The 72089-nt window shown below is 44.4% G+C and overlaps 2 protein-coding genes and 1 long non-coding RNA gene across 3 annotated transcripts in view; 1 reads left to right on the forward strand and 2 right to left on the reverse strand.

Moving 5' to 3' along the window:
- Window positions 1-14942: 14942 nt before the first annotated feature.
- On the reverse strand, window positions 14943-16029 carry LOC147963325 (mitochondrial metalloendopeptidase OMA1-like). Its single transcript, XM_087531283.1, has 3 exons — window positions 15484-16029; window positions 15320-15396; window positions 14943-15090 (listed from the first exon to the last, which is right to left on the reverse strand). Exons 1-3 carry the CDS (start codon window positions 16027-16029, stop codon window positions 14943-14945), a joined length of 771 nt encoding a protein of 256 aa, XP_087387409.1.
- A 28419-nt stretch (window positions 16030-44448) lies between these two features.
- Window positions 44449-45232, reverse strand: LOC125513794 (uncharacterized). Its single transcript, XR_007286159.2, has 2 exons — window positions 44901-45232; window positions 44449-44719 (listed from the first exon to the last, which is right to left on the reverse strand). It is a non-coding gene; the product is annotated as an uncharacterized LOC125513794 (long non-coding RNA).
- A 24175-nt stretch (window positions 45233-69407) lies between these two features.
- Window positions 69408-72089, forward strand: part of EMB1507 (U5 small nuclear ribonucleoprotein helicase) — an 8100-nt gene continuing 5418 nt past the window's right edge. Inside the window, exons 1-3 of the mRNA XM_048679004.2 lie at window positions 69408-69582; window positions 69671-70400; window positions 70517-72089. The exon at window positions 70517-72089 is cut by the window's right edge and continues 677 nt beyond it. Coding sequence (XP_048534961.2) covers window positions 69678-70400; window positions 70517-72089 — 2296 coding nt within the window. The 5' untranslated portion in view covers window positions 69408-69582; window positions 69671-69677. The remainder of the gene's footprint in view (window positions 69583-69670; window positions 70401-70516) is intronic.

The raw sequence follows: 72089 nt of genomic DNA on the forward strand, positions 1-72089 counted from the left end.
TAATATCAGAAATGCTACAGAGCTCCCACTCACTTTCTTGTAAATACAGGCTTCTCCAAAAGTCTGTATAAAACCAAATGCTTTGATCACACTATCAAAACGTTTATTCCAACTCCGAGAGGCTTGCACCAGTCCATAAATGGATCGCTGGAGCTTGCACACTTTGTTAGCTCCCTTTGGATCGACAAAACCTTCTGGTTGCATCATATACAACTCTTCTTCCAGAAATCCATTCAGGAATGCAGTTTTGACATCCGTCTGCCAAATTTCATAATCATAAAATGCGGCAATTGCTAACATGATTCGGACAGACTTAAGCATCGCTACGGGTGAGAAGGTCTCATCGTAGTCAATCCCTTGAACTTGCCAAAAACCTTTTGTGACGAGTCGAGCTTTGTAGACAGTAATATTACCGTCAGCGTCAGTCTTCTTCTTGAAGATCCATTTTATTCTCAATTGCTTGCCGATCATCGGGCAAGTCAACCAAACTCCATACTTTGTTCTCATACATGGATCCCATCTCAGATTTCATGTCTTCAAGCCATTTTGCGGAATCTGGGCTCACCATCGCTTCTTCATAGTTCGTAGGCTCATCATGATCTAGTAGCATGACTTCCAGAACAGGATTTCCGTACCACTCTAGCGCGGATCTCACTCTGGTTGATCTACGAGGTTCAGTAGTATCTTGTTCTGAAGTTTCATGATCATTATCACTAGCTTCCTCACTAACTGGTGTAGGTGTCACTGAAACAGTTTTCTGTGATGCACTACTTTCCAATAAGGGAGCAGGTACAGTTACCTCGTCAAGTTCTACTTTCCTTCCACTCACTTCTTTCGAGAGAAACTCCTTCTCCAGAAAGTTTCCGAATTTAGCAACAAAAGTCTTGCCTTCGGATCTGTGATAGAAGGTGTATCCAATAGTTTCCTTTGGATATCCTATGAAGACACATTTCTCCGATTTGGGTTCGAGCTTATCAGGTTGAAGCTTTTTCACATAAACATCGCAGCCCCAAACTTTCAGAAACGACAACTTTGGTTTCTTGCCAAACCACAGTTCATAAGGCGTCGTCTCAACGGATTTTGATGGTGCCCTATTTAACGTGAATGCGGCCGTCTCTAGAGCGTATCCCCAAAACGATAGCGGTAAATCAGTAAGAGACATCATAGATCGCACCATATCTAGTAAAGTATGATTACGACGTTCGGACACACCATTACGCTCCATTACGCTGTGGTGTTCCGGGTGGCGTGAGTTGCGAAACTATTTCACAATTTTTCAAATGTACACCAAACTCGTAACTCAAATATTCTCCTCCACGATCAGATCGTAGGAATTTTATTTTCTTGTTACGATGATTTTCTACTTCACTCTGAAATTCTTTGAGCTTTTCAAATGTTTCAGACTTGTGTTTCATTAAGTAGATATACCCATATCTGCTTAAGTCATCTGTGAAGGTGAGAAAATAATGATATCCGCCACGAGCCTCAATATTTATCGGACCACATACATCTGTATGTATGATTTCCAACAAATCTGTTGCTCTCTCCATAGTACCGGAGAACGGTGTTTTAGTCATCTTGCCCATGAGGCACGGTTCGCAAGTACCAAGTGATTCATAATCAAGTGGTTCCAAAAGTCCATCAGTATGGAGTTTCTTCATGCGCTTTACACCGATATGACCTAAACGGCAGTGTCACAAATAAGTTGCACTATCATTATCAACTCTGCATCTTTTGGCTTCAACACTATGAATATGTGTGTCACTACTATCGAGATTCAACAAAAATAGACCACTCTTTAAGGGTGCATGACCATAAAAGATATTACTCATATAAATAGAACAACCATTATTCTCAGATTTAAATGAATAACCGTCTCGCATCAAACAAGATCCAGATATAATGTTCATGCTTAATGCTGGCACCAAATAACAATTATTTAGGTCTAATATTAATCCCGAAGGTAGATGTAGAGGTAGCGTGCCGACTGCGATCACATCGACTTTGGAACCGTTTCCCACGCGCATCGTTACCTCATCCTTAGCCAATCTTCGCTTAATCCGTAGTCCCTGTTTCGAGTTGCAAATATTAGCAACAGAACCAGTATCAAATACCCAGGTGCTACTGCGAGCATTAGTAAGGTACACATCAATAACATGTATATCACATATACCTTTGTTCACCTTGTCATCCTTCTTATCCGCCAAATACTTGGGGCAGTTACGCTTCCAGTGACCAGTCTGCTTGCAGTAGAAGCACTCAGTTTTAGGCTTAGGTCCAGGTTTGGGTTTCTTCTCTTGAGTAGCAACTTGCTTGCCGTTCTTTTTGAAGTTCCCCTTCTTCTTCCCTTTGCCCTTTTTCTTGAAACTAGTGGTCTTGTTGACCATCAACACTTGATGCTCCTTCTTGATTTCTACCTCCGCAGCTTTCAGCATTGCGAAGAGCTCGGGAATAGTCTTATTCATCCCTTGCATATTATAGTTCATCACGAAGCTCTTGTAGCTTGGTGGCAGTGATTGGAGAATTCTGTCAATGACGCAATCATCTGGAAGATTAACTCCCAATTGAATCAAGAGATTATTATACCCAGACATTTTGAGTATATGCTCACTGACAGAACTGTTCTCTTCCATCTTGCAGCTATAAAACTTATTGGAGACTTCATATCTCTCAATCGGGCATTTGCTTGAAATATTAACTTCAACTCCTGGAACATCTCATATGCTCCATGACGTTCAAAACGTCGTTGAAGTCCCGATTCTAAGCCGTGAAGCATGGCACACTGAACTATCGAGTAGTCATCAGCTTTGCTCTGCCAGACGTTCATAACATCTAGTGTTGCTCCAACAGCAGGCCTGGCACCCAGCGGTGCTTCCATGACGTAATTCTTCTGTGCAGCAATGAGGATAATCCTCAAGTTACGGACTCAGTCCGTGTAATTGCTACCATCATCTTTCAACTTTGCTTTCTCAAGGAACGCATTAAAATTCAACGGAACAACAGCACGAGCCATCTATCTACAATCAAGCATAAACAAGCAAGATACTATCAGGTACTAAGTTTCATGATAAATTTAGGTTCAATTAATTTACTTAAAGAACTCCCACTTAGATAGACATCCCTCTAATCCTCTAAGTGATTACGTGATCCAAATCAACTAAACCATGTCCGATCATCACGTGAGATGGAGTAGTTTCATTGGTGAACATCACTATGTTGATCACATCTACCATATGATTCACGCTCGACCTTTCGGTATCCGTGTTCCGAGGCCATATCTGTATATACTTGGCTCGTCAAGTATAACCCGAGTATTCCGCGTGTGCAACTGTTTTGCACCCGTTGTATTTGAACGTAGAGCCTATCACACCCGATCATCACGTGGTGTCTCAGCACGAAGAACTTTCGCAACGGTGCATACTCAGGGAGAACACTTCTTGATAATTAGTGAGAGATCATCTTATAATGCTACCGTCAATCAAAGCAAGATAAGATGCATAAAAGATAAACATCACATGCAATCAATATAAGTGATATGATATGGCCATCATCATCTTGTGCTTGTGATCTCCATCTTCGAAGCACCGTCGTGATCACCATCGTCACCGGCGCGACACCTTGATCTCCATCGTAGCATCATTGTCGTCTCTCCAATCTTATGCTTCCACGACTATCGCTACCGCTTAGTGATAAAGTAAAGCATTACAGCGCGATTGCATTGCATATAATAAAGCGACAACCATATGGCTCCTGTCAGTTGCCGATAACTCGGTTACAAAACATGATCATCTCATACAATAAAATTTAGCTTCATGTCTTGACCATATCACATCACAACATGCCCTGCAAAAACAAGTTAGACGTCCTCTACTTTGTTGTTGCAAGTTTTACGTGGCTGCTACGGGCTTAAGCAAGAACCAATCTTACCTACGCATCAAAACCACAACGATAGTTTGTCAAATTGGTGTTGTTTGAACCTTCGCAAGGACCAGGCGTAGCCACACTCGGTTCAACTAAAGTTGGAGAAACTGTCACCCGCAAGCCACCTATGTGCAAAGCACGTCGGGAGAACCGGTCTTGCGTAAGCGTACGCGTAATGTCGGTCCGGGCCGCTTCGTCCAACAATACCGCCGAACCAAAGTATGGCATGCTGGTAAGCAGTATGACTTATATCGCCCACAACTCACTTGTGTTCTACTCGTGCAAATAACATCAACATATAAAACCTAGGCTCGGATGCCACTGTTGGGGAACGTAGTAATTTCAAAAAAATTCCTACGCACACGCAAGATCATGGTGATGCATAGCAACGAAAGGGGGAGAGTGTGATCTACGTACCCTTGTGGATCGACAACGGAAGCGTTAACTTGGTTGATGTAGTCGTACGTCTCCACGGCCCGACTGATCAAGCACCGAAACTACGGCACCTCCGAGTTCTAGCACACGTTCAGCTCGATGACGATCCCCGGACTCCGATCCAGCAAAGTGTCGGGGAAGAGTTCCATCAGCACGACGGCGTGGTGACGATCTTGATGTACTACCGTCGCAGGGCTTCGCCTAAGCACCGCTACAATATTATCGAGGACTATGGTGGAAGGGGGCACCGCACACGGCTAAGAATATGATCACGTGGATCAACTTGTGTGTCAAGGGGTGCCCCCTGCCCCCGTATATAAAGGATCAAGGGGAGGAGGCCGGCCGGCCCTCTATGGCGCGCCAAGGAGGAGTCCTCCTCCTAGTAGGAGTAGGACCCCTACTAGGAGGGGGAAAGAAGTGGGGAGGGAGAGGGAAAGGGGGGCGCCGCCCCCCCTCTCCTAGTCCAATTCGGACCAAGGGGGGAGGAGGCGCGCGGCCCACCTTTGGCTGCCCCTCTCTCTCTCCACTAAGGCCCATATGGCCCATTACTTCTCCCGGGGGGGTTCGGTAACCCTCCGGCTCTCCGGTTTTCTCTGAAATCACCCGGAACACTTCCGGTGTCCGAATATAGCCGTCCAATATATCAATCTTTATGTCTCGACCATTTCGAGACTCCTCGTCATGTCCATGATCACATCCGGGACTCCGAACTAACTTCGGTACATCAAAACTCATAAACTCATAATATAACTGTCATCGAAACCTTAAGCGTGCGGACCCTACGGGTTCGAGAACAATGCAGACATGACCGAGACACGTCTCCGGTCAATAACCAATAGCGGAACCTGGATGCTCATATTGGCTCCTACATATTCTACGAAGATCTTTATCGGTCAGACCGCATAACAACATACGTTGTTCCCTTTGTCATCGGTATGTTACTTGCCCGAGATTCGATCGTCGGTATCTCAATACCTATTTCAATCTCGTTACCGGCAAGTCTCTTTACTCATTCTGTAATACATCATCTCGCAACTAACTCATTAGTTGCAATGCTTGCAAGGCTTATGTGATGTGCATTACCGAGAGGGCCCAGAGATACCTCTCCGACAATCGGAGTGACAAATCCTAATCTCGAAATACGCCAACCCAACATGTACCTTTGGAGACACCTGTAGAGCACCTTTATAATCACCCATTTACGTTGTGACGTTTGGTAGCACACAAAGTGTTCCTCCGGCAAACGGGAGTTGCATAATCTCATAGTCATAGGAACATGTATAAGTCATGAAGAAAGCAATAGCAACATACTAAACGATCGGTGCTAAGATAATGGAATGGGTCATGTCAATCAGATCATTCACTTAATGATGTGATCCCGTTAATCAAATAACAACTCCTTGTTCATGGTTAGGAAACATAACCATCTTTGATTAACGAGCTAGTCAAGTAGAGGCATACTAGTGACACTCTGTTTGTCTATGTATTCACACATGTATTATGTTTCCATATAATACAATTCGAGCATGAATAATAAACATTTATCATGATATAAGTAAATAAATAATAACTTTATTATTGCCTCTAGGTCATATTTCCTTCAGTCTCCCACTTGCACTAGAGTCAATAATCTAGATTACACAGTAATGATTCTAACACCCATGGAGCCTTGGTGCTGATCATGTTTTGCTCGTGGAAGATGCTTAGTCAACGGGTCTGCAACATTCAGATCCGTATGTATCTTGCAAATCTCTATGTCTCCCACCTGGACTACATCCCGGATGGAATTGAAGCGTCTCTTGATGTGCTTGGTTCTCTTGTGAAATCTGGATTCCTTTGCCAAGGCAATTGCACCAGTATTGTCATAAAAGATTTTTATTGGACCCGATGCACTAGGTATGACACCTAGATCGGATATGAACTCCTTCATCCAGACTCCTTCATTTGCTGCTTTCGAAGCAGCTATGTACTCCGCTTCACATGTAGATCCCGCTACAACGCTTTGTTTAGAACTGCACCAACTGACAGCTCCACCGTTTAATGTAAACACGTATCCGGTTTGCGATTTAGAATCGTCCGGATCAGTGTCAAAGCTTGCATCAACGTAACCTTTTACGATGAGCTCTTTGTCACCTCCATATATGAGAAACATATCCTTAGTCCTTTTCAGGTATTTTAGGATGTTCTTGACCGCTGTCCAGTGATCCACTCATGGATCACTTTGGTACCTCCCTGCTAGACTTATAGCAAGGCACACATCAGGTCTGGTACACAGCATTGCATACATGATAGAGCCTATGGCTGAAGCATAGGGAACATCTTTCATTTTCTCTCTATCTTCTGCAGTGGTCGGGCATTGAGTCTTACTCAACTTCACACCTTGTAACACGGGCAAGAACCCTTTCTTTGCTTGATCCATTTTGAATTTCCTCAAAACTTTGTCAAGGTATGTGCTCTATGAAAGTCCAATTAAGTGTGTTGATCTATCTCTATAGATCTTAATGCCTAATATGTAATCAGCTTCACCGAGGTCTTTCATTGAAAAACTCTTATTCAAGTATCCCTTTATGCTATCCAGAAATTCTATATCATTTCCAATTAGTAATATGTCATCCACATATAATATCAGAAATGCTACAGAGCTCCCACTCACTTTCTTGTAAATACAGGCTTCTCCAAAAGTCTGTATAAAACCAAATGCTTTGATCACACTATCAAAACGTTTATTCCAACTCCGAGAGGCTTGCACCAGTCCATAAATGGATCGCTGGAGCTTGCACACTTTGTTAGCTCCCTTTGGATCGACAAAACCTTCTGGTTGCATCATATACAACTCTTCTTCCAGAAATCCATTCAGGAATGCAGTTTTGACATCCGTCTGCCAAATTTCATAATCATAAAATGCGGCAATTGCTAACATGATTCGGACAGACTTAAGCATCGCTACGGGTGAGAAGGTCTCATCGTAGTCAATCCCTTGAACTTGCCGAAAACCTTTTGTGACGAGTCGAGCTTTGTAGACAGTAATATTACCGTCAGCGTCAGTCTTCTTCTTGAAGATCCATTTATTCTCAATTGCTTGTCGATCATCGGGCAAGTCAACCAAAGTCCATACTTTGTTCTCATACATGGATCCCATCTCAGATTTCATGGCTTCAAGCCATTTTGCGGAATCTGGGCTCACCATCGCTTCTTCATAGTTCGTAGGCTCATCATGATCTAGTAGCATGACTTCCAGAACAGGATTTCCGTACCACTCTGGCGCGGATCTCACTCTGGTTGATCTACGAGGTTCAGTAGTATCTTGTTCTGAAGTTTCATGATCATTATCACTAGCTTCCTCACTAACTAGTGTAGGTGTCACTGAAACAGTTTTCTGTGATGCACTACTTTCCAATGAGGGAGCAGGTACAGTTACCTCGTCAAGTTCTACTTTCCTCCCACTCACTTCTTTCGAGAGAAACTCCTTCTCCAAAAAGTTTCCGAATTTAGCAACAAAAGTCTTGCCTTCGGATCTGTGATAGAAGGTGTATCCAATAGTTTCCTTTGGATATCCTATGAAGACACATTTCTCCGATTCGGGTTCGAGCTTATCAGGTTGAAGCTTTTTAACATAAGCATCGCAGCCCCAAACTTTCAGAAACGACAACTTTGGTTTCTTGCCAAACCACAGTTCATAAGGCGTCGTCTCAACGGATTTTGATGGTGCCCTATTTAACGTGAATGCGGCCGTCTCTAGAGCGTATCCCCAAAACGATAGCGGTAAATCAGTAAGAGACATCATAGATCGCACCATATCTAGTAAAGTATGATTACGACGTTCGGACACACCATTACGCTGTGGTGTTCCGGATGGCGTGAGTTGCGAAACTATTCCACAATTTTTCAAATGTACACCAAACTCGTAACTCAAATATTCTCCTCCACGATCAGATCGTAGGAATTTTATTTTCTTGTTACGATGATTTTCTACTTCACTCTGAAATTCTTTGAGCTTTTCAAATGTTTCAGACTTGTGTTTCATTAAGTAGATATACCCATATCTGCTTAAGTCATCTGTGAAGGTGAGAATATAACGATATCCGCCACGAGCCTCAATATTTATCGGACCACATACATCTGTATGTATGATTTCCAACAAATCTGTTGCTCTCTCCATAGTACCGGAGAACGGTGTTTTAGTCATCTTGCCCATGAGGCACGGTTCGCAAGTACCAAGTGATTCATAATCAAGTGGTTCCAAAAGTCCATCAGTATGGAGTTTCTTCATGCGCTTTACACCGATATGACCTAAACGGCAGTGTCACAAATAAGTTGCACTATCATTATCAACTCTGCATCTTTTGGCTTCAACACTATGAATATGTGTGTCACTACTATCGAGATTCAACAAAAATAGACCACTCTTTAAGGGTGCATGACCATAAAAGATATTACTCATATAAATAGAACAACCATTATTCTCAGATTTAAATGAATAACCGTCTCGCATCAAACAAGATCCAGATATAATGTTCATGCTTAATGCTGGCACCAAATAACAATTATTTAGGTCTAATATTAATCCCGAAGGTAGATGTAGAGGTAGCGTGCCGACTGCGATCACATCGACTTTGGAACCGTTTCCCACGCGCATCGTTACCTCATCCTTAGCCAATCTTCGCTTAATCCGTAGTCCCTGTTTCGAGTTGCAAATATTAGCAACAGAACCAGTATCAAATACCCAGGTGCTACTGCGAGCATTAGTAAGGTACACATCAATAACATGTATATCACGTATACCTTTGTTCACCATGTCATCCTTCTTATCCGCCAAATACTTGGGGCAGTTACGCTTCAAGTGACCAGTTTGCTTGCAGTAGAAGCACTCAGTTTTAGGCTTAGGTCCAGGTTTGGGTTTCGTATCTGAGTAGCAACTTGCTTGCCGTTCTTTTTGAAGTTCCCCTTCTTCTTCCCTTTGCCCTTTTTCTTGAAACTAGTGGTTTTGTTGACCATCAACACTTGATGCTCCTTCTTGATTTCTACCTCCGCAGTTTTCAGCATTGCGAAGAGCTCGGAAATAGTCTTATTCATCCCTTGCATATTATAGTTCATCACGAAGCTCTTGTAGCTTGGTGGCAGTGATTGGAGAATTCCGTCAATGACGCAATCATCTGGAAGATTAACTCCCAATTGAATCAAGAGATTATTATACCCAGATATTTTGAGTATATGCTCACTGACAGAACTGTTCTCTTCCATCTTGCAGCTATAGAACTTATTGGAGACTTCATATCTCTCAATCGGGCATTTGCTTGAAATATTAACTTCAACTCCTGGAACATCTCATTTGCGCACGATCTACCACCAGCAGAAGAATCACGCTAACCACTCTACCTACCCGATTAGCATATCCATTATACTCCCTCCGTTCCTAAACGTAAGTCTTTTTAGACCTTTCAAATGAACTATAACATACGGATGTATGTAGATGTATTTTTAAATGTAGATTCACTTATTTTGCTTCGTATATAGTCACTTGTTGGAATCTCTAAAAAGACTTATATTTGGGAACGGAGGGGTAGATAACAAAACTATATGTATTCGAGCCGGCCGCATGTGGAGCTTAAATGAAGTACAGATAGTGTGTCCCATTTTAAATTTGTAGAAAGTATGTAAATTATAATCTCACAAATAAAAATAATGTTTGAATATTCATGTGTATAAAAATTTTACATACAAAGAAAATAATTTATTTTAAAAAATTGTTCACATATTATTTAAAATATTCATATATCTAAAATAGTATTTATGAAGTATAAACAATGGTCATATAATTTAGAATAATAAAAATATTTATAAGATTACAATTCAAAAAATACTTTAATTATACAGACATTAAATTTTAAAATAGTCATAATTTAAAATTTGAACTATTTATATAAGGATATTTTGTATATAATTTAAATATAATCCTTGAGTGTATAATATTTTTGTATTCACTAAACATTCATATTTAATAAAAAAAATGTACATATTAACTCAGCAAGTGTTTTCCCTATCTCTCGCCAGCGCCGCCGCTGATCCGCTTTATCTGTCCTACGGTCCTACGACCATTAAGGCGTGGTGGACCCCGGGCCTTGCCGGTGGGAGGGCTATATTTTTGGGTGTTTTTCTGATTTTTGTTAGGGTTTGTGTGATGCTCAGAAGCGAAGGCGGCGTTGGCTTTATGGAGATGGAATTAGGTCCTCCCTACCGAGGTTGTGTTCCGACGGTGGTTCTAACATTGTCAGAGTGTGTGTGGAGTGTGCCTCCAGCGGACCTCATGGGTTCCAGTTGTGTTTGTCTTTGGGGGTCCACTTGGATCTGGTATTCGTTCGTCCACGTCTGTATGTCCGCAAGTTACATCATCCCCCTCTATGCTTCTCTTCGTCGGCGGCAGTTGTTGTTTCTGGTGCGCTGGTTCTATGGGGTGTTAGCGCAACGACTTTCCGACTGCCTACTACAACAATGTTTGTTCGGCTATGATGAGGGAGGGCATTGATGGCGGCGCGCTTTTGGCTCGCTCCAGTACTTGTAGTCGTTGCTAGATGGTCTACGGACTTGGATGTAATTTTGACTTCTGATATTGTTTGAACTACCTTTACATAGGAAAAACGCTTTGAAACAGTCTGATGATTTCTTGGTTCGTCAACCGCGTTGAGTGCTGTCTGATCGCACGCCGTCCTGTGTGGTGCCGAGTGCGCGCGGAATGCCTCTTTGTCCATCACGCGAGTTAGCCTGCCCACGACCTGACCGCATTCAAAATTCCGACGGCCCACAGCCCACCTATCGATCGTAACTGCATAGCGGCTAACTTGCTCGCCTCAAGGTACGTGGTCCTGTGGCTTAATTGTTCTTTTTATATATATACATCACATGTACTGCTTTGCCACATACCTACATATGTGATGCTGCAAATAACCTCAGGATGATATGTTTAATAAATAAAAATCTCAAGATGAAGCACATATCAAGCACCAAACGAGGATTTCAACACATCATGTTGATGTTGACCGTGGATGTTTGTTGGATTTGGTACTATCAAGCTTACGGAGTCATCGTCGGTTTGGATATAGCAATGATTAGAGTAGCATCCGTGACGCTGTGACCGTTGAAGCATCACGTGACGTTGTGACCGTTGAAGCATCACTAGATCAGCCGGGTTGCCATTGTAGCATTGTCGAAGTAGCCGTGCCACCGTCATTGCAACACCACCACGGCTGGGAAGCACACTATCGCAGTATCGTCGAAGCACTCGAGTCTCCACCATAGAGCATCGCCGTGGTCATCGAAACGCGCCCTCGCAGCATCTTCATGACCGTTTTGAAGCATGCCATCATTGCGGTTGGTCGTAACATCGTCGCGGCTGTCAAAGCACGCGTCGCGGCCATCGAAGCACGATGTCGCAACATCATCAAAGCAGCCAGGTTGGCATCGTAGCATCGTCGCGGCTATTGAAGCACCTGTCGCGGCCGTCGAAACACGATGTCGTAACATCATCGAAGCAGCCAGGTTGCCTTCGTAGCATCGCCGCCGCTATTGAAGCACCTGTCGCGGCCGTCGAAACAAGACGTCGCAACATCATCGAAGCAGCCAGATTGCCATTGTAGGCTCGTAGCACCCGTCGTGGTCGTGAAGCACCCGCCACGGCTGTCGAAGCACACCATCATAACATCATTGAAGTAGCGAGGTTGCTGTCATAGCATCGCCGCAACCGTTAAAGCACATAGCGGCCGTCAACCATGTTGTCGCAACATCATCGAAGCGGTCAACCTTTCGTCTCAGCATCACCAAGGCCAACGAAGCACACCGCCGTTGTGCCATCATTGCGGCCATAGAAGCATGTCGTCGCAAGTTCGTTGAGGCGGTCGGGCCTCCATTGCAGCACGCCTTAAAGCAATCAAGCCGCCACTACTTTTGATGCGACCATAGCTCATACCTATGGATGTTGGCATCAGGGTATGATCGTATATAATTTTCCTTGCATGACCCAAAATCAGTCATCTAAAAAATCATTGTATGGCCAAAAATCAGTCATCTGAAAAGAAATAAAAAGTTTAAACCAGTCCCGATGGCCACAACCCACGTGATGTGTGGAAAGCAATGCCTCCACGGCTCAGCACGCACGTAGCGAAAAAGGCTGAGCTAAGTTAGTGAATCATATGGTGGAAGATGTGTGCTGGTGGATTGATCATACGGCTAGCGAACCGGCTGTTTTGGCGCGCGTATCATCCGGATGACGCCTAGTGTCCGCCCTTTACATTTGATGAATAGACCTTGCATCTACTGTTACCATCGTATCTAGCCACTAGCTCGGGACCCCCCCCCCCCCCCCCCCCCCGCCCCCGCACCTGTGATTGGTAGGCATCGACTCCGTCACCATGTTGTCCAACCCGAGTTTCAGGGCTACTCCATTATTGATTCGATGTAGGGAATTTAATGTGTTTCAGGAGCTACTGCACACCGCGCTTTTCCTAAAATATGCTATCAAGCGAGAATTCGATCATATCAAGCGAGAATTTGGTCCTATCAAGAAAGAATTCGGCAAATTGACCTGGATCTCAAGGGCCACTATGATCAGCGGTTTTATTTTATCCTTCAGGTGCATATCTCGACAGAGAATAAATTGCACCGATCGGTATATTCCATGAAAAACTGGCTCGCGGAAGCCGGCTTGGCAGAAAAAAATTCCACGGAAGCTAGCCATCTGCATCGATAACTAAAGACCGAGGTGGTGCGCACCACTTCGGAAATAGTTCGTCATGAATGCCTGCTGCGAGCGGGTGGCTATGTGGGAAACCTTTCCGGCGTGCAGCTCGGCTAAACTCCTTCAACCTTTTCAAGATGGTGGTCCATGACACCTTGGATGCAGTCCAGTATCGAAGCTTCGCTACCAGAAAACACTAACCAGGGAAAGTTCTCGTTGAGCCAGTTTCAAGATCGGCGTCCAAAGATGGCGAACAACTCAGAGAAGTCAAGGTGTGGCCAGATTTGAAGACTTATTCAGGGGCTATTGACGGTGTCCCGGCTAGGGGGGCCTCTTACCATGTTGACTCCCAGCCAGGCCGGCCAGCTTGAGGTCCCCTCGTCGGTTCCGTCCTAGGCCCCTTTGGAAAGCCCATAGCGATCTACAAGAAACATAAAGAAAGCCTTGTCGTTCAAGACAAGGACTTCTTATCCGTGGATAACTCCTCTCCACTGACATAGCCGACTAGAAACTTATAATCATATGCCTTTGGTATTCTTATATAAGCCGAGACTGGGCTAGTTTGTAAGACACAACTTAGATCATCAGATCTAGACACAGCGATCTCGTGGTAGATCACTTGCACTTTGTACTCCATCCCAAAACAACACAAACACAAGCAGGACGTAGTGTTCTGTCTCTAAGAAAAACACGAACCTGGGCGAAAACCCATTCCCCTATTACCATCGTGTAGGACTATTAGCTCGGTAACCCCTACCGGAGATCTGCCAATTTGATCCCATCACTAATGTCATGTACTTTATCTAAATAGGACCTCGAATGCAACTACATGGCAGCAAACGAAACCTTTAGCCCTGACCTATTTCTTTATTATTGTCTTTGTCACATTTGCAATTTTGTCCGGAAAATTGGAACTATTAACAAGTTTTTGCACCAATCTCCTTAATAAGCATTACTTCCCATGGTTCGATAGACTAGGGTCTCTAGAAAATAACATTATATCTACATCTGAAACTGGATCGAAGGTAAACATGTCCCAAAATAAAACTCTTAATACTGGATAGAGTTAGTCCCTTGCGGTGGTATTCCTCTAAAACGTCCTTTTAATTTTTTTTCCTGTGACCTTTGCCCGTGAACTCTTAATATTGCGTAGATTTTGTCCATCACATTTCCTCTCTCATGAGCTACGCCAACATCGAATCATGCCCGTCACTAGTCTAGTCACTGCAGTCTGCACACTGATACACCATCCCCCCCCCCCCCCCCCCCCGGTTTTGGCTTTTCTCTGATATTGTACAATGCAACACAAAGAAAATGATGTTGGATTTCTCTCCCTGACATTTCGATAGCCAGTGTTGAGTTTATACACAGAAAATTACACGTAATCTTCAGGGCTCCAGCTCCAACCAAACCATACATGGGGAGGGACTAAGAGCACTGTAGGCAGACGGTGTCAACCTTCAACCAACGTTTATGACCTCCACCGCCGTGGTTCGCATCGAGGTGCCTCAAAGCCCTTGAACCGGCGAGTCCAGATATATGTTTCAAAGAGGTGCCCTCTATTCAATCTCCTGCTCAAGCATGAGAATTCGATCCCAAAACACGACCAAGTAGTAATAGCACTTGTAGGGGTCGCTCCACCAAGTAGTAATTTGAGTATGTGATAAATAATTTTATTTCACTGTCGTCATATCAAGACGGTGTATTAAATCTTAAAAACTTTTTACAAAGTTACTCTAAAATATAATTAATATTGGAGAACTCCGCAAGGAAAACGCCAGCCGGAGTTTCTTCCGGCACAAATTTGCTTGTACAGTTCCAGCACCACCTCCATGACACTGCCTCATGGTAAAAACTGTTATTCTTTCTTACACCAAGGATGAAACCGAGACCAGCTGCCTCTTCGGATCTCCCTGGACTTCTCATAGACCCCATGGGCTTGGTCTGTATCAAAACCAGCGGCTGCCAGTAGCTTCAGTCCGATGAGATCCGCCTCCATCTCATTCCTACATTATATACATCACGTAAAACACACATGAGACCTGGTATAGCCTCTAACATGCAATATACTTGCTTATATGGGGCAACTAGGACTTGGCAAACCAGCAAGTTTCAATAAGGTTCCTTTTTGCAGTAAAGGGAGTGAGAAAATGTAATTGCGTCTTTTAAAGAAGAAAATAATGTATTAACTAATAAAATCGACGTACGTAAATTGTGAAAGGTTAAGTAGAATACCTTTGGGAGGCCAGTTTGTCATGGAAGGGAATCATCCTTGAGAACTCCGTGTTATGGTTTGCAACAACGTGTCCGGCCTAATATAATAAGAAAAGAAGGCATAACTGAATTCCGTCCCATTGAAGGATGACAAAAAAAAAAAACAATAACGAAAATTAACCTACCTCGTGCGCAATAAGGGTGGCAATTTCAGCGTCGGTGTTTAGGCAGTTGAGCAATCCAGTGTAGACTACAATCTTACCATTGGGCAAGCTGTACGCCTTGGCCTTTTCATTATCGAAAATGATCAGCTCCCACTTGAGGTCATAGAGCGCCGCCGCCGTCTTCTCCTGCTTATCGTCGCGGTCACCGTCGCGAGAGAAGAGGTCTTGGGCTGCGCGGAAGATAGCAGAGGCGATGAGCCGGACACGGACGGTGTCCTGGTCACACGGGCCAAGGAAGGCGTGCCCGCGTTTCTCCTTGATCCTCTCGAAGATGGTGTCCCCGATCAAGGAGCGACAGAGCGGCGAGGGGACCCAGTGGACGCGGTCGGTGCACGGTACCTTCTCGCGGTCGCAGGTGACGAGAAAGAGCAGAACGGCCGTGGGGATGGCGACCCATGGAGAGTCGGCGGCGGTGCAACAGGGCGGCCGTAGTGGCGAGAGGTTGGGGTAACGGCGGAGGCTCTGAAGCCGACAGAAGCCGCAGCACGAGTTCCTCATGCAGTTCATGCTGGCGGCGGCGGCGTTTAATCGATAGATGGATACGCCGCCGGGGGATGGCGGTGCGGCGCTTGATTACAGCCGAGCCGATGATGCACGTACGTATTGTATGTACTCGAATTTACCCTATCATTTTGCGTGCGTATGGGGCTATGGGCCAAGTAATATTGGGCTGCCATTTGTGCGTGCGTAACTTCTGGGGTGGAGAATGAAAATTTGGACAATGGAGCTGTAACGAGATCAGTAAGCAATCAAAAAAATTCAAAAAAAAAAATTATAGGTTCAGGTTCGGCCCCGAACCTCACCTAAGAGGGCGAAGGGTAAACCGTTCGGCCCTCTTCTTTGTTTGTTGCTGACGGTGTGCTCCACTTGTACGCATTTTTCCGTTGACCGGTGGCTTGATTGGTTCCAACATTGTACAAGACCTGGAGACCGGATGGGAGAAGAGGAGGATGGTGAAGGGTTCAACAAGAGGGCAACTTGCCTACATGCTCTACTCTGGTGGCTTGATGGCTACTTTGCATCTTAAATTTTCCTGCAACGTCTGTGGTAGTGGTATTCCTCGCCGGGCTCCAGCGATTGGGAAAATTTGGAGACTCGGGTTGCAGAGACATGTGGAGGGGCTGGCAGGGGAGGCTTGTCCTTGTGCTGCACTCCGGCGACAATGATAGCATCGGTATTCTTACCGACACGGTTCAAATCTGGGGTCAAAGGGTTTGTCACTGCTAGACCCTAATTAATGGCAAATCCTAAAAAGCGCCCGCTTCTTCGATTTGCAAAATCGATGAACTTTTTTTCATATTCGGCGAACTTTTTGCAAAATCGATGAACTTTTTTTCATATTCGGCGAACTTTTTGCAAAATCGATGAACTTTTTTTCATATTCGTTGAACTTTTGGCAAATCGATGAACTTTTTTTCATATTCGGTGAACTTTTTTCAAAATATATAAACTTTTTCCAAAATCGATGAACATTTTTTCAAATTCAATGATTTTTTTGAAGATCAATGAACTTTTCAAATTCGGTGAACTATTTTTTAATTGGATAAACTTATTTTAAATTCGATGAACTTTTTTTAAAATTCGACAAACTGTTTTACAAATTCGTGAACTTTTTTTAAAGTTTGTGAATATTTTTTTCAATGTCCGAGGTCAATTTTGAATTCATGTTTTTTTATTTTTTTTATTTTCATATTTAAAAAAAATCAATGGTACTGGTCAACCAAACAGTGCTCGAGCTGCGAGGGGGTGGGAATGGGTGAATCGATCGAACTTGCCTTACTTGGGCCGGCCCATGAGGAGGGGCACGTGGGCGCCCGTTCATCCAAGTGGCGCTTAAGGCGCCACTTAGGAGCTCCCCTAATTAATGGTTCTCCATGCTAGACAGGTACCCTATTGGTAACAAACGGAGGCCCGGTCCGTCAGGGCTAACGGGCTCAACCAGACCACATGAATCGTGACCGGGTCTACAGTAGACACTTTATGAGTGTGTGCAATAGCAGGTAAGGGTGCAACAGATTGTCAACTCGGATAATCAGGAAATCATGGGGATAATGAATAATGATGGCCTATATGCTGGAGATGTCGCGGCCATTGTTCATGATTCTTATCATTTGGCTTGTGAGTTTAGCTCTGTTGTCTTCGAATTTTGTCCCAAAGAATCGAATGTGGTTGCACACGAATTAGCTAGGATTACTAGAAGTTTGCTTTGTAATGAGTGGTTAGATAATGCTCCTTATGAGCTTCTTCTCGTGCTACTTAAAGAGTAAGCCTGATCACAAATGAATAAAGGGGAAGTAGAGTGGTAAAAAAATAGCTCTCACGTTAATCCCAGTTTCTTTGAAAAGAAAATATGTTCTCTAAGAATATTTTTGACTCAAAAATGTTGTTGAATTTTGTGTGTGTAAAGTATACCTGGGCATGGGCAGCATGGCCCGACAATCTGGCAGGGCTAGACTCGGGCCTCAGTCTATAGCCCAAAAATAAATTTAGGTTGGGATCGAGCTTTAGTTTTTAGCCCCAAAATAGCATGTCCTGGCCCAAGGGACAGGAATAGCAAGCCAAAGCGCGCATGGCCAAGACGAGAGCCAACTACCATTTAGCCCCACCCGCGAACAAAACCAGCCCTACCCTTTCTAACCTAGTCACCACATCTCCAGTTTTAATGTTGGGTATTTTAATCCATCACCCTTCCTCTCTCTTGAGCTTCTGCCGCCGGTTCAATTGGTCCCGGTGAGCACACCATCATGCTCCTCTCTCTCCTCTGTGCTCGTTTCAATCTATTGTGTCACTTATCTTCGGCATACATGTTTTTTTACTTTGATGAACCCTAAGGGCCTATTTGGTTAGAGAGTGATCACGTCGGGATCACAGCTCAATCCACGTTGAACACCCAGGCGGGGAATAATTCCTGGATTTGAGTGATCTATTTGTCTGGTTAAGGTCGCAGCAGGGAAAATCCCTACCTAATCCACCCCATTCTACGTTGTTCCAGGTGAGCAGAAAATAATTTACTTTGAGCAGTGGACCGAATATCCCTCTCCAAAGTCGAAGGGATTGGCTTTCAAGTAGGGGATCAACCCAATCCCTGGGTGGATTTATTCCATTGTGGGATTAGATCCCCTACAACCAAACATGACCTAAGGTTTATCATTGGACCTCATCAACACAAGCCCCTTCTTTGGTGAAAGCCAACACCATTTTCACCCAGAACCTCTAGGAAATTGCGAGAGGCGATACACGATCTCATGCAACGAAGGAAATGAGTAGGCCACACTTCGTGGCGTTCAAGGTAGAGGCAGGATGCTTCAGTCGCCCTAACCGTCCTCCTAGAGCAACACCACTGGCTACGTAAAATGAGAGAGAGAGAGGGATTCTCTCAATGACATGCTGTCCTATGCCAACATCGAGTTGTGATGCAGGCAAAACCATGACATATCAGGTTTGCTAGAGAAATACCACTTTCAATACTAAACCTACTCAGTATTAAAAATTGAGGGACGGAGATTACTCAAAAAAGTTCAAGGACAAAAACCACATTTCATGATAATTTGAGAGACTAAAAATTATCTTTAGCTCAATAAAAACATGTTTCTCGTATGTATGACGGGCACCAACATGCATAGTCTCAAATCCTATTTTTTTCAAAACAGTACAAACGCAAGTGCTCATATACACGTGCATACACTCACCCCTATGAACACACACGCACACCCTACCCCTATGAACACCTCGTCGTCGACAGGAATGTCTCCTCCCACTGAATGCACATCGCTAGAAATCCTGAAATAAAAATAAATGCGAGCACCAGGACTTGAATCCTCATGGGCTGGGATACCACAGTCCTCTAACCATCCAATCATAAGTTGGTTCGTGTCCCAAATCCTAATTAATGAATGAGTTACATATTAGTTTTGGGGAAAAGAAAATGAAGACTTTCCATTGGGCAAGCACCGGAGCAGCACAAGCCCCACCCACGAGCATAACAAGCCCTACCCTTTCTAACCTAGTCACCACATCTCCAGTTTTAATGTTGGGTATTTTAATCCATCACCCTTCCTCTCTCTTGAGCTTCTAAAAGCTGGTTCAATTGGTGTCGGTGAGCACACCATCATGCACCTCTCTCTCCTATGTGCTCGTTGCAATCTATTGTGTCACCTATCTTCGGCCTAAATGTTTTTACTTTCGTGAACCCAGGGGGAATAATTCCTGGATTTGAGTGACCAATTTGTCTGATTAAGGTCGCAATAGGGAAAATCCGTGCCTAATCCACCCAATTCCACGTTGTTCCAGGGGGGAGAAAAGAATCTACTCTGAGCAGTGGAGTGAATAACCCTCTCCAAAGTCGAGGGGATTGGCTGTCAAGTAGGGAATCAACCCAATCCCTGGGTGGATTTATTCCACTATGGGATTAAGATCCCCTACAACCAAACATGACCTAAGATTTATCATTGGACCTCATCAACACCAGCCCCTTCTTTGTTGAAAGCCAACACCATTTTGGCACTAAACCTCAAGGCATCTACGAGAGGTGATGCACGATCTCAACGATGCAACAAAGGAAATGAGTAGGCCACACTTGGTGGAGTTCAAGGTAGATGCAGGATGTTTCGGTCGCCCTCACCGTCCTCCTAGAGCAACACCACCGGCTACATAAAATGGGAGAGAGAGAGAGAGAGACACACACACACACACACACACAGAGAGAGAGAGAGAGACACACACACAGAGAGAGAGAGAGAGATGCCAACATTGAGTTATGATGTGGCCAAAGCCATGACTTGTCTGGTCAAAACCATGTTTGACAGAGAAATGCCACTTTCAAAACTAAATCTACTCAGGATTAAAAATGGAGGGACGAAGGTTACTCAAAAAAGTTCAGGGACAAAAGCCACATTTCATGATAAGTTGAGAGACTAAAAATTATCTTTAGGTTACCAAAAACATGTTTCCCTTATACATGACAGGCAGCAACATGCATAGTCCGTAATCCTAATTAACGAATGAGTTACATATTAGTTTTGGGACAAAGAAAATGAAGACTATGACCATGGACCAGCATGCGATACCACCACCATCGTCATCTCCGCCGGTAATTGCGCCACTGCCTGGTCTTTGATACTGTACACCACGAATCTGGAATAATCTTCCGAATCTCCAAACTCACATCCATGAACAACAGGGAGTGACTAATAGCGGTCTAGGCTGAAAAAAGGGCACTCCCCATTAATGTATCAACCTTCCTCTGGCATCCATGGCCTCCGTCTCCGATTAAGTCCAGGTCCATTGCCTCAAAGACCTTGAGCCAACGAACTCGGATGGGTTGAAAAGTGTTGTTCTACAATTCAATCTCCCGTTCAACCGGACACGAGCAGTTGGTCACTAGGCACGAGCAACAGCGCTTGTAGACTTCAGTCGACCAAGTTGAAATTTTAGCATTACATACAATGACTTTTTTATATTTAATTGTTGTTGTAGCAAGGCGATGTAGCCAACCAACAACAAGTATAGACCCTTCCCATCAAAAAATAAAACCCAAGTATAAATCCTTCAAAATTAAGCTTACAAAATTACTTTACGTATTAACTGGACTCTAGAGACGCTAAAGAAAGAAAGAAATAATATATGTATTTACAGTATTGAATATATAACACATGAAATATAATATATTTCATGGTGAATATAATGGTATTGAGTTGAATACACTATATCACAATCATTTTTCTTATTTTGTGAGTGATTATATCACATTCATTGATAGTGAATTATTAATCAAAGGCCAACATAATCGATAACATGATGTTAGCCCTTTTTGGTAACTTCTAGTATTATTTTAGTATAAAATAGATAATTATATTCCACTATTATATGCAACAAAAAGATGCGGCCAACAACCGATCACAGGTACCTTGAGCAAATACGTGTAAATTGCTCACACCACCACATTTGTGGCTAAGATAACAGGTTGCCACCGCTTTGCGAAAAATCACAAATCACCACCACTTATGCAGCAAGTGAGTAACAAAATGTCACTGATTCACATATTAGCCGCGTCTAACAGCCAAAACGACAGGTTTGGTGAAGGAAATATGCCCTAGAGGCAATAATAAAGTTATTATTTATTTCCTTATACCATGATAAATGTTTATTATTCATGCTAGAATTGTATTAACCGGAAACATAATACATGTGTGAATACATAGACAAACAGAGTGTCACTAGTATGCCTCTACTAGACTAGCTCGTTAATCAAAGATGGTTATGTTTCCTAACCATGGACAAAGAGTTGTTATTTGATTAATGGGATCACATCATTAGGTGAATGATCTGATTGACATGACCCATTCCATTAGCTTAGCACCCGATCGTTTAGTATGTTGCTATTGCTTTCTTCATGACTTATACATGTTCCTATGACTATGAGATTATGCAACTCCCGTTTGTCGGAGGAACACTTTGTGTGCTACCAAACATCACAACGTAACTGGGTGATTATAAAGGAGCTCTACAGGTGTCTCCAAAGGTAGATGTTGGGTTGGCGTATTTCGAGATTAGGATTTGTCACTCCGATTGTCGGAGAGGTATCTCTGGGCCCTCTCGGTAATGCACATCACATAAGCCTTGCAAGCATTGCAACTAATCAGTTAGTTGTGAGATGATGTATTACTGAACGAGTAAAGAGACTTGCCGGTAACGAGATTGAACTAGGTATTGGATACCGACGATCGAATCTCGGGCAAGTAACATACCGATGACAAAGGGAACAACGTATGTTGTTATGCGGTCTGGCCGATAAAAGATCTTCGTAGAATATGTAGGAGCCAATATGAGCATCCAGGTTCCGCTATTGGTTATTGACCGGAGACGTGTCTCGGTCATGTCTACATTGTTCTCGAACCTGTAGGGTCCGCACGCTTAAGGTTTTGATGACAGTTATATTATGAGTTTATGCATTTTGATGTACCGAAGTTTGTTCGGAGTCCCGAATGTGATCACGGACATGACGAGGAGTCTCGGAATGGTCGAGACATAAAGATTGATATATTGGAAGCCTATATTTGGATATCGGAAGCGTTCCGGGTGAAATCGGGATTTTACCGGATTACCGGGAGGTTACCAGAACCCCCCGGGAGGTATATGGGCCTTAGTGGGCCTTAGTGGAAGAAAGGAGAGGTGGCCAGGGCTGGGCCGCGCGCCCCTCCCCCCCCCCTAGTCCGAATAGGACAAGGAGAGGGGGTCGACGCCCCCCTTCCTTCTCTCTCTCCTCTTTCCCCCCTCCTGAATCCAATTCCAACTAGGAAAGGGGGAATCCTACTCCCGAAAGGAGTAGGACTCCTCCTGGCGCGCCATATCCTGGCCGGCCGCACCCCCCCCCCCCTTTGATCCTTTATATACGGAGGCAGAGGGCACCCCTAGAGACACAAGTTGATCCACGTGATCATATTCTTAGCCGTGTGCGGTGCCCCCTTCCACCATAGTCCTCGATAATATTCTAGCGGTGCTTAGGCGAAGCCCTGCGACATTAGTACATCAAGATCGTCACCACGCCGTCGTGCTGACGGAACTCTTCCCCGACACTTTGCTGGATCGGAGTCCGGGGATCGTCATCGAGCTGAACGTGTGCTAGAACTCGGAGGTGTCGTAGTTTCGGTGCTTGATTGGTCGGGCCGTGAAGACGTACGACTACATCAACCTAACGCTTCCGTTGTCGATCTATAAGGGTACGTAGATCACACTCTCCCCTCTCGTTGCTATGCATCAGCATGATCTTGCGTGTGCGTAGGAAATTTTTTGAAATTACTATGAAACCCAACAGTGGCATCCGAGCCTAGGTTTTATGTGTTGATGTTATATGCACGAGTAGAACACAAGTGAGTTGTGGGCGATATAAGTCATACTGCTTACCAGCATGTCATACTTTGGTTCGGCGGTATTGTTGGACGAAGTGGCCCGGACCGACATTACGCGTACGCTTACGCGAGACCGGTTCTCCCGACGTGCTTTACACATAGGTGGCTTGCGGGTGACAGTTTCTCCAACTTTAGTTGAACCGAGTGTGGCTACGCCCGGTCCTTGCGAAGGTTAAAACAGCACCAACTTGACAAACTATCGTTGTGGTTTTGATGTGTAGGTAAGATTGGTTCTTGCTTAAGCCCGTAGCAGCCACGTAAAACATGCAACAACAAAGTAGAGGACGTCTAACTTGTTTTTGCAGGGTATGTTGTGATGTGATATGGTCAAGACATGATGCTAAATTTTATTGTATGAGATGATCATGTTTTGTAACCGAGTTATCGGCAACTGGCAGGAGCCATATGGTTGTCGCTTTATTGTATGCAATGCAATCGCGCTGTAATGCTTTACTTTATCACTAAGCGGTAGCGATAGTCATGGAAGCATAAGATTGGCGAGACGACAACGATGCTACGATGGAGATCAAGGTGTCGCGCCGGTGACGATGGTGATCATGACGGTGCTTCGGAGATGGAGATCACAAGCACAAGATGATGATGGCCATATCATATCACTTATATTGATTGCATGTGATGTTTATCTTTTATGCATCTTATCTTGCTTTGATTGACGGTAGCATTATAAGATGATCTCTCACTAATTATCAAGAAGTGTTCTCCCTGAGTATGCACCGTTGCGAAAGTTCTTCGTGCTGAGACACCACGTGATGATCATCGGGTGTGATAGGCTCTACGTTCAAATACAACGGGTGCAAAACAGTTGCACACGCGGAATACTCAGGTTATACTTGACGAGCCAAGCACATACAGATATGGCCTCAAAACACGGAGACCGAAAGGTCGAGCGTGAATCATATAGCTGATATGATCAACATAGCGATGTTCACCAATGAAACTACTCCATCTCACGTGATGATCGGACATGGTTTAGTTGATTTGGATCACGTAATCACTTAGAGGATTAGAGGGATGTCTATCTAAGTGGGAGTTCTTTAAGTAATATGATTAATTGAACCTAAATTTATCATGAACTTAGTACCTGATAGTATCTTGCTTGTTTATGTATGATTGTAGATAAATGGCCCGTGCTGTTGTTCCATTGAATTTTAATGCGTTCCTTGAGAAAGCAAAGTTGAAAGATGATGGTAGCAATTACACGGACTGGGTCCGTAACTTGAGGATTATCCTCATTGCTGCACAGAAGAATTACGTCCGGGAAGCACCGTTGGGTGCCAGGCCTGCTGCTGGAGCAACACCAAATGTTATGAACGTCTGGCAGAGCAAAGCTGATGACTACTCGATAGTTCAGTGTGCCATGCTTTACGGCTTAGAACCGGGACTTCAAAGACGTTTTGAACGTCATGGGGCATATGAGATGTTCCAGGAGTTGAAGTTAATATTTCAAGCAAATGCCCGGATTGAGAGATATGAAGTCTCCAATAAGTTCTATAGCTGCAAGATGGAGGAGAATAGTTCTGTCAGTGAGCATATACTCAAGATGTCTGGGTATTGTAATCACTTGATTCAATTGGGAGTTAATCTTCAAGATGATTGCGTTATTGACAGAATTCTCCAATCACTGCCACCAAGCTACAAGAGCTTCATGATGAACTATAATATGCAAGGGATGAATAAGACTATTCCCGAGCTCTTCGCAATGCTGAAAGCTACGGAGGTAGAAATCAAGAAGGAGCATCAAGTGTTGATGTTCAACAAGACCACTAGTTTCAAGAAAAAGGGCAAAGGAAAGAAGAAGGGGAACTTCAAGAAGAACAGTAAGCAAGTTGCTGCTCAAGAGAAGAAATCCAAGTCTGGACCTAAGCTTGAAACTGAGTGTTTCTACTGCAAGCAGACTGGTCACTGGAAGCGGAACTGCCTCAAGTATTTGGCGGATAAGAAGGATGGCAAGGTGAACAAAGGTATATGTGATATACATGTTATTGATGTGTACCTTACTAATGCTCGCAGCAGCACTTGGGTATTTGATACTGGTTCTGTTGCTAATATTTGCAACTCGAAACAGGGACTACGGATTAAGCGAAGATTGGCTAAGGACGAGGTGACGATGCGCGTGGGAAACGGTTCCAAAGTCGATGTGATCGCCGTCGGCACGCTACCTCTACATCTACCTTCGGGATTAATATTAGACCTAAATAATTGTTATTTGGTGCCAGCATTAAGCATGAACATTATATCTGGATCTTGTTTGATGCGAGATGGTTATTCATTTAAATCAGAGAATAATAGTTGTTCTATTTACATAAGTAATATCTTTTATGGTCATGCACCCTTAAAGAGTGGTCTATTTTTATTAAATCTCGGTAGTAGTGACACACATATTCATAGTGTTGAAACCAAAAGATGCTGAGTTGATAATGATAGTGCAACTTATTTGTGGCACTGCCGTTTAGGTCATATCGGTATAAAGCGCATGAAGAAACTCCATACTGATGGGCTTTTGGAACCACTTGATTATGAATCACTTGGTACTTGCGAACCGTGCCTTATGGGTAAGATGACAAAAACACCGTTCTCCGGTAGTATGGAGAGAGCAACAGATTTCTTAGAAATCATACATACAGATGTATGTGGTCCGATGAATGTTGAGGCTCGTGGCGGATATCGTTATTTTCTCACCTTCACAGATGACTTAAGCATATATGGGTATATCTACTTAATGAAACACAAGTCTGAAACGTTTGAAAAGTTCAAAGAATTTCAGAGTGAAGTGGAAAATCATCGTAACAAGAAAATAAAATTCCTACGATCTGATCGTGGAGGAGAATATTTGAGTTACGAGTTTGGTGTACATTTGAAACAATATGGAATAGTTTCGCAACTCATGCCACCTGGAACACCACAGCGTAATGGTGTGTCCGAACGTCGTAATCGTACTTTACTGGATATGGTACGATCTATGATGTCTCTTACTGATTTACCGCTATCGTTTTGGGGATATGCTCTAGAGACGGCTGCATTCACGTTAAATAGGGCACCATCAAAATCCGTTGAGATGACGCCTTATGAACTGTGGTTTGGCAAGAAACTAAAGTTGTCATTTCTGAAAGTTTGGGGCTGCGATGCTTATGTGAAAAAGCTTCAACCTGATAAGTTCAAACCCAAATCGGAGAAATGTGTCTTCATAGGATATCCAAAGGAAACTATTGGATACATCTTCTATCACAGATCCGAAGGCAAAACTTTTGTTGCTAAATTCGGAAACTTTCTGGAGAAGGAGTTTCTCTCGAAAGAAGTGAGTGGGAGGAAAGTAGAACTTGACGAGGTAACTGTACCTACTCCCTTATTGGAAAATAGTACATCACAGAAACCTGTTTCTATGACACCTACACCAATTAGTGAGGAAGCTAATGATAATGATCATGAAACTTCAGAACAAGATACTACTGAACCTCGTAGATCAACCAGAGTGAGATCCGCGCTAGAGTGGTACGGTAATCCTGTTCTGGAAGTCATGCTACTAGATCATGATGAACCTACGAACTATGAAAAAGCGATGGTGAGCCCAGATTCCGCAAAATGGCTTGAAGCCATGAAATCTGAGATGGGATCCATGTATGAGAACAAAGTATGGACTTTGGTTGACTTGCCCAATGATCGGCAGGCAATTGAGAATAAATGGATCTTCAAGAAGAAGACTGACGCTGACGGTAATATTACTGTCTACAAAGCTCGACTTGTCGCAAAAGGTTTTCGGCAAGTTCAAGGGGTTGACTACGATGAGACCTTCTCACCCGTAGCGATGCTTAAGTCTGTCCGAATCATGTTAGCAATTGCCGCATTTTATGATTATGAAATTTGGCAGATGGATGTCAAAACTGCATTCCTGAATGGATTTCTGGAAGAAGAGTTGTATATGATGCAACCAGAAGGTTTTGTCGATCCAAAGGGAGCTAACAAAGTGTGCAAGCTTCAGCGATCCATTTATGGACTGGTGCAAGCCTCTCGGAGTTGGAATAAACGCTTTGATAGTGTGATAAAAGAATTTGGTTTTATACAGACTTTTGGAGAAGCCTGTATTTACAAGAAAGTGAGTGGGAGCTCTGTAGCATTTCTGATATTATATGTGGATGACATATTACTGATTGGAAATGATATAGAATTTCTGGATAGCATAAAGGGATACTTGAATAAGAGTTTTTCAATGAAAGACCTCGGTGAAGCTGCTTATATATTAGGCATAAAGATCTATAGAGATAGATCAAGACGCTTAATTGGACTTTCACAAAGCACATACCTTGACAAGATTTTGAAGAAGTTCAAAATGGATCAAGCAAAGAAAGGGTTCTTGCCTGTGTTACAAGGTGTGAATTTGAGTCAGACTCAATGCCCGACCACTGCAGAAGATAGAAAATGAAAGATGTTCCCTATGCTTCAGCCATAGGCTCTATCATGTATGCAATGCTGTGTACCAGACCTGATGTGTGCCTTGCTATAAGTCTAGCAGGGAGGTACCAAAGTAATCCAGGAGTGGATCACTGGACAGCGGTCAAGAACATCCTGAAATACCTGAAGAGGACTAAGGATATGTTTCTCGTATATGGAGGTGACAAAGAGCTCATCGTAAACGGTTACGTTGATGCAAGCTTTGACACTGATCCGAACGATTCTAAATCGCAAACCGGATACGTGTTTACATTAAACGGTGGAGCTGTCAGTTGGTGCAGTTCTAAACAAAGCGTCTTGGCGGGATCTACATGTGAAGCGGAGTACATAGCTGCTTCGGAAGCAGCAAATGAAGGAGTCTGGATGAAGGAGTTCATATCCGATCTAGGTGTCATACCTAGTGCATTGGGTCCAATGAAAATCTTTTGTGACAATACTAGTGCAATTGCCTTGGCAAAGGAATCCAGATTTCACAAGAGAACCAAGCACATCAAGAGACGCTTCAATTCCATCCGGGATCTAGTCCAGATGGGAGACATAGAGATTTGCAAGATACATACAGATCTGAATGTAGCAGACCCGTTGACTAAGCCTCTTCCACGAGCAAAACATGATCAGCACCAAGGTTCCATGGGTGTTAGAATCATTACTGTGTAATCTAGATTATTGACTCTAGTGCAAGTGGGAGACTGAAGGAAATATGCCCTAGAGGCAATAAAAAGTTATTATTTATTTCCTTATATCATGATAAATGTTTATTATTCATGCTAGAATTGTATTAACCGGAAACATAATACATGTGTGAATACATAGACAAACAGAGTGCCACTAGTATGCCTCTACTAGACTAGCTCGTTAATCAAAGATGGTTATGTTTCCTAACCATGGACAAAGAGTTGTTATTTGATTAACGGGATCACATCATTAGGTGAATGATCTGATTGACATGACCCATTCCATTAGCTTAGCACCCGATCGTTTAGTATGTTGCTATTGCTTTCTTCATGACTTATACATGTTCCTATGACTATGAGATTATGCAACTCCCGTTTGCCGGAGGAACACTTTGTGTGCTACCAAACGTCACAACGTAACTGGGTGATTATAAAGGAGCTCTACAGGTGTCTCCAAAGGTAGATGTTGGGTTGCCGTATTTCGAGATTAGGATTTGTCACTCCGATTGTTGGAGAGGTATCTCTGGGCCCTCTCGGTAATGCACATCACATAAGCCTTGCAAGCATTGCAACTAATCAGTTAGTTGTGAGATGATGTATTACGGAACGAGTAAAGAGACTTGCCGGTAACGAGATTGAACTAGGTATTGGATACCGACGATCGAATCTCGGGCAAGTAACATACCGATGACACAGGGAACAACGTATGTTGTTATGCGGTCTGACCGCTAAAAGATCTTCGTAGAATATGTAGGAGCCAATATGAGCATCCAGGTTCCGCTATTGGTTATTGACCGGAGACGTGTCTCGGTCATGTCTACATTGTTCTCGAACCCGTAGGGTCCGCACGCTTAAGGTTTTGATGACAGTTATATTATGAGTTTATGCATTTTGATGTACTGAAGTTTGTTCGGAGTCCCGGATGTGATCACGGACATGACGAGGAGTCTCGAAATGGTCGAGACATAAAGATTGATATATTGGAAGCCTATACTTGGATATCGAAAGTGTTCCAGGTGAAATCGGGATTTAACCGGATTACCGGGAGGTTACCGGAACCCCCCCGGGAGGTATATGGGCCTTAGTGGGCCTTAGTGGAAGAGAGGAGAGGTGGCCAGGGCTGGGCCGCCCCCCCCCCTAGTCCGAATAGGACAAGGAGAGGGGGCCGGCGCCCCCCTTCCTTCTCTCTCTCCTCTTTCCCCCCTCCCGAATCCTATTCCAACTAGGAAAGGGGGGGAATCCTACTCCCGGAAGGAGTAGGACTCCTCCTAGCGCGCCATATCCTGGCCGGCCGCACCCCCCCCTTTGATCCTTTATATACGGAGGCAGAGGGCACCCCTAGAGACACAAGTTGATCCACGTGATCATATTCTTAGCCGTGTGCGGTGCCCCCTTCCACCATAGTCCTCGATAATATTGTAGCGGTGCTTAGGCGAAGCCCTGCGACATTAGTACATCAAGATCGTCACCACGCCATCGTGCTGACGGAACTCTTCCCCGACACTTTTCTGGATCGGAGTCTGGGGATCGTCATCGAGCTGAATGTGTGCTAGAACTCGGAGGTGCCGTAGTTTCGGTGCTTGATCGGTCGGGCCGTGAAGACATACGACTACATCAACCTAACGCTTCCGTTGTCGATCTACAAGGGTACGTAGATCACACTCTCCCCTCTCGTTGCTATGCATCACCATGATCTTGCGTGTGCGTAGGAAAATTTTTGAAATTACTACCAAACCCAACATTTGGCCCACACGTCGGGGTGACATGGCATGCTTTTGTGGATAAGATGTTGAGGTGGCCATGGGTCCCACATGTCATCCCCACTGTCTTCCAATCTCATCTCTCTCGTCCTCCTCCTAGTTGCGTCGTGCCACTGCCCCTTATTGTCCGCTGTTGCACCCTCTTTTGATCGCCGCCTGCTTCCTGACGCCGCACCGCCGTCCCTCCCGGTCCGCCGCTTGCCTCCAGACCAGGTCGTCGTTGCTCCCGTCCAGGCCAGCTTCACCGCCCGCACTCCAGGTCGGCGCTGCCTACTTCTAGCTCCGCCTCCACCTGCATGCTCTGAGGCTTTGCCATGCGTGCTCATGCATGCGACCCTACTGGTTCGGAGTTGCTTCTCTCGTGCACGGTCATGTGCCACTGGTACCCTACCTCCCGAACCACTTCATCTCCCTTGCGAAGCCAAGGCGTCGAATCTCACTGCTCGCGTCCGTGCGCGGGAAGTGTGCCTTGCTGCAGCCTTTGCTCTGCCGTGGTCGAACAAGGCCCCATGGCCACCGCTCGCCGCATGGCACCAGACGGCGCGTTCGCAGGCCGGTCGCTCAGATCCGGTGGTGGAGCAGCGCTAGGGGTGATGGAAAGTGTGTTGGCTAGCCAGCCGCTCGGATCCTGTGGTGGGCCGAGGCCGGTGGGGATGAGGTCAGGCGGTGGCGCTTGAATCGTGGGTTAGTGCGGGCGTCGCGTGCTGGTCATGGGATGGGCGGAGAGAGAGAGGAGGAGGAGGAGGAAGGAGAAGAGAGGAGAAAAGGAGGTAGGAGGCTCACGGGTGGGACCCATATCCACGTCAGCAAATTGTACATGTAGCCATGCCATGTCAGCCCGACAAGTGAGTCGCATCAGTCAGTTTTGTCATTTGCACAAGTTAATATGTGAATCCGTGTTATTTGTTAATCACTTGCCACAGAAGTGGTGGTGATTTGTGATTTTTGGCAAAAGCGGTGGCAACTTGTTACCTTAGCCACAAATATGATGGTTTTGAGCAATTTACTCACCAAATAATTGTCCGAAAAGTATAAATATTTTTCTTACAAAAGGTTTCCCTGCACAAATTTGCTTGTGCAGTTCCAACAACTTCTCCATGACCATGCCACACGATAAAGCTGTTAATCTTTCTTGATGTAAAAAAAATTTATTGATCTTTTTTACACCAAGGATGAGGGAAAAAAATTATATAAGACCAGGTCTCACGGGCTAGTAGGTGAGACTCGATGTGATCTTTCAACACGGAATCTCCTCTGATCCCCAGGGACTACATGGGGATCAAAACCAGCGGCTACTAGTTGCATTAGTCTGATGAGATAGCCTTAATCTCGTTCCTGCATGTATACAGGTAAAACACACATGAGCCCCTATGTATAGCCCGTAACATAAAAATATAAAATGCATACATGGAGCAATTAGGATTTGGCAAACCAATCGAATATACTTTTTTGCAAAATAAAAATGAGAGAAGATGTAATTATACTTCTTTTAAAGAAGAAAATGTGTTAATAATAAAAATTAATGTACTTAAAATGCAAAATGTGAATTATAATACCTTATTCCACCACCACCGCCAGGGGCATCGCCGGTGCGCCATGTCCATCTTAGATCCTTCCATGACGAGCTTCTTGTACCTCCCCAGCCATGGTTCAGAGGATAGTTATTTTCCATGTATTCCAGCCACTGGTTGTTGTCATCAAGGTCAAGAATTCAAGATCCTTCTCCTTCTTCAAGATCCAACATGTAGCTCAATGGTTAGAAATGCAGGTGTTGACCACCCCCAATCGATTAGGGATCAAATCACTGTTTCCACCTATGTGTCATATTAAGATTAGAATGTCGTTTAAGTGCGAGATGACGTGCTGTACGTGGTGGCTTCATCAATTCTAAAGTTCCACAACTCCAGTGTTTGATAAACATCACACAACAGGCACTGGTTGAGTCTAATTTAATAGGTATAACTGAAAGCCAGGAAAAGTAACACCTTCCAAAACCCGCACGAATCTTGCATGCATCCAAAATGATCACTGTCAACCACAAGATCATGGTCTTTCTCCTAAATTGAGCTGGTCAATCAATTGATTGAAGAGAATATAAACCAGACACCCTTTCTATGAGGTGTTTTCAATAATAACACCATGTTGCATTTTAATTACCCATCTCGGCCTTCCAAAACTTTATTAGAAAAAGAGGAATAACACCCTTTTTTTACAAATGGCAGAAGAAGTGCACTTGGATAGACTCTAGGACAACGTGCCATGGTCCCATGTGACAGTGCAGCTGTGGTGGTACCGAGAAGCAGAGGTTGCGTGGGCTTCTGGTGGCGGACGAGCCACGATAGAATGGGGTGCAAGTTCCTCAAGAAGTTCATGTTGATTATTCTAGCTTGCGTACAAGAAGAAAAGGCAGCATTTGATTGATTAAATCATGATGGTTAATTGGTTAGGATGAGGTCACATGCCAACTGAATGCTAGAAAATATATCATGTACAAATATGTCTTACATTTCTTTGTGACTTGTTCGGCTCTCAATGTCAGAGGGGTTAATAACACTAGTTGGTTGAGGATTTCTTCCATGAGGGATCCTTGGGGTCTACTTCCAAGGTGACATCTTCCTGCTTTGACCTAGTCGCCGTGATCTTTTCCTTGAGAAGAGCTTCGGCCTCGCCCGGCTCTTCCATGGGTGGGGCTGGGTCCATCTAGCTTGGGAGGCAGATATGGCTTTTCAATATAATGATTGTGAGGATTCCCTGCGACAATGTTATTCTTGTGGAAACAACATCCAACTTGGGATATCCATAGCTGCGTGGTTAGCGAAATTTAAGTAAGGGTGTGTATGGAAGCCTTATGACAAAGGTCACTGTACACTAACCACAACTCTAGGGGTTTTAACAAGAAAAAACACAACACTGGGACTAATCTGGAACAAAAAAATCCAAATCTACTAGTAGAACAAAATATGACAACTGGGCCCCAATAGTCATAGACACGAGGAGTGAGATCTATTTTTTCTTACACTGGAGCTCGGCTTGAGCTAAGTCAACTAGACATGAGCTGAGCCGAGCTAAGCTCAAAATAGACTTGCCAACATGTTTTACCTTACAAAAAATGTTCAAATTTCAAAATGTTAAATTGGCTGAAACTATCCAAGGTTAAAAATTTAAGATGTTTTGAATTACTGTAACTTTTTAGATGGTTTTGAAAACTTTGGTTTCTTGAAGAAAATTTAGCCAAATCTTACGAAAACTGTCCAAATTTTAAAATGGTTGGGCTGAATAGGCTGAACATTTCCTAGTTTGATCACTTAAGATGTTTTGAATTACTAGAAAAAAAATTCAAACTTCTTTGAAACTGGAAATTTTTGCAACACCCTTAAAAATGTCCAAACCTTGAAATGTTTAGTCTATTTTAATATTTTGATTTTATAAGTTAGCTGAGATGAGTTTGGCTTAAGCTGTCTTCTCAAGCCAAGCCATCATTATAGTTAGTTAACCCACATGCCATAATTTTCCTTAACTGACTAATTGCAGCATTTTTTCTGTTACCGGTTAGTCCTAGACTTGTGGTTTTTTTGTTAAAAGCACCCAGAGTTTTGGTTTTGTGTTATCTGAGCTAAAAAAATTGTATTTGTGAAATTTCCTCTTTTATTCTTTGTATAATTTATAATATTATTTCTTAGAGGCCTCGTGTACTTTTAGCACATAAAGAGTATTACACATTTTCTTAGAGACCACAAGTTCCTCACGCAGTTCATGTCACCTCGATGGACCACAAGTTCCTCACGCATTTGGGCGGCGCCAAAGTTGGATCAGTCCATCGATGAATACGTACTAAAGTAGACCCGGATTCACACCAATCGTTGCGTGCATGACAATTAATATTGAGAGAATTCCATATCTAACACCTAATTAAATTGTGTTTCCCTGCTTGACACTGAAATACATTTTCTTCCTTATCTAATAATAAGTCTAAAATTTGTTCCCTTGTGACGCTTTCATCCATTTTGACCGGAAACTCGCAGGAGCACGCAAGGGCGGGGCATGCACCTACCAAGCCCTTCCCGGTTGCTTCGCGATTCACAAAATAGTTGGATCCCGCACAAGGCACGGTAACTTTTTAGTTTCAATCGTTAAAACTTACGATTTCGCATATGGAAATTTAGATTTTCTTGGTCGTGAGTATCAAGTTTTAGAGTTGAAACTTTAAGTGATTTTTTGTCGGTAGTAAGTACTAAAATCATAATTATATCGGTCGCTCGTACTAAGTTTAAAAAATTAAAACTTAACATTGTTTTGAAAAATTATCAAAACATTCAAAATGGATCTTATTTGAAAGTTCTGGTCACGAGAAACACAAATATGAAAATAATGAAATATAGGGTGGGCTTTAGGTCCATCTAACAATTTTTAAAAATCTCTAAGGGCCCATGTAGGTTATATGGCTAGATGATGGAGAGTTTAGTAATGCCACAGATTTGGAGAAAGAGTTGGACCTCTTTATAAGGGTTTCTCTTCCACATGTTATTGGAGCTTGGGAAAAGAAGTGGCTTTCGCGAGCACCTTCTCCCCTGCCCATCTCGCCACGTCAGACCTCGCGTCACGTGCGCCGTGTTTCATGAATGAGCTAAGCTCGTACCTACCTCGTCGTCGTTCTTGTGCTTCTTGGCCTCCTTCTTCTAGTAGAACTCCCTCTCGGCTTGACATACTCTAGATGTGTACGAGCAAACGCCGCCATGACCTCCTCGTCCCCCTGACGGATGTTGACGCGCTCGTCGATGACAATACGAGGAGCCTGGATCGGGCTCAAATCAATTGTCACCTGCGAGCCGATGTGCTCCACATCCGCCAAAGTCGGGATCTCTTGCCGATGGAGCTCTTGCGCGAAGGAGCCATGGCGGTGGGCCAAAGAGTAAGCGGGTAGCTGCGGTCATCCCGGTCCGCAAGTATGCCGAACCCAAGGATTGCAGCGTCCGGGGAGAGGGTCGTGGTGAGGAGGTGCATGTCCTTGCCGCAGAGGCCGACTGCGGTGGCACCGGCGAGGCTGATGAGGGAGACGAGCTGCTTCTTGACCTTGTCGACCAGCACCATCTCGACGACCTCCATGGTGAGAACATCGGTGACACGGAGGCCTTTCCGGAACTGCGAGACGCCGACGAGTTGCAGCTACGAATTTATCTCCGGACCGCCGTCGTGCACTAGCACAGGGCGCATGCCAACTTAGGAGAGGAGGACCAGGTCGGGGATAACCGACACCTGCAACTCCGATGACTTCATGGCCGCGCCGCCGTACTTCACCACCATATAGCTAATAAAATTAGTATAAAGTTGGGTCATCTATTTTAGAACGGAGGGAGTAGCTAATAAGGTCTGCATCTGTAATTAATGCACTGGCAAGGAGATGTGGAAGTTGAAAGCAGACCTCTCTTAGTTGACCATTGGTAGAGTTCAACTCCTTCAGATGATTTATTTTCCTTGCTGCATGTGCTTGCATATAGGTAACATGTTCATGGTGGCAAACATTATCCCCTCTTGAAGACTCCATAACACTGCCCTATTTAGAGGATTCAGAAGTGCAACCTTTGCCTTGAACAATTCCTCGTGCAGGTTATCGACCCTATCATGAGCTTCATTTAAATCTGCTAGAAGTAGTTTCCTTGCTCGTTTCGAATTCTTCACTTCATTTTGTGACGAAGCCACTGTTGCCTGTGGGTAAAATTTTCAAACCTTGGTGATTGGTCCCATAATCAGATTGTTCAAACAATAGTAATTCAGAATGTGCACAAAATAGACTCTCAAATAGTATCATTGTCTTACAGCACAGCTCATGTCTCCTTTTATTCTTACTTTGAAATGTTGTACAGAGAATTACTAATTTCCTGTAGAGCAAGTTATGAATTGACATAATCAGATTATATGCTCGCAGGACAGCTCAAGAAAAGGAGAGCCTGCATCTTTGCTCCTTAAACTATCAATTAAACAACGGCCAGAAGTTTGTTGTTTGTCAAACCTGTCCTGTTCTAATTCACAGTAAACTTGGTATGCCCATCTTGCACTTCTAACTTTTGTAGTCATCAAGATTTAATTCTGGCAATTAGAAACAAAAAGATTGCACAATAATGATTGAAAATCCACGCTCAATTAAAATGCCACGCCTGCGTGCTCGATGATGCGGCTCCCACGTTGTCGAAAGCGGCGGCGGTGAGCATCTGCTTGGCTCAGGAGTTGAAAGGTGTGTGCATGGACTGTTGTTGTTTTATTTGTGTTTCATCCCTGTCTCTCCCTCTCTGTTCTCTTTCTTTCTCTTTCTAGCAGCAGCGGCCAGCAATAGCTCCATTAAGTCCTTTATTTATCTAAATGTGCAGAAATCAACTCCTCTCTCTCTGCTCTCTCTGATCCCCACGTATCTCTCCAACATCTTCGCTAGAGCAGGAACTCGTCACAAATAGTCTTCGGCCACGGTTGTAGCGACACCCCTATCCACTCTCCGCCGGCGCCATATCTCCCTTCTCTAGAATCTCTATCTGCTCGGATATGAAAAATAATTGAGGGAGGAACGAACCTCTCAGGGACTCTTTTCCGAGTCAGAGTTCGTGATCTTGAGTTAGAGTTCTTGATTGATGTGTGGCGGGCACTGCGCGGACGGAAGAGGAGATTTTGACGCGAACAGCAGAAGCTCTGCCTTTGCATTATAGAAGAAAGAGAAGTCATTACAAAACCAATAGAGCCTAGCTCAGACACTATACCCACGCACTAGAACAACAAGAAAAAGGAAGAGAATATTTTGATCCGCGGCGAGATTAGTCTACATCGGACGTCGGAGGTGACTGCGGCCAGCGTCGGCGGGCGGCGGCGGCAAGGACGCGAGAAGTGCGAGAAGGACGGAGGAGGCTGCTTTTTTAGATAATACTCCCTCTGTAAACGAATATAAGAGCGTTTAGATCACTATTTTAGTGATATAAACACTCTTATATTTCTTTACGGAGGGAGTACTAGCAAACATGCCCGTGCCGCCCCAATAAGCATTGCTCAAGACTGTCCTTGTTGCTTGCCCTTGTTCCCACCTAAGCTGATGGTGCATGTGATAAATTTATGTGAATCAAGCTAGATGGCTCACCATCAAAGGTAGGGACCACATGGATGTTGACGTCCCGGATCAAATGGCCTCAAACATCTCATCCATCGAAGGCATTTCCTCGGTCGGCGTCTACGTCCCGTCGAGCAACCGCGTCTCCCTTGAACTTACCCGATCTATCGTGACCAGTCGCCACAGGAGGAGCATCCGTCGGCGGGCTTGAGAGCTTGTATGACGACTGGCGCATCATCCAATTACAATAGGTGCAATGGCATGTGGAAGGCGGCATTGCGCTCTTTGGTGTGTCGCTTGAATGACGTGAACGACAACTTATGTCGCCTTGTGATTGCCATTGCGGTCGTGGGTTTGGTTGGCGTCATGTTATAATAGGCTGCAGAAGGGGATTGGGCCTTTTTAGACTTCATTACAATTTTGTTTTTATTTAATCTACTGTTTTAGAGTTTGTTTTTAATTTTATTGCCCGATAGCAGATTAAGTTTGTATGGATTAAGATAAAGAAGTTTGCATGGATTGAGCAATGATGATGTGAATGCATGTGCTAGCTCAACCTTTTTTTTCTTTTATATTACCAAGCAGTGTGGTTAGCTGGTTAGTTCACCCAAAAAAAATCCACACACATACACAGAATGACAAGATTCAGAGAGATCTCACATGGTGGTGCAATGAAAAAATGTGAGGCGGAGACATAGAGTAGTGCTGGTGGCTGATCAGTCAGAATTTTTGTTGACTGATCGACACCTGGCTTTGCCCACCGCTGGTCTCAGCTGCATCCAGATCAAAATAAAATAAAACCCCAGCCCAGCCAAAACCCAACCTGGCTGCCAGGCATCCTGACGCCAACCACAGCCACACACACGCACGCGAGGGGATAAGCGCCAGGCCCACACGCATGCGAGGGGATAAGCCCCGCGCCGCTCCTCTCCAACCTGTGGCCGAGGCCCCGTTTGCCTCCATCGATTCCCTTCCCCTCTCTCCTCTCGCTTGCAAGACCCCCGTCGCCGTCGGCCAGCTCTCCCTTCCCCGGCGCTCCCTCTCTCTAGACTCTACACCCGCAAGCGTGCTCCGCCTCCCCGCTCGCTGGGCTCTCTCCCCTCCCCAGCTCGACCGTGCCTCCAAGCCGAGCGCCTCCAGCTGCAGCTCGTCGGCCACGCTCTCCGACTGTTGCGCCTTCCCTCCCGGCCAGCATCCGGGTCTCCATCTCAGGCCGCGATGCACACCGCCACGCGCGAGCTGGAGTAGTAGGGAGGTTGCGCCGTGATATCCGAATCTGCCGCCTTCCTGCCTCGCCTGCCATCGGGAGGAGGACGACGGAGAGGAGCGCCCGTTCGTCCGCCGCGTGGGCCACGCAGCTGCCTCAGCCCAGCTCAGCTGCGAAGCCGTCGTCCGCCATCTCTCTGCCCTGCTCGAGTGAAGGTTCTGCAGGTCTTTGGTGAGCGTGGGCCGGCGAGGTTTCAAGATCCCTGGTTTCTATTGTCTCTCTTTTTGTTTCCTTCGTCGCACCGCCCTCGCGTGGCGCGCGCCTTGCCCCAAGAGAGCACGGAGGCCGCCTGCACCGCGACGCCTCGGCCCGCCAAGGCCAGTGCCGAGGCCGACAAGGCCCGCGGGAAGGCCAAGGGCATCGCCAAGCAGCAGGAGGACTTGTGGGCTAGGCTCGCCTGCCTCAAGCGCGCCCGCGAGCTCGTCCCTGTGCCGGCTAAGGCCACGTTCAGCGACTTCATGTCCTCGGTGGTCTCCAACGCCCGCCGCGACGCCTCACCCCGTTCTTGGGCTCGGGCGGTGCGGACGCCCGCTGCGACGCATCACACTTTCTTGGGTTCTGCAGCGTGGACGCCGGCGGCAAGCGGCAGCGCGTGCCGGGAGGTGGAGGATGGCAATGGATAAGGATTAAGGAGCACTGATGGAATTGTAACTAATGCAGGGTCTTGTTTGCAAAAATGAAACGTTATCTTCAGAAAACACTTAACATAGGACTGCACCTTAAATTCTCATAAACTGAGGGACTTTTTTGTAAAAGTGCCGACGACTGGTGATCTTAACGTTGCTTTATTAGTAGGTAGAGATAGAGATATAGAGCAGGTGGATGCGGTCACGGGAGAGTATGCGGCCCAATAATAGCATTATGCAACCCAGGCCCAATACGGTCATTGCAGTCGTTCTTTTTTAGAGTCCAGAGAATAAACGAAACGGACTTTAGAACTTATGACCGAAAAACATTAATCCCTCTATTTTTATATACAAAGCCGCAAACTTGGATTACAGATACTAATGTAAAATTTAATGCATGTTTTACAAGTCAACTTTTTTTCTTGTTTACTGGGATCATTAATACTTCGCATGCATGCAAAGAAACTGAGTGGAAGAAATAGCTGACTGTCATTATGACTGCATGCATGCAAGTATTAAATATGTTCTTAGTACAAGAAAATATCATTAATTTTACCTTGATTACTATTGGTGGCCTTGTATAGATGCAAAATGTATATTTCATAGTGGCCTTATATATAAAAATGGAGGGAGTACTACGGATGTAAAAAAAATCACGACGATGAGCGGGCGGGCAGAAGCGATAATCACTTTATTATTATTACTAGCAAAAGCGCCCGTGCGTTGCAACGGGAGAGAAAACATAACACATGCTCTTAACTCAACAACAATCACTCAAGACCACAATAGGTCCATCTCCTTTATTTTTGCGAGGCGTCATATTTGTGTTGCCGATTATCCTCCTTCTCATCCTCGCCAACGATGGCCTCGGTGTTCACACAAAACAACAAAAAATGTGTGTTGAATATGGTTAATCCTAAGACGTCTCTCTCTCCCTCTCCTCCCTCTCTCTCTCTCTCTCTCTCTCTCTCTCTCTCTCTCTTTCTCTCACTCTCGCGATGAGAAATCTGTTGTTTTCCCCTACGGCATTTTTCAGAGGTATGCATGTGTAGTTATCGATATTTTCTTTTCCCTATATGGTTATGGTGGGGTGTTTCTTTGCAATCTGGATCGCCGCTGGTATGAAAAAAATGAATCTTGCTCTATAAATTATAAGTTTGCTTCCATAACAATATTTTTAAAATATTTAACAGGTAGAATTAACATCATATTTAGATTCCACACATTTTTCTAATAAAATTTTATATATAATATGTTAAAATTAAAGTTACGGTTTAAAAGATACAGATAATTTAGAAAATCATTTGGTTTGACTCAAATATATTCCAAAATAATATTTAAAAATACTTAACAGCTAAAAATAATATCATATTCATATTCTACATATTTTTCTAATCAAATTTCATATATAACATGTTCAAATCGGAGTTATGGTTTAAAAGATATGGATGATTTTAAAAAGCATTTGTTTGACTTAAATATGATCCGCGGATGAATTACCTAAAACATCAGGGGGGGTTTCGAAAAATATAAAATAACGGTTTTGGTGTGACTTAAATCCGGATGACGGGTTGATTTCAAGAAAAGACAGGAACTTTTGTGTAAAATACGAAAATAACGACTCGTTTTAATTTAAAACAGGATCGCGGGTTGAATTCTCTGAAATAGAGGGACTTTTCTGAAAAATGCATGATGGACGAAAGAAACCCAATTTGCTTTTATTATTAGGTAAATATTATTATTATTATTATTATTATTATTATTATTATTATTAGGAAAGATTTAAAGCAAAAGAGTGATTTTTCGACACAGGGTGGATTTTATTACTCAAAATGAAGCATCGAGATAGTGAGGACACACCCAGCCTCTGCATAGGTAGGATGCACACAGCCAACACTAACGCATACACACAAAAAATCGCCGGCAAATAGCAAAGTCATATAAGACCAAAGCTACGCCTAAGCGAGAGAGAGAAAAAAACCGCCCTGAAGCATTCTAAATCGCGATCGACAACCTACTACAATGACCATATCCGCACCAATCATCTCATGACACCACAAGGACATCGACATTCTTCAACAGCAACGCTTTCAAAAAGGGAGCGACGCTCGAGCACCGCTGTCACCGGAACCAACCACCAAAGGGCAAATTCTAGGTTTTCACCTTGAAGAAACTGTCTGAGCATCTCCGAGCAATGCCTTCAACAAGGTAACGACGGCGAAACATCGTCATTGCCAGGTATAACCGACATGGTTCTGACCTAGGTTTTCACCCCGGAGCTCGAGAGCGGGTACTCAAAAAGCACCACCATCGAAGTCAAGCATGTGTTGTCGCCACCTCTTTTTCACAATCCTAGCAGCTACATGTGCTGGGTTAGAAAACCGACAGCCTCCACTGCGCAACCATACCCTCTGCGTCAAGACATCATCCATAGATTGCATAACACCACCGAAGCAACCACGAGATCTTGGAGAGTATCACTTGCAAAGACCTTTCATTCGCTATCGCAGTCCGCCGTGAGGTCGCTCCCACGTCGAAGTGTTAATCCTCGACCAACACCGATGACAGAGCACTTCACCGCCGATTGTCGCCTCGCCGGCCTTGAACACCACCGTGTATATCCGGCCAAGCCCGCAACTGCCGGTCGGACCCTCACAGGTACCGGTCTTGTCGCGATCCGTGCGGCGAATCCTTGCGTGATAGAGGTGGAGAATCTTCATCCAGCTGAGGACGTCAGGGCCTCACGCCATCACCCTCCCTGGCCAGATGCAAGTCGGACCACACCGGTGACTTACTGCAATAGGCGTCGGACATGCAACAGCCAAAGATCTAAGACCAATCGATGGCATCTCAGTTAGGCACTACCAGCTTTGACGAAGACGGAGGATCGTGAATTTGCTTCCAGGACTCAGCCAGCAAGGAAGCAAGCTAGCCCCGCGCCACTGGCACAGAGCGTGCCACCCTTCCATTCGGAGCCACCACGCCACCGGACGCCAAGCCCCGCTGCCAACCGACGGGTCGCGTCGACGCGCCGCCACGAACTGCTGCCCTGCAGCACGGCAGCCGCCGCGAGGAGACACCCCGCTGGCGCCGTCGGCCACGCGGGCTTTGCTCGGCGACGTCCTCCGATGGCGGCGCGGCGGGAGGAGTTGGTAGGTCGACTGGCGGCGCTAGGGAGTGATGTGGGACTATAAATTAGTAAACAACCTTTAGGTCGGGAGTGGAGGTCATGGGCTCCATCCCCCACACAAGCAATTTTTTTTATCCACCCTGCTAGGAAGCCCACTCACATCGCTCGCCATCGACATTGATAATTCTAGCCCAGGCGCGTACAAAGTTGAGTTGCAGACTATTTTTGAGTGATTTACATTGATGGTGTTAGAACTTGACGTAAACGGTTACTTTGGTACTAGAAATTGTGACATACATCGAAGTGATGCCAAAACTTGGCTTTGACATGCAAATACAGTGCTTATCTCGTTTGTATATGAAAAATTACATTAACTAGGCACATGGGGCCTGCTATCAGCCTCTGGAACGGGTAGAAGGGGCGTGTGGTCTGGTTTTTGTGAAAACACCCTTGAAAAAAAACTGTTGAAGCGGGAGGTATTTATTTTTTTTCATCTCTATATGACCAGTGGGTCACGCAAAAGTGAATGAAAATTAACCAAAAATGTGACCACGTTGTATCGAGCGCACGATCTACCACCAGCAGAAGAATCATGCTAACCACTCTACCTACCCGATTAGCATATCCATTATACTCCCTCCGTTCCTAAACGTAAGTCTTTTTAGACATTTCAAATGAATTATAACATACGGATGTATGTAGATATATTTTAGAATGTAGATTCACTTATTTTGCTTCGTATATAGTCATTTGTTGGAATCTCTAAAAAGACTTATATTTGGGAACGGAGGGGTAGATAACAAAACTATGTATTCGAGCCGGCCGCATGTGGAGCTTAAATGAAGTACAGATAGTGCATCCCATTTTAAATTTGTAGAAAGTATGTAAATTATAATCTCACAAATAAAAATAATGTTTGAATATTCATGTGTATAAAAATTTTACATACAAAGAAAATAATTTATTTTAAAAAATTGTTCACATATTATTTAAAATATTCATATATCTAAAATAGTATTTATGAAGTATAAACAATGGTCATATAATTTAGAATAATAAAAATATTTATAAGATTACAATTCAAAAAATACTTTAATTATACAGACATTAAATTTTAAAATAGTCATAATTTAAAATTTGAACTATTTATATAAGGATATTTTGTATATAATTTAAATATAATCCTTGAGTGTATAATATTTTTGTATTCACTAAACATTCATATTTAATAAAAAAATTAAATGTACATATTAACTAAATATTTTTTCTATAATACACAGTTGTATATTTAAATGTGTTTATTTACTATTCATCATGTGTATGTATAATATAATACACCAATATTCATATTTAATTTTTATTACTTACATTTTATCAATAAAGTAGAAAATAGCTCGTGTAAAATGGGTCGCACTATCTGCGGTCTGGTCCACATGCTTACAGGTCCAATACAAATAGGATTGTCATCCATTCGGTCATGTGAATGTTAGCGGTGCAGTGGTTAGTTATCTTGCATTTTGGGTGCAGGTCGTGTGTTCGTTACCTGACGTGCACTGTTTTCGTTCAATTTTCACTTTCGGGATCCACTGGCCATAGAGGTGAAAAAATACCTCTTCCTGGTCAGCAAATTTTTTTGTGAAAAAAATTATATTTCAAGGGTGTTTTCACAAAAACCAGGCCACACGCGCCTTCTACCTGTTCCAGACGCTGACAACGGGCCCCATGTGCCTAGTCAACCTAAATTACATATGGAAATGGAATAAGCATTGTATTTGCACGCCAAAGCCAAGTTTTTGCACCACTTCGATGTATGCCACAACATCTGGCACCAAAATGACTGTTTGCGTCAAATTCTAACACCATCAGTGTAATTGACTCACCATTTTTCTATTTCCCATTAAAATAGGAAGCCCACTTACATGGCTCGACCCACATCAATAATTCTGGCACATGTGACGTAGGGACAATCCAAACATTTGGAGAAACGCACCCTCCTTTAGTAGATATAGAATTAAGGAATATTTGGTAGATTCTCAACCTCTTGCATTGCCCATTGTCAAGTCATCATACTACTCAACATTATTATTTGTTACACACACCCTATGATAGTTGCAACATGTTTCTTATTCAACACTCCCATTGGCATGTACAAGCTCCGAAGAATAGGTAACAAAACCCTTCGATAGAGCCCTCCTTGTGGCATGCATCAACACAAGGATCATGCTTGCATGGTACAGACGTATAGGTCCGGCTATCTCGAGTGCACATCTTTGCTTCCGAACCTACAAAATAACCACATAATTTTTTGTACAAAAAGAAATTCAGATCTTATGATGTTCCACAAAGGAACAGGATAAAAAGTTGTGGCATGGAGTACAAAATTCACAGAGGAGGAAACAAAGTATAAAACATGCATTGATGAAGTTCCTTGTTCTTCATGTGAAATTTTCAGACAACGCTTACCAGGAACTAAAAGTGGCATGAGCAAGAACAGGCATAACAGTCCTGTCATCTTGACCACTCCCATGACTCCAAGAATAAATAGTCCCAAAAGCAAGTAAGCAAGCATGAAATTGACGCATCAGAAGAGGCCACACCCTATCTTATAGCCTCGAAAGATGAGTCCTAAAAAAGTCAAAGAAATGATTATGTGATCCTATCTAGAAGATATGCATATTGCAATTCTGATATTCTAAAAGATTTGGCTATATCTGCATGGAAGCCATTATGAAAGAAGATACGACCACCAAATTTATGGAGTATAATACTGTAAACATTTAACTTTTACATGCATGCTACAATTCTGATATTCTATCGACATGCGGCTCTATCTGCATGAAAACCATTATGAAAGAAGATACGGACTGAATTTATGGAGTATGATAATGCACTAGTAGAAAAATGCCCATTTGTCCCGGTTCATAAGGCCTATTTCTCTCGGTTCGGGAACCGGGATTAAAGGGTCGGTACAAAAGCCCAATACCTTTAGTCCCGGTTCTTATACGAATCGGGACAGATGGGACTCCACGTGGGGCCTTTTGTCCCAGTTGGTAGCATCAACCGGAACCAAAAGACATCCACGCATCAGCAATTCAGGGGTTGGGGTTTTTGTTTTTGTTTTTGAAGGGGGGGTTGGGGTTTTTGGGGTTTTGTAGTGTTAATATAGGGGTTTCATATATTGTGTTAGCTAGCTAATAGAGAGAAGTGTCCTCTCTTATCTCCGTGCTTGGTCGACGCTACGTACTATACGTATAGAGAGGACTCGACACGCTAGCTGGTAAGCAAATGAAGGAAACTATTAAGTACAGAAGATCGTCATGAACATATACAGAGAGAAGTGATCGACCTCTCCTTCTTCGAGATTGGTCGAAAAACAAGTTTTCGTATATCTATCCGACGCTACTGGCTACATATATACAATATTAAGATCTCTTATAATTCCCTAACTTCTGAACTCAAGTTCCACATGGTATTCTTCGGCTTTACTGATGACGTGGTCAAGAAAGAATTCCGCCAATTCCTCTTGAATTGCTCGTATGCGATCTTGTGGTAGGAGTTCATTCCTCATCTGCCACGTCTAATTTGAAGAAGGGGGTCAATACATATATATAAATGAAACTCAACACAAATGATGGTATAATAAAATGAAATTGTGAATATTATTGCTTACGCACTTCAAATTGTCTTTTAGAGTAGCCCCGTTTATTTTTACAAGTCGTGTTGTGAATGAACTCGCAAACATAGTACCCACAGTAATTATTCCCAGGTTCCTGCCACAAGCACTTTACGAGAAATAGAGGTCAATCAAACTGATAATGAAGCATTATAAATGGTATTGATAAAAGTAGTTAGAATCAACGGGAGATGCGCGGAACTAGCTAGCTAGTAGTACTTACTTTCGGGCATGTGGCAGTCCCGGAGCTTGTGCGGTGAATACTTTCCAAGCCCTGCGGGACAAAGAAAACAATTACTTGATATCAGAAAATGAACAAAGTTGCGGATATGGTGCGATAATGATAGATTGAACTTACTTCTCGAGCATTTTAGTCATGTCCGCATAGTCCTCGGGATTTTTTCGTCTCGAGTCTAAGACGGTTATTAGTCCCTTCTCAAGCTTAATCTCTAGGAGAATAAAGTGAAAGTTGTGCACGCATGCATAACTCATCAATTACATTACTCGAACGACCATTGAAATGTAATGGCCATCAAGTTTGAATGCTCATATGATGTAGGAAATGTCGTACTCGGATGACGAAAGTCTCCCGGGGAGTGCGACTGGTGCCACGACGACCGAGGTATGTGCGACAGGCCTCACCTAGACGAAGATCGGCGCTTCGGCATTAAGCTCAAGGAGACCTTCGATGTTGAAACGGTACGCAATGATGACAAGTGTTTTTTCGTAATTAAGCACGACTTCAACTATTTCGACGTGTAATTTTCATCTTTTACAATTCGACTAGCTTATCTCATGTCATGCAAGACGCTATGTCTTGGAGAGGATGGGTTTTGAAGACCATGAAAGGATGAAAACAAAGAAAATTCACCTAAGGACCCATCATGGTATGGATTTCGAAGTAAAACTGTACAATTCTGAGAGCGTCACCCATTTTGGTTGCACGGAGATAAGAGTGGACACTTCTCTCTATTGGCTAGCTAACAACCTAAATTAACCCCCAAAACCCTTAAACCACCCCCTTTCAAAAAACAAACCTCAGCTCCTGCCAGTTGTTGACGCGTGGATGCCTTTTGGTCCCGGTTGGTGTCACCAACCGGGACCAAAGGCCCTCCTGCCTGGGCTCACCGCAGCGACCACGTGGAGGCCCATCTGCCTCGGTTCGTGTAAGAACCGGGACTAAAGGCTTAGGGCATTAGTAACGACCCTTTAGTCCCGGTTCGCCAACCGGGATAGATGGGCCTTACGAACCGGGACTAATGGCCCTTTTTCTACTAGTGAGGGCCCGCCCTGCACATATTACATTTTAATTGGTCATGTTTTCTTACAACCGGATACACAATATATTTGAAAAGTAGAAATCCTTTAGTGTTGAAGTTAACGACAATATAAATCGCGAGCGAGCGAAGGGAGGGAGCGAAGGGAGGAAACTAGTTGGAGGGTATCCTTAGCGGAGGATGAAGGGGTCTGTGTGTGGGCCTGATACGTATCAAATCGCGAGCGAGTGAAGGGAGGAAGCAAGAAAAGGAGGACATGCCGTTTGGCCTTTTGGATGCATGCAGCTCCAGAACGTCACATCTGGATTCTACTACTAAGTCATGGTGCTTGATGCAATGAAGTACTGTATTTCTCTATCACCTCGTTTGGATGTTGATATTGAGGCCTAGGTATTGATATTAGCATTGGGCGGCCCAAATGCCATTGTTTAGATGGTCAAGGAATTGAGTCGCTGAATTGGCCTAAGATATTCGTTGGCCCGCTCTCGCAACCTGCGTAGCTATTCCTGAAATCAGAGGTCAGGAGCTCGACTTGGGCTGATATTCGGGATCAAACGCTCGACTTACCACTTCGCCAGACTCGAGGGAAAGGAACAGACGAAAGATCAAGAGAGGAGGCGGACAGAGGCGCGACACGAAGCTCCTGACGGCGCAGGTCATTCCCTCTCCGCCGTCCTCCTCTCTCTACTCTTCGGCGGATCTGCACCTCCTCCGCGTGCGCCAACCTCCATGCACGCTCACCTCCCCTGGCCGTCGTCTTCTTGACCCACCACCACACGCTTGCCGCCGATGGCACGGGCAACCTCCCCCCATTGATGTTTCTTCCTCTAGCCCCATGGCAATCGTACCCTAACCCTCTAATCAATTCTAATTCCCACATGTAGTGACTACCCACTGTATGTGCTTGTATGCTGAGATTTTTCCACTTTTGTAGGTTAATGGATTTGAGCATGGATCCACAACAGGCGGATCCAAAGTGTTTGATGTGGGTCATGCATGCTGTGGGTCTGTTAGCCTTGTGATGTTGATACAAAATTTGGTTTTGGTCCTTTTCATGCTTGATTGATTGTACAATTTGTTGATTCATATGTTGTACAAATACTTGATGCTTAGATTTTTATTTCTGATGTGTGATTATTCACATATAATTTAGTTTTAGACATTACATCAAAGTACAATTTTCATCTGAGAAATGAGCAACTCCAATGTATCGAATGGCCATCCATACAAGCTTCAGAATTGAGCCTCTTATGCGAGTTCCAAGTGTGAATTCTTTGCACATCTGAACAATAGAATTCCGGTTCAATGTCAATATGAAAAGGTCAGTGAGATTTGATACTGAGCCCGATTCAATTCCATGGCCTTGAATGATATCAACATCCAACACAGAGCATATGATCTATTGCGCTGCTATGCATCATGTCTGAGTAATTTCCTTTGTCCTCGTTGAAAGATCGTGGATGTCGCCTAGAGGGGGGGGTGAATAGGCGTTTTAAAATAATTACGGTTTAGGCTTGAACAAATGCGGAATAAACCTAGCGGTTAATTTGCCAAGCACAAAACCTAAAACAACTAGGCTCACCTATGTGCACCAACAACTTATGCTAAGCAAGATAAGCAACTATGTGATAGCAAGATATATGACAAGAAACAATATGGCTATCACAAAGTAAAGTGCATAAGTAAAGGGCTCGGGTAAGAGATAACCGAGGCACGAGGAGACGACGATGTATCCCGAAGTTCACACCCTTGCGGATGCTAATATCCGTTTGGAGCGGCGTGGAGGCACAATGCTCCCCAAGAAGCCACTAGGGCCACCGTAATCTCCTCACGCTCTTGCACAATGCAATATGCCGTGATTCCACTAAGGGACCCTTGAGGGCGGTCACCGAACCCGTACAAATGGCAACCCTTGGGGGCGATCACCGAACCCGTACACTTTGCCAACCCTTGGGGGCAGTCACCGAACCCGTACACTTTGCCAACCCTTGGGGGCGGTCACCGGTACCCGTCAAATTGCTCGCGGCGATCTCCGCAACCTAATTGGAGACCCCGACGCTTGCCCGGAGCTTTGCACCACAATGATTGAGCTCCGAACACCAACAACCATCTAGGGCGCCCAAGCACCCAAGAGGAACAAGCTCAAGGGTACCAGGCACCCAAGAGTAATAAGCTTCTCAGCTTGTAACTTCCACGTATCATGTGGAGAACTCAAACCGATGCACCAAATGCATGGCAAGGGCACACGGAGTGCCCAAGTCCTTCTCTCTCAAATCCCACCGAAGCAACTAATGCTAGGGAGGAAAATGAGAGGAAGAACAAGAAAGAGAACACCAAGAACTCCAAGATCTAGATCCAAGGGGTTCCCCTCACATAGAGGAGAAAGTGATTGGTGGAAATGTGGATCTAGATCTCCTCTCTCTTTTCTCTCAAAAACTAGTAAGAATCCATGGAGGGATTGAGAGTTAGCAAGCTCGAAGAAGGTCACCAATGGGGGAAGAACACGAGCTCAAGAGATAAGGTTGAATGGGGAAGAAGACCCCCTTTTATAGGGGCTCCCGAATCCAACCGTTAGTGCTCAGGTCGTGTACAAGCGGTACTACCGCTTGGAGGAGCGGTACTACCACTTAGCACGGACAAAACAGCCCAACGAGAGAGACAAACACGAGCTGTAGTTCTGCCAGAGAGGTAGTACTGCTCTGGGGAGAGGTAGTACCGCTTACCACTTATAAGAGGTACTACCGCTCGGGAGGAGAGGTAGTACCGCTTACCGCTTATAAGAGGTACTACCGCTCTACTACCGCGAAACCCGACACGAAAAGATGCATCCCCAGAAGCAGCGGTAGTACGCGCGGCACAGGGCCGCGGTACTACCGCTTACAAGCGGTACTACTGCTCTAGAGAGCAGTACTACCGCTTGAGGCTTTCAGGAACACAATAGAGAAAACAAAGGATGCAATAAAGCCTAAATTGCCACAACTTCTGCGTATGAGCTCCGAATTGAGAAAACTCAAGCTTGTTGGATAGATGATGACAAGTAGCATCAAAAACGACCGATTACAGCAAGAAGGGCCAGGGGAGGTATGCCTAAAGAAATAGAAGAGTGAAACCTCCAACAGATAAGAACCGGCATAACTGTTGGGGAACGTAGTAATTTCAAAAAAATTCTACGCACACGCAAGATCATGGTGATGCATAGCAACGAGAGGGGAGAGTGTGATCTACGTACCCTTGTAGATCAACAACGGAAGCGTTAACACAACGTAGAGGAAGTAGTCGTACGTCTTCCCGATCCGACCGATCCAAGCACCGTTACTCCGGCACCTCCGAGTTCTTAGCACACGTACATCTCGATGACGCTCCCCGGGCTCCGATCCAGCAAAGCTTCGGGGATGAGTTCCGTCAGCACGACGGCGTGGTGACGATGAAGATGTTCTACCGGCGCAGGGCTTCGCCTAAGCACTGCAACGATATGACCGAGGTGTAATATGGTGGAAGGGGGCACCGCACACGGCTAAGAAACGATCACGAGGATCAACTTGTGTGTCCTAGGGTGCCCCCTTGCCTCCGTATATAAAGGATCCAAGGGGGGGTGCGGCCGGCCTAGAGGAGGCGCGCAGGAGGAGTCCTACTCCTACCGGGAGTAGGACTCCCTTCCCGTTCCTTGTCCAACTAGGAGAGGTGGAGGGAGAGAAGGAAAGGGGGGGCGCCGCCCCTCCCTCCTTGTCCAATTCGGACTAGGGGGAGAGGGGGCGCGCGGCCTGCCCTGGCAGCCCCTTCCTCTTCTCCACATTAGGCCCATAAGGCCCATTAACCCCCCGGGGGGTTCCGGTAACCCCCCGGTGCTCCGGTTTTATCCGAAATTTCCCCGGAACACTTCCGGTGTCCGAATATAGTCATCCAATATATCAATCTTTATGTCTCGACCATTTCGAGACTCCTCGTCATGTCCGTGATCACATCCGAGACTTCGAACAACCTTCGGTACATCAAAATGCATAAACTCATAATAACTGTCATCGTAACGTTAAGCGTGCGGACCCTACGGTTCGAGAACAATGCAGACATGACTGAGACAAATCTCCGCTCAATAACCAATAGCGGGACCTGGATGCCCATATTGGCTCCTACATATTCTACGAAGATCTTTATCGGTCAGACCGCATAACAACATACGTTGTTCCCTTTGTCATCGGTATGTTACTTGCCCGAGATTCGATCATCGGTATCCAATACCTAGTTCAATCTCGTTACTGGCAAGTCTCTTTACTCGTTCCGTAATACATCATCTCGCAACTAACTTATTAGTTGCAATGCTTGCAAGGCTTATGTGATGTGCATTACCGAGAGGGCCCAGAGATACCTCTCCGACAATCGGAGTGACAAATCCTAATCTCGAAATATGCCAACCCAACATGTACCTTTGGAGACACCTGTAGAGCTCCTTTATAATCACCCAGTTACGTTGTGACGTTTGGTAGCACACAAAGTGTTCCTCCAGCAAACGGGAGTTGCATAATCTCATAGTCATAGGAACATGTATAAGTCATGAAGAAAGCAATAGCAACATACTAAACGATCGGGTGCTAAGCTAATGGAATGGGTCATGTCAATCAGATCATTCATCTAATGATGTGATCCCGTTAATCAAATAATAACTCTTTTGTCCATGGTTAGGAAACATAACCATCTTGGATTAACAAGCTAGTCAAGTAGAGGCATACTAGTGACACTCTGTTTGTCTATGTATTCACACATGTATTATGTTTCCGGTTAATACAATTCTAGCATGAATAATAAACATTTATCATGATATAAGGAAATAAATAATAACTTTATTATTGCCTCTAGGGCATATTTCCTTCAGTCTCCCACTTGCACTAGAGTCAATAATCTAGATCACATCACCATGTGATTAACATCGATAGTTCACATCATCATGTGATTAACACCCATAGTTCACATCGCCATGTGCCAACACCCAAAGGGTTTACTAGATTCAGTAATCTAGTTCACATCGCTATGTGATTAACACCCAAAGAGTACTAAGGTGTGATCATGTTTTGCTTGTGAGAGAATCTTAGTCAACGGGTCTGCCATATTCAGATCCACATGTATTTTACAAATTTCTATGTCAACAATGCTCTGCATGGAGCTACTCTAGCTAATTGCTCCCACTTTCAATATGTATCTAGACCGAGACTTGGAGTCATCTAGATTAGTGTCAAAACTTGCATCGGCGTAACCCTTTACGACGAACCTTTTTGTCACGTCCATAATCGAGAAACATATCCTTATTTCACTAAGGATAATTCTGACCACTGTCCAGTGATCTACTCTTAGATCACTATTGTACTCCCTTGCCAAATCAATGCAGGGTATACAATAGATCTGGTATACAGCATGACATACTTTATAGAACCTATGGCCAAGGCATAGGGAATGACTTTCATTCTCTTTCTATCTTCTGCCGTGGTCGGGCTTTGAGTCTTACTCAACTTCACACCTTGTAATACAGGCAAGAACTCTTTCTTTGACTGCTCCATTTTGAACTACTTCAAAATCTTGTCAAGGTATGTACCCATTGAAAAAACTTATCAAGCGTCTTGATCTATCTCTATAGATCTTGGAGCTCAATATGTAAGCAGCTTCACCGAAGTCTTTCTTTGAAAAACTCCTTTCAAACACTCCTTTATGCTTTACAGAATAATTCTACATTATTTCCGATCAACAATATGTCATTCACATATACTTATCAGAAATGTTGTAGTGCTCCCACTCACTTTCTTGTAAATACAGGCTTCACCGCAAGTCTGTATAAAACTATATGCTTTGATCAACTCATCAAAGCGTATATTCCAACTCCGAGATGCTTGCACCAGTCCACAGATGGATCGCTGGAGCTTGCACATTTTGTTAGCACCTTTCGGATTGACAAAACCTTCTGGTTGCATCATATACAACTCTTCTTTAATAAATCCATTAAGGAATGCAGTTTTGTTTATCCATTTGCCAGATTTCATAAAATGCGGCAATTACTAACATGATTCGGACAGACTCAAGCATAGATACGAGTGAGAAGCTCTCATCGTAGTCAACACCTTGAACTTGTCGAAAACCTTTTGCGACAATTCTAGCTTTGTAGATAGTAACACTACTATCAGCGTCCGTCTTCCTCTTGAAGATCCATTTATTCTTAATTGCTTGCTAATCATCGGGCAAGTCAACCAAAGTCCAAACTTTGTTCTCATACATGGATCATATCTCAGATTTCATGGCCTCTAACCATTTCGCGGAATCTGGGCTCATCATCGCTTCCTCATAGTTCGTAGGTTCGTCATGGTCAAGTAACATGACCTCCAGAATAGGATTACCGTACCACTCTGGTGCGGATCTCACTCTGGTTTACCTACGAGATTCGGTAGTAACTTGATCTGAAGTTACATGATCATCATCATTAGCTTCCTCACTAATTGGTGTAGTAGTCACAAGAACAGATTTTTGTGATGAACTACTTTCCAATAAGGGAGAAGGTACAATTACCTTATCAAGTTTTCTACTTTCTTCCCACTCACTTCTTTCGAGAGAAACTCCTTCTCTAGAAAGTTTCTGAATTTAGCAACAAAAGTCTTGCCTTCGGATCTATGATAGAAGGTGTATCCAATAGTTTCCTTTGGATATCCTATGAAGACACATTTCTCCGATTTGGGTTTGAGCTTATCAGGTTGAAACTTTTTCACATAAGCATTGCAACCTCAAACTTTAAGAAACGACAGCTTAGGTTTCTTGCCAAACCATAGTTCATACGGTGTCGTCTCAACGGATTTAGATGGTGCCCTATTTAACGTGAATGCAGCTGTCTCTAATGCATAACCCCAAAACGATAGTGGTAGATCTGTAAGATACATCATAGATCGCACCATATCTAATAAAGTACGGTTATGACGTTCGGACACACCATTACATTGTGGTGTTCCAGGTGGCGTGAGTAGTGAAACTATTTCACATTGTTTTTAACTGAAGGCCAAACTCGTAACTCAAATACTCTTCTCTACGATCAGATCGTAGAAACTTTATTTTCTTGTTACGATGATTTTTCACTTCACTCTGAAATTCTTTGAACTTTTCAAATGTTTCAGACTTATGTTTCATCAAGTAGATATACTCATATCTGCTCAAATCATCTGTGAAGATCAGAAAATTATGATACCTGTCGCGAGCCTCAATATTCATCGGACCACATACATCAGTATGTATGATTTCCAACAAATCTGTTGCTCGCTCCATTGTTCCAAAGAACGGAGTCTTAGTCATCTTGCCCATGAGGCATGGTTCGCAAGCATCAACTGATTCATAATCAAGTGATTCCAAAAGTCCATCAGCATGGAGTTTCTTCATGCGCTTTACACCTATATGACCTAAACGGCAGTGCCACAAATAAGTTGCACTATCATTATTAACTTTGCATCTTTTGGTTTCAATATTATGATTATGTGTTCACTACGATCGAGATCCAACGAACTATTTTCATTGGGTGTGTAACCATATAAGGTTTTATTCATGTAAACAGAACAACAATTTATTCTCTTACTTAAATGAATAACCGTATTACAATAAACATGATCAAATCATATTCATGCTCAACGCAAACACCAAATAACACTTATTTAGGTTCAACACTAATCCCGAAATTATAGGGAGTGTGCGATGATGATCATATCAATCTTGGAACCACTTCTAACACACATCGTCACTTCACCCTTAACTAGTCTCTGTTTATTCTGCAACTCCCGTTTCGAGTTACTAATCTTAGCAACTGAACTAGTATCAAATACTGAGGGGTTGCTATAAACACTAGTAAAGTACACATCAATAAGATGTATATCAAATATACTTATGTTCACTTCACCATCCTTCTCATCCGCCAATCACTTGGGGTAGTTCCGCTTCTAGTGACCAGTCCCTTTGCAGTAGAAGCACTTAGTCTCAGGCTTAGGACCAGACTTGGGCTTCTTCACTTGAGCAGCAACTTGCTTGCCGTTCTTCTTGAAGTTCCCCTTGTTCCCTTTGCCCTTTTCTTGAAACTAGTGGTCTTGTTAACCATCAACACTTGATGTTTTTCTTGATTTCTACCTTCGTCGATTTCAGCATCACGAAGAGCTTGGGAATTACTTTTGTCATCCCTTGCATATTATAGTTCATCACGAAGTTCTACTAACTTGGTGATGGTGACAAGAGAATTCTGTCAATCACTATTTTATCTGGAAGATTAACTCCCACTTGATTCAAGCGATTGTAGTACCTAGACAATCTGAGCACATGCTCACTAGTTGAGCGATTCTCCTCCATCTTTTAGCTATAGAACTTGTTGGAGACTTCATATATCTCAACTTGGGTATTTGCTTGAAATATTAACTTCAACTCCTGGAACATCTCATATGGTCCATGACGTTCAAAACGTCTTTGAAGTCCCGATTCTAAGCTGTTAAGCATGGTGCACTAAACTATCAAGTAGTCATCATATTGAGCTAGCCAAACGTTCATAACGTCTGCATCTGCTCCTGCAATAGGCCCGTCACCTAGCGGTGCATCAAGGACATAATTCTTCTGTGCAGCAATGAGGATAAACCTCAGATCACGGATCCAATCCGCATCATTGCTACTAACATCTTTCAACACAATTTTCTCTAGGAACATATCAAAATAAACATATGAAAGCAACAATGCGAGCTATTGATCCACAACATAGATATGCTAATACTACCAGGACTAAGTTCATGATAAATTAAAGTTCAATTAATCATATTACTTAAGAACTCCCACTTAGATAGACATCCCTCTAATCTTCTAAGTGATCACGTGATCCAAATCAACTAAACCATAACCGATCATCACGTGAAATGGATTAGTCTTCAATGGTGAACATCATTATGTTGATCATATCTACTATATGATTCACGCTCGACCTTTCAGTCTCCGTGTTCCGAGGCCATATCTGCATATTCTAGGCTCGTCAAGTATAACCCGAGTATTCTGCGTGTGCAAAACTGGCTTGCACCCGTTGTAGATGGACGTAGAGCTTATCACACCCGATCATCACGTGGTGTCTGGGCACGACGAACTTTGGCAACAGTGCATACTCAGGGAGAACACTTCTTGATAATTAGTGAGAGATCATCTTATAATGCTACCGTCAAACAAAGCAAGATAATATGCATAAAAAAGATAAACATCACATGCAATCAATATAAGTGATATGATATAGCCATCATCATCTTGTGCCTGTGATCTCCATCTTCGAAGCACCGTCATGATCACCATCATCACCGGCGCGACACCTTGATCTCCATCGTAGCATCGTTGTCGTCTCGCCAATCTTATGCTTCCACGACTATCGCTACCGCTTAGTGATAAAGTAAAGCATTACAGCGCGATTGCATTGCATACAATAAAGCGACAACCATATGGCTCCTGCCAGTTGCTGATAACTTGGTTACAAAACATGATCATCTCATACAATAAATTTTAGCATCATGTCTTGACCATATCACATCACAACATGCCCTGCAAAAACAAGTTAGACATCCTCTACTTTGTTGTTGCAAGTTTTACGTGGCTGCTACGGGCTTAAGCAAGAACCAATCTTACCTACGCATCAAAACCACAACGATAGTTTGTCAAGTTGGTGATGTTTTAACCTTCGCAAGGACCGGGAGTAGCCACACTCGGTTCAACTAAAGTTGGAGAAACTGTCACCCGCAAGCCACCTCTGTGCAAAAGCACGTCGGGAGAACCGGTCTCGCGTAAGCGTACGCGTAATGTTGGTCCGGGCGCTTCGTCCAACAATACCGCCGAACCAAAGTATGACATGCTGGTAAGCAGTATGACTTATATCGCCCACAACTCACTTGTGTTCTACTCGTGCATATAACATCAACACATAAAACCTAGGCTCGGATGCCACTGTTGGGGAACATAGTAATTTCAAAAAAATTCCTACGCACACGCAAGATCACGGTGATGCATAGCAACGAGAGGGGAGAGTGTGATCTACGTACCCTTGTAGATCAACAACGGAAGCGTTAACACAACGCAGAGGAAGTAGTCGTACGTCTTCCCGATCCGACTGATCCAAGCACCGTTACTTTGGCACCTCCGAGTTCTTAGCACACGTACAACTCGATGACGCTCCCCGGGCTCCGATCCAGCAAAGCTTTGAGGATGAGTTCCGTCAGCACGACGGCGTGGTGACGATGAAGATGTTCTACCGGCGCAGGGCTTCGCCTAAGCACTGCAACGATATGACCGAGGTGTAATATGGTGGAAGGGGGCACCGCACACACAGCTAAGGAACGATCACGAGGATCAACTTGTGTGTCCTAGGGTTCCCCCTTGCCTCCGTATATAAAGGATCCAAGGGGGGGTGCGGCCGGCCTAGAGGAGGCGTGGAGGAGGAGTCCTACTCCTACCGGGAGTAGGACTCCCCTCCCGTTCCTTGTCCAACTAGGAGAGGTGTGAAGGAAATATGCTCTAGAGGCAATAATAAAGTTATTATTTATTTCCTTATTTCATGATAAATGTTTATTATTCATGCTAGAATTGTATTAACCGGAAACATAATACATGTGTGAATACATAGACAAACAGAGTGTCACTAGTATGCCTCTACTTGACTAGCTCGTTAATCAAAGATGGTTATGTTTCCTGACCATGAACAAAGTGTTGTTATTTGATTAACGAGGTCACATCATTAGTTGAATGATCTGATTGACATGACCCATTCCATTAGCTTAGCACCCGATCGTTTAGTATGTTGCTATTGCTTTCTTCATGACTTATACATGTTCCTATAACTATGAGATTATGCAACTCCCGTATACCGGAGGAACACTTTGGGTACTATCAAACGTCACAACGTAACTGGGTGATTATAAAGGAGTACTACAGGTGTCTCCAAAGGTACATGTTGGGTTGGCGTATTTCGAGATTAGGATTTGTCACTCCGATTGTCGGAGAGGTATCTCTGGGCCCTCTCGGTAATGCACATCACATAAGCCTTGCAAGAATTACAACTAATATGTTAGTTGTGAGATGATGTATTACGGAACGAGTAAAGAGACTTGCCGGTAACGAGATTGAACTAGGTATTGGATACCGACGATCGAATCTCGGGCAAGTAACATACCGATGACAAAGGGAACAACATATGTTGTTATGCGGTCTGACCGATAAAGATCTTTGTAGAATATGTAGGAGCCAATATGGGCATCCAGGTCCCGCTATTGGTTATTGACCGGAGATGTGTCTCGGTCATGTCTACATTGTTCTCGAACCCGTAGGGTCCGCACACTTAAGGTTACGATGACAATTATATTATGAGTTTATGCATTTTGATGTACCGAAGGTTGTTCGGAGTCCCGGATGTGATCACGAACATGACGAGGAGTCTCGAAATGGTCGAGACGTAAAGATTGATATATTGGAAGCCTATGTTTGGATATCGGAAGTGTTCCGGGTGAAATCGGGATTTTACCGGAGTACCGGGAGGTTACCGGAACCCCCCGGGAGCTATATGGGCCTTAGTGGGCTTTAGTGGAAAGGAGAAAGGGGCAGCCCAAGGTGGCTGTGCGCCTCCCCCCTTCCCCTAGTCCTATTAGGACTAGGAGAGGTGGCCGGCCCCCTCTCTCTCTTTCCCCCCCTCAAGGAGTCCTATTCCAACTAGGATTGGGGGGGGGGATCCTACTCCTAGAGGGAGTAGGACTCTCCTGGCGCGCCTCCTGTGGCCGGCCAGCCTCCCCCTCTAATCCTTTATATACTGAGGCAGAGGCACCCCAGAAAGACACAAGTTGATCCACGTGATCTATTCCTTAGCCGTGTGCGGTGTCCCCAGCCACCATAGTCCTCGATAATACTGTAGCGGAGTTTAGGCGAAGCCCTGCTGCTGTAGTGCATCAAGATCATCACCACGCCGTCGTGCTGACGAAACTCTTCCCCGACACTTTGCTGGATCGGAGTCCGGGGATCATCATCGAGCTGAACGTGTGCTCGAACTCGGAGGTGCCGTAGTTTCGGTGCTTGATCAGTTGGATCGTGAAGACGTACGACTACTTCCTCTACGTTGTGTCAACGCTACCGCAGTCGGTCTGCGTGGGTACGTAGACAACACTCTCCCCTCTCGTTGCTATGCATCACCATGGTCTTGCGTGTGCGTAGGAATTTTTTTGAAATTACTACGAAACCCAACAGTGGCATCCAAGCCTAGGTTATTTATGTTGATGTTATATGCACGAGTAGAACACAAGTGAGTTGTGGGCGATATAAGTCATACTGCCTACCAGCATGTCATACTTTGGTTCGGCGGCATTGTTGGACAAGACGACCCGGACCAACATTACGCGTACGCTTACGCAAGACCGGTTCCCCCGACGTGCTTTGCACATAGGTGGCTTGCGGGCGACTGTCTCTCCAACTTTAGTTGAACCAAGTGTGGCTACGCCCGGTCCTTGTGAAGGTTAAAACGGAGTCTATTTGACAAACTATCGTTGTGGTTTTGATGCGTAGGTGAGATTGGTTCTTGCTTAAGCCCGTAGCAGCCACGTAAAACTTGCAACAACAAAGTAGAGGACGTCTAACTTGTTTTTGCAGGGCATGTTGTGATGTGATATGGTCAAGGCATGATGCTAAATTTTATTGTATGAGATGATCATGTTTTGTAACCGAGTTATCGGCAACTGGCAGGAGCCATATGGTTGTCGCTTTATTGTATGCAATGCAATCGTGATGTAATGCTTTACTTTATTACTAAACGGTAGTGATAGTCGTGGAAGCATAAGATTGGCGAGACGACAACGATGCTACGATGGAGATCAAGGTGTCGCGCCGGTGACGATGGTGATCATGACGATGCTTCGGAGATGGAGATCACAAGCACAAGATGATGATGGCCATATCATATCACTTATATTGATTGCATGTGATGTTTATCTTTTTATGCATCTTATCTTGCTTTGATTGACGGTAGCATTATAAGATGATCTCTCACTAAATTATCAAGAAGTGTTCTCCCTGAGTATGCACCGTTGCCAAAGTTCGTCGTGCCCAGACACCACGTGATGATCGGGTGTGATAAGCTCTACGTCCATCTACAACGGGTGCAAGACAGTTTTGCACACGCAGAATACTCAGGTTAAACTTGACGAGCCAAGCATATGCAGATATGGCCTCGGAACACGGAGACTGAAAGGTCGAGCGTGAATCATATAGTAGATATGATCAACATAACGATGTTCACCATTGAAAACTACTCCATCTCACGTGATGATCGGTTATGGTTTAGTTGATTTGGATCACGTGATCACTTAGAGGATTAGAGGGATGTCTATCTAAGTGGGAGTTCTTAAGTAATTTGATTAATTGAACTTAAACTTATCATGAACTTAGTACCTGATAGTATCTTGCTTGTTTATGTTGATTGTAGATAGATGGCTCGTGCTGTTGTTCCGTTGAATTTTAATGCGTTCCTTGAGAAAGCAAAGTTGAAAGATGATGGTAGCAATTATACGGACTGGGTCCGTAACTTGAGGATTATCCTCATTGCTGCTCAGAAGAATTACGTCCTGGAAGCACCGCTAGGTGCCAGGCCTGCTGCTGGAGCAACACCAGATGTTATGAACGTCTGGCAGAGCAAAGCTGATGACTACTCGATAGTTCAGTGTGCCATGCTTTACGGCTTAGAATCGGGAATTCAACGACGTGTTGAACGTCATGGAGCATATGAGATGTTCCAGGAGTTGAAGTTAATATTTCAAGCAAATGCCCGGATTGAGAGATATGAAGTCTCCAATAAGTTCTATAGCTGCAAGATGGAGGAGAACAGTTCTGTCAGTGAGCATATACTCAAAATGTCTGGGTATAATAATCACTTGATTCAGATGGGAGTTAATCTTCCAGATGATTGCGTCATTGACAGAATTCTCCAATCACTGCCACCAAGCTACAAGAGCTTCGTGATGAACTATAATATGCAAGGGATGAACAAGACTATTCATGAGCTCTTCGCAATGCTGAAAGCTGCAGAGGTAGAAATCAAGAAGGAGCATCAAGTGTTGATGGTTAACAAGACCACTAGTTTCAAGAAAAAGGGCAAAGGGAAGAAGAAGGGGAACTTCAAGAAGAACGGCAAACAAGTTGCTGCTCAAGAGAAGAAACCCAAGTCTGGACCTAAGCCTGAAACTGAGTGCTTCTACTGCAAGCAGACTGGTCACTGGAAGCGGAATTGCCCCAAGTATTTGGCGGATAAGAAGGATGGCAAGGTGAACAAAGGTATATGTGATATACATGTTATTGATGTGTACCTTACTAGAGCTCGCAGTAGCACCTGGGTATTTGATACTGGTTCTGTTGCTAATATTTGTAACTCGAAACAGGGACTACGGATTAAGCGAACACTGGCAAAGGACGAGGTGACGATGCGCGTGGGAAACGGTTCCAAAGTCGATGTGATCGCGGTTGGCACGCTACCTCTACATCTACCTTCGGGATTAGTATTAGACCTAAATAATTGTTATTTGGTGCCAGCGTTGAGCATGAACATTATATCTGGATCTTATTTAATGCGAGACGGTTATTCATTTAAATCAGAGAATAATGGTTGTTCCATTTATATGAGTAATATCTTTTATGGTCATGCACCCTTAAAGAGTGGTCTATTCTTATTGAATCTCAATAGTAGTAATACACATATTCATAATGTTGAAGCCAAAAGATGCAGAGTTGATAATGAAAGTGCAACTTATTTGTGGCACTGTCGTTTAGGTCATATCGGTGTAAAGCGCATGAAGAAACTCTATACTGATGGACTTTTGGAACCACTTGATTATGAATCACTTGGTACTTGCGAACCGTGCCTCATGGGCAAGATGACTAAAACACCGTTCTCCGGTACTATGGAGAGAGCAACAGATTTGTTGGAAATCATACATACCGATGTATGTGGTCCGATGAATATTGAGGCTCGTGGCGGATATCGTTATTTTCTCACCTTCACAGATGATTTAAGCAGATATGGGTATATCTACTTAATGAAACATAAGTCTGAAACATTTGAAAAGTTCAAAGAATTTCAGAGTGAAGTTGAAAATCATCGTAACAAGAAAATAAAGTTTCTACGATCTGATCGTGGAGGAGAATATTTGAGTTACGAGTTTGGTGTACATTTGAAAAACTGTGGAATAGTTTCGCAACTCACGCCACCCGGAACACCATAGCGTAATGGTGTGTCCGAACGTCGTAATCGTACTTTACTAGATATGGTGCGATCTATGATGTCTCTTACAGATTTACCGCTATCGTTTTGGGGTTATGCTTTAGAGACGGCCGCATTCACGTTAAATAGGGCACCATCAAAATCCGTTGAGACGACACCTTATGAACTATGGTTTGGCAAGAAACCAAAGTTGTCGTTTCTTAAAGTTTGGGGCTGCGATGCTTATGTGAAAAAGCTTCAACCTGATAAGCTCGAACCCAAATCGGAGAAATGTGTCTTCATAGGATACCCAAAGGAGACTGTTGGGTACACCTTCTATCACAGATCCGAAGGCAAGACATTCGTTGCTAAGAATGGATCCTTTCTAGAGAAGGAGTTTCTCTCGAAAGAAGTGAGTGGGAGGAAAGTAGAACTTGACGAGGTAACTGTACCTGCTCCCTTACTGGAAAGTAGTACATCACAGAAAACTATTTCAGTGACACCTACACCAGTTAGTGAGGAAGCTAATGATAATGATCATGAAACTTCAGATCAAGATACTACTGAACCTCGTAGATCAACCAGAGTAAGATCCGCACCAGAGTGGTACGGTAATCCTGTTCTGAAAGTCATGCTACTAGATCATGATGAACCTACGAACTATGAAGAAGCGATGGTGAGCCCAGATTCCGCAGAGTGGCTTGAAGCCATGAAATCTGAGATATGATCCATGTATGAGAACAAAGTATGGACTTTGGTTGACTTGCCCGATGATCGGCAAGCCATAGAAAATAAATGGATCTTCAAGAGGAAGACGGACACTGATAGTAGTGTTACTATCTACAAAGCTAGAATTATCGCAAAAGGTTTTCGACAAGTTCAAGGTGTTGACTACGATGAGATTTTCTCACTCGTATCTATGCTTAAGTCTGTCCGAATCATGTTAGCAATTGCCGCATTTTATGAAATCTGGCAAATGGATAAACAAAACTGCATTCCTTAATGGATTTACTAAAGAAGAGTTGTATACGATGCAACTAGAAGGTTTTGTCGATCCTAAAGGTGTTAACTAAATATGCAAGCTCCAGCAATCCATCTATGGACTGGTGCAAGAATCTCGGAGTTGGAATATACGCTTTGATAAGTTGATCAAGGCATATAGTTTTATGCAGACTTGCGGTGAAGCCTGTATTTACAAGAAAGTGAGTGGGAGCACTACATCATTTCTGATAAGTACATGTGTATGACATATTGTTGATCGGAAATAATGTAGAATTATTCTGCAAAGCATAAAGGAGTGTTTGAAAGGAGTTTTTCAAAGAAAGACTTCGGTAAAGCTGCTTACATATTGAGCTTCAAGATCTATAGAGATAGATCAAGACGCTTGATAAGTTTTTTCAATGAGTACATACCTTGACAAGATTTTGAAGTAGTTCAAAATGGAGCAGTCAAAGAAAGAGTTCTTGCCTATATTACAAGGTGTGAAGTTGAGTAAGACTCAAAACCCGACCACGGCAGAAGATAGAAAGAGAATGAAAGTCATTCCCTATGCCTTGGCCATAGGTTCTATAAAGTATGTCATGCTGTGTACCAGATCTATTGTATACCCTACACTGATTTGGCAAGGGAGTACAATAGTGATCTAGGAGTAGATCACTGGACAGCGGTCAGAATTATCCTTAGTGAAATAAGGATATGTTTCTCGATTATGGACGTGACAAAAAGGTTCGTCGTAAAGGGTTACGTCGATGCAAGTTTTTGACACTGGTCCAGATGATTCTAAATCTCAATCTGGATACATATTGAAAGTGGGAGCAATTAGCTAGAGTAGCTCCGTGCAGAGCATTGTAGACATAGAATTTTGCAAAATACATACGGATCTGAATATGGCAGGCCCGTTGACTAAATTTCTCTCACAAGCAAAACATGATCACTCTTTGGGTGTTAATCACATAGCGATGTGAACTAGATTATTGAATCTAGTAAACCCTTTGGGTGTTAGTCACATGGAGATGTGAACCAATCACATAAAGATGTGAACTATTGGTGTTAATCACATAGCGATGTGAACTAGATTATTGACTCTAGTGCAAGTGGGAGACTGAAGGAAATATGCCCTAGAGGCAATAATAAAGTTATTATTTATTTCCTTATTTCATGATAAATGTTTATTATTCATGCTAGAATTGTATTAACCGGAAACATAATACATGTGTGAATACATAGACAAACAGAGTGTCACTAGTATGCCTCTACTTGACTAGCTCGTTAATCAAAGATGGTTATGTTTCCTGACCATGAACAAAGTGTTGTTATTTGATTAATGAGGTCACATCATTAGTTGAATGATCTGATTGACATGACCCATTCCATTAGCTTAGCACCCGATCGTTTAATATGTTGCTATTGCTTTCTTCATGACTTATACATGTTCCTATAACTATGAGATTATGCAACTCCCGTTTACCGGAGGAATACTTTGGGTACTACCAAACGTCACAACGTAACTGGGTGATTATAAAGGAGTACTACAGGTGTCTCCAAAGGTACATGTTGGGTTGGCGTATTTCGAGATTAGGATTTGTCACTCTGATTGTCGGAGAGGTATCTCTGGGCCCTCTCGGTAATGCACATCACATAAGCCATGCAAGCATTGCAACTAATAAGTTAGTTGTGAGATGATGTATTACGGAACGAGTAAAGAGACTTGCCAGTAACGAGATTGAACTAGGTATTGGATACCGACGATTGAATCTCGGGCAAGTAACATACCGATGACAAAGGGAACAACGTATGTTGTTATGCGGTCTGACCGATAAAGATCTTCGTAGAATATGTAGGAGCCAATATGGGCATCCAGGTCCCGCTATTGGTTATTGACCGGAGACGTGTCTCGGTCATGTCTACATTGTTCTCGAACCCGTAGGGTCCGCCCACTTAAGGTTACGATGACAATTATATTATGAGTTTATGCATTTTGATGTACCGAAGGTTGTTCAGAGTCCCAGATGTGATCACGGACATGACGAGGAGTCTCGAAATGGTCGAGACGTAAAGATTGATATATTGGAAGCCTATGTTTGGATATCGGAAGTGTTCCGGGTGAAATCGGGATTTTACCGGAGTACCGGAAGGTTACCGGAACCCCTTGGGAGCTATATGGGCCTTAGTGGGCTTTAGTGGAAAGGAGAAAGGGGCAGCCCAAGGTGGCTGTGCGCCTCCCCCCTTCCCCTAGTCCTATTAGGACTAGGAGAGGTGGCCGGTCCCCTCTCTCTTTCCCCCCCCTCAAGGAGTCCTATTCCAACTAGGATTGGGGGGGGGGGAATCCTACTCCTAGAGGGAGTAGGACTCTCCTGGCGCGCCTCCTGTGGCCGGCCAGCCTCCCCCCTCTAATCCTTTATATACTGAGGCAGAGGCACCCCAGAAAGACACAAATTGATCCACGTGATCTATTCCTTAGCCGTGTGCGGTGCCCCCAGCCACCATAGTCCTCGATAATACTGTAGCGGAGTTTAGGCAAAGCCCTGCTGCTGTAGTGCATCAAGAGGTCACCACGCCGTCGTGCTGACGGAACTCTTCCCCGACACTTTGCTGGATCGGAGTCCGGGGATCATCATCGAGCTGAACATGTGCTCGAACTCGGAGGTGCCGTAGTTTCGGTGCTTGATCGGTTGGATCGTGAAGACGTACGACTACTTCCTCTACGTTGTGTCAACGCTTCCGCAGTCGGTCTGCGTGGGTACGTAGACAACACTCTCCCCTCTCGTTGCTATGCATCACCATGATCTTGCGTGTGCGTAGGAAATTTTTTGAAATTACTACGAAACCCAACAAGGTGGAGGGAGAGAAGGAAAGGGGGGGCGCCGCCCCTCCCTCCTTGTCCAATTCGGACTAGGGGAGAGGGGGCGCGCGGCCTGCCCTGGCAGCCCCTTCCTCTTCTCCACATTAGGCCCATAAGGCCCATTAACCCCCCGGGGGGTTCCGGTAACCCCCCGGTGCTCCGGTTTTATCCGAAATTTCCCCGGAACACTTCCGGTGTCCGAATATAGTCATCCAATATATCAATCTTTATGTCTCTACCATTTCGAGACTCCTCGTCATGTCCGTGATCACATCCGGGACTCTGAACAACCTTCGGTACATCAAAATGCATAAACTCATAATAACTGTCATCGTAACGTTAAGCGTGCGGACCCTACGGTTCGAGAACAATGCAGACATGACTGAGACAAATCTCCGCTCAATAACCAATAGCGGGACCTGGATGCCCATATTGGCTCCTACATATTCTACGAAGATCTTTATCGGTCAGACCGCATAACAACATACGTTGTTCCCTTTGTCATCGGTACGTTACTTGCCCGAGATTCAATCGTCGGTATCCAATACCTAGTTCAATATCGTTACTGGCAAGTCTCTTTACTCGTTCCGTAATACATCATCTCACAACTAACTTATTAGTTGCAATGCTTGCAAGGCTTATGTGATGTGCATTACCGAGAGGGCCCAGAGATACCTCTCCGACAATCGGAGTGAGAAATCCTAATCTCGAAATACGCCAACCCAACATGTACCTTTGGAGACACCTGTAGAGCTCCTTTATAATCACCCAGTTACGTTGTGACGTTTGGTAGCACACAAAGTATTCCTCCGGCAAACGGGAGTTGCATAATCTCATAGTCATAGGAACATGTATAAGTCATGAAGAAAGCAATAGCAACATACTAAACGATCGGGTGCTAAGCTAATGGAATGGGTCATGTCAATCAGATCATTCATCTAATGATGTGATCCCATTAATCAAATAACAACTCTTTTGTCCATGGTTAGGAAACATAACCATCTTGGATTAACAAGCTAGTCAAGTAGAGGCATACTAGTGACACTCTGTTTGTCTATGTATTCACACATGTATTATGTTTCCGGTTAATACAATTCTAGCATGAATAATAAACATTTATCATGATATAAGGAAATAAATAATAACTTTATTATTGCCTCTAGGGCATATTTCCTTCAATAACCTCCAACACCGAAAACATCATAGAAGAAGCATGGGAACTCCGTTTTTGATGAACTCGAGCTTGTCATGAAAATGACCATAAGCTCCAAATCTCACAAGGAGAGGAACCAAACAAGAACCAATAAAGATGATGCAAGGATGCAATGGTTTGAGCTCTCTATGAACGATACGATCAAGCTACTCATCGAGAGCCCCCCTTGATAGTACGACAATCGAACCTATAACCCGGTCTCCCAACTACCACCATGAGACCGGTAAAATAGAAAACTTATCAAGGGAAAACCTTTGCCTTGCACATGGTCCACTTGAGCTGGATGATGACGATCTTGACTCCCTCAAGTTGGACCACCTTTCTTGATTGTGTTGACTCGATGAAGACTAGTTGATTGCTTCCGCATACTCCACTATGGGTGAGCCACTCTTCCGCACATTTTCACAAGTCCATTGTCACCACAAAGGACGGCAAGCTTCAAGCATTTGATCTCTTCATGATGCTCCACTTGAACTTGCACACCGCAACCTTTCTTGATTGTGTTGACTCGATGAAGACTAGTTGATTGCTTCCCCATACTCCACTATGGGTGAGCCACTCTTCCGCACATCTTCACAAGTCCATTGTCACCACAAAGGACGGCAAGCTTCAAGCATTTGATCTCTTCGTGATGCTCCACTTGAACTTGCACACCGCAACCTAGTCCTACAAAGAACTCTCACGAAGACCATGGGTTAGTACACAAAGCGAAATTGACAATGCTTACCATACCATGGGATCACTTGATCCCTCTCGGTATATCTTCTGCGCTTTGTGAGTTGATCAACTTGATTCATTCTTGACTTAATCTTGATCAACCTTGAATCTTTCCAATTCTCTTCATTTGGATGATGTCTCGAAGGTAGACATGAATGATCACACAATCTTCTTATTCAAGACATGCTTGCAATAAGCTCGATACTCACATGACCAATCTTTGGATAATTCCTTAAATGGCACCTTGGTCGACACAAACTCTCCTTGAAACCAACACATGTACTCCAAGAAAAGCCTATGGACAAAATCTTTAAATATAACTCAAGGCAACCATTAGTCCATAGAGATTGTCATCAATTGCCAAAACCAAACATGGGGCACCGCATGTTCTTTCACTCGTGGCACTGGTGATCTTATATGACTAGACATTTTAAATCTTATACGATTAGTTTTTTTAGGGATTTTTATACGACTAGATGACCCGTTGCGTCAAGGCCGAATGCAGGGAGCAACTAGTTAACGAGCGCTTCTTTGGGAGCCTCGCAACGATCAGCATCACTTGGTGCGCTCTTGGCTATTCGCCACGTGTCGCGCTCTGGACGCTTCCTCCGAATTTTTTTATTTTTCTACACGCGTTTTTGACTTTTTAAACGGTTTTTTTCGACGTTTTGGTTTTCTCTCGGTCTTCCATAGCTTTTCGATAAAAAGAAATTTCGAATTTTTTTTTGCGCGAAAAAATGCGTTTTTTTTTCTTTCGCGAAAGTCACGGTTTTTTTCCGCGAGAGACACGGTTGTGCTTTTTAATTAGTGACGTCGCCGAATGCAACCGAGAAGGTTGGCCCTCTTATCCCCCTCTCAGGCCCACCAAAGAAGGCCCGAATGATCGTGCTGTACAGCTGACCCAAACGGGCCGGCCCAGGCCCCGATCTGGGTCGGTTCCATTCCTCTCGTCTCGAACCGACCCGGCCTGGCCTGAGCTGACCTAGGCTATATTCCCGAGTCCAATCCAATCTCCGCCCCGCCGCCTTCTCTTCCCCCCAAATCCATCCCCTCTTCTCCCCCATCTCCGACGCCGACGACGCCGCCGCCCGAGGCCGCCGCCGCCGCCGCCACCACCCGAGGCGGCGGAAGCCGCGCCACGAGCCGCCCCCGCTAGCCCCGCCCGCCGCCCGACCCACAGGTAACAGCCGGCACGCCCCTCACTCCCCTCCTCAGAACCCTAGCTTCCAAAACCCTAGCTCGATCCGCGCCTGACCGCTCCCCCGCAGCGGCGAGATGGCGAACCTGGGAGGCGGCGCGGAGGCGCACGCGCGGTTCAAGCAGTACGAGTACCGCGCCAACTCGAGCCTGGTGCTCACCACCGACTCGCGGCCGCGGGACACGCACGAGCCCACGGGCGAGCCCGAGACGCTCTGGGGCCGGATCGACAAGAGGAGCTTCGGCGACCGCGCCGTGCAGGCCAAGCCCCCCGAGCTCGAGGACCGCCTCACCAAGTCCCGCAAGAAGAAGGAGCGCGACGCCGCCGCCTCTGCCGGCGACGCCGACGCCGACCAGCCCCGCAAGCGCAGGCGCCGCTCCTCCGCCGCCCAGCGCGAGGAGAGCGTGCTCTCCCTCGCCGACGACGTCGTCTACAAGCCCCAGACCAAGGAGACGCGCGCCGCCTACGAGGCCATGCTCAGCGTCATCCAGCAGCAGTTCGGCGGCCAGCCGCTTGACGTGCTTGGCGGTGCTGCCGATGAGGTGCTCGCCGTCCTCAAGAATGACAAGATCAAGAACCCTGACAAGAAGAAGGAGATTGAGAAGCTCCTCAACCCCATCTCCAGCGCCATGTTCGACCAGTTCGTCTCCATTGGGAAGCTCATCACGGATTTCCATGATGCCAGCGACCCTGCTGCTGCGCCTTCTGGTGATGGTGGGGACGCGACCATGGATGATGATATCGGAGTTGCTGTCGAGTTCGAGGAGGATGAGGATGATGAGGAAAGTGATTTTGATCAGGTACATACCCGTATGCCATTGTGCTTAGTCTTTCTCTGTTTCTCTTGCCTGTTCCTGACTGGAAAATCCCATATGTTTGCTTGTGTGTATAACCTTCAATGTTTTGCCTTGATCAGGTGCAAGATGACTTGGATGACGATGATGATGATGTGGCTGAGTTGAGCCGTCCTGGAGGTATGCAGATGGGCGGAGAGTTGGATGACGATGATATGCAGAACTCCAATGAGGGCCTGAACATAAACGTGCAGGACATTGATGCTTACTGGCTGCAGAGGAAGATAACACAAGCATACGAAGATATTGATCCCCAGCAGAGCCAGAAGCTTGCCGAGGAGATATTGAAGATAATTGCTGTGGGTGATGACAGAGATGTCGAGAATCGCCTTGTCATGGAGTTGGACTATGAGAAATTCGATCTCATTAAACTGGTACTGCGCAACCGGTTCAAGATAGTCTGGTGTACCCGCTTAGCCAGGGCTGAAGATCAGGAAGAGCGGAAGAAGATAGAGGAAGAGATGATGGATAACCCAAGCTTAGCCCCAATATTGGAGCAGCTACATGCAACGAGAGCCTCTGCAAAGGAGAGGCAGAAGAATCTGGAGAAAAGTATCAGGGATGAGGCCAAGAGGCTTCTTAACAATGACAGTGCTGGCGCTGATGGTCCAAGGGAGCGTCGGGCAGTTGAGCGGGATACGGAGAGTGGATGGCTAAAGGGCCAGAGGCAGCTGCTTGATCTTGATAGCCTCTCCTTCCACCAAGGTGGTCTCTTGATGGCCAACAAGAAATGTGAACTTCCCGAGGGATCATTCAGAACCCCTCATAAGGGGTATGAGGAAGTCCATGTGCCAGCATTGAAACCTAGGCCATATGGAACTGGAGAGAAGATTGTGAAGATATCTGATATCCCAGGGTGGGCACAACCGGCTTTTGCTGGAATGCAGCAACTGAACAGGGTCCAGAGCAAGGTTTATGATACTGCCCTTTTCAAACCAGACAACATCCTTCTCTGTGCTCCAACTGGTGCTGGTAAAACCAATGTGGCTGTGCTTACAATTCTTCACCAGATTGGTTTGCATATGAAGGATGGTGAGTTTGATAATAGCAAGTACAAAATTGTCTATGTGGCCCCAATGAAAGCTCTCGTTGCTGAAGTTGTTGGAAACTTGTCGGCACGGCTTAAAGACTTCAATGTTAATGTTAGGGAGCTCAGTGGAGACCAGAACCTGACAAAACAACAGATTGATGATACACAGATCATCGTCACCACACCTGAGAAGTGGGATATTGTCACAAGGAAATCTGGGGACAGAACATACACTCAAATGGTAAAGCTTCTGATCATCGATGAGATCCATCTGCTTCATGACAACAGAGGGCCTGTCCTGGAGAGTATTGTTTCTAGAACAGTACGGCAGATTGAGACGACCAAGGAACATATTCGCCTAGTTGGCCTCTCTGCAACTCTCCCAAACTATGAAGATGTTGCTGTATTCCTGCGTGTTCGCTCTGATGGTCTCTTCCATTTTGATAACAGTTACCGGCCTTGCCCTCTTGCTCAGCAGTACATTGGGATCACTGTGAGGAAGCCACTGCAGAGGTTTCAGTTGATGAATGAGATCTGTTATGAGAAAGTAATGGCTTCTGCTGGTAAGCATCAAGTGCTTATTTTTGTGCACTCCAGGAAGGAGA

Source organism: Triticum urartu, chromosome 6A (genome assembly GCF_056163025.1).
Source record: "Triticum urartu cultivar PI428250 chromosome 6A, HENAU_Tu73, whole genome shotgun sequence".
Classification (NCBI taxonomy): Eukaryota; Viridiplantae; Streptophyta; class Magnoliopsida; order Poales; family Poaceae; genus Triticum; species Triticum urartu.

What these genes read in the sequence shown, in the direction of transcription:
- LOC147963325 (XM_087531283.1), bottom strand. Translation starts at nt 16,029, where the DNA reads ATGAACTGCATGAGGAACTCGTGCTGCGGCTTCTGTCGGCTTCAGAGC. An exon ending in CCACCCTTATTGCGCACGAG is followed by an intron (nt 15,397 to 15,483) that starts GTAGGTTAATTT and finishes TTATTATATTAG; the next exon opens with GCCGGACACGTTGTTGCAAA. An exon ending in GACAAACTGGCCTCCCAAAG is followed by an intron (nt 15,091 to 15,319) that starts GTATTCTACTTA and finishes TATATAATGTAG; the next exon opens with GAATGAGATGGAGGCGGATC.